The 72,089-nt window shown below is 32.2% G+C and overlaps 2 protein-coding genes and 1 pseudogene across 7 annotated transcripts; 2 read left to right on the top strand and 1 right to left on the bottom strand.

Annotated features, from left to right (window-relative positions):
- The first annotated feature begins 21,191 nt into the window (after positions 1-21,191).
- LOC148613931 (nephrin-like) lies at positions 21,192-55,427 on the top strand. 6 transcript variants are annotated; one of them, XM_088587641.1, is made up of 14 exons: positions 21,192-21,269; positions 24,701-24,757; positions 25,734-26,027; positions 31,085-31,405; positions 32,950-33,270; positions 39,156-39,473; positions 40,254-40,574; positions 40,796-41,092; positions 48,073-48,219; positions 48,661-48,700; positions 49,385-49,428; positions 49,684-49,714; positions 50,888-50,966; positions 51,242-55,427. In XM_088587641.1, the coding sequence occupies exons 2-14, from the start codon at positions 24,706-24,708 to the stop codon at positions 51,269-51,271; spliced, it is 2,295 nt and encodes a 764-aa protein (XP_088443767.1). In that variant the 5' UTR covers positions 21,192-21,269; positions 24,701-24,705; the 3' UTR covers positions 51,272-55,427. The 6 variants fall into 6 exon arrangements, 5 of the variants coding, with proteins under 5 accessions (XP_088443767.1, XP_088443769.1, XP_088443768.1 ...); XR_015923511.1 differs by lacking the exon at positions 49,385-49,428 and having other exon boundaries at positions 51,242-51,269; XM_088587643.1 differs by lacking the exon at positions 50,888-50,966.
- On the top strand, positions 51,861-56,263 carry LOC148613930 (uncharacterized; annotated as a pseudogene).
- An 8,644-nt stretch (positions 56,264-64,907) lies between these two features.
- On the bottom strand, positions 64,908-68,250 carry LOC148613929 (heavy metal-binding protein HIP-like). The gene is made up of 3 exons (XM_088587640.1): positions 67,989-68,250; positions 67,528-67,677; positions 64,908-65,396 (listed from the first exon to the last, which is right to left on the bottom strand). The coding sequence occupies exons 1-3, from the start codon at positions 68,194-68,196 to the stop codon at positions 64,996-64,998; spliced, it is 759 nt and encodes a 252-aa protein (XP_088443766.1). The 5' UTR covers positions 68,197-68,250; the 3' UTR covers positions 64,908-64,995.
- Positions 68,251-72,089: the final 3,839 nt, after the last annotated feature.

Genomic DNA, 72,089 nt, shown 5'->3' with positions numbered 1-72,089 from the left:
CAGAAATAGTCGATAATATATGTTAAGTACAACAGCTTGATCAACATGATCAAAGCAAGTTAAGAATCGTGAAGTTTATTTTACTTTCCGACAACAGTAAATCAGCATCTTCTACAATCAAATCATATATGTCTGTCAAAATGATATTCATTTACAAAGGAAATGAAGAAATGCGTCTTTTTATTATCCTCATTTATTTATTAAAAAGTATTATACACTCTAGAAATATTGGACTGTTAATGGAGTAAATGCTCTCCAAATTAATTATTAATGGAGTGGATAGCCCCCAAATTTTGGATTGTTTATTGAGTCTAGGACTGTTAATTGAGTCAGTATTCTCCAAATATAAGATTGTTAATGGAATCAACATCGACAAGATACCAATATGTGAAGCTAATTGATTTAGATTTTTTAATCTTCCTCTCTTTCAAAAGGTTTTGAAGAATAGCCGATTCAAATTTATGTAATCGTGTAACCTTTGGCCTAGTCTGCAAGTTTAAATTGCATGAATTGCATCGATTTTTACAATGAGATAACAGCTCAATCACTTCCACAATATATCGTTAAATTGGAAATTAAACATTTAAGGTAGTATAGAGACATAGAGGACAAATAACTACGTGTTTCAAATGTTATTTTTTTGTCATGGTAACGCTTGTAAAACAATTCGTACAGCCAAAATTCTTTACATGATTTAACCGTCTCTGAGATTTTAAGACTTGAACCATTGGAAGAAGTCAATTAATAAATATGAATAGAAAACAAAGATGGACAATAAAACACACACACACACAACATAACAAAAAATGTACTAATTACAAAAATTAAACAAAATACAGATAAAACAGCAAGCAGATAATCAGCTTGAACTAAACTTGTACATTTTGGAGAAGAATGTGGTTAATAAATTACATTGAACCGACACCCATGGCACAGCTTATGATATGCTGTTTACATTTGGTGCAGCGATTTGTTCCTTACAAATATATCTGCATTAAAGATCGACATTAATCATACTTACTGTAAAATTTATTTTTTATATCCCTATAAATCAAATTTACATTTGAAAAGTAGACAAATCATATATTTTAACAATCGTTGCAGCTCCTACCGGCAGATAATTTGTTCTATAGCAAAACTATTTATGCTGTATTAAACTAAAACACATTTTTAGTTTGCATTTGATTCGCTATTTTTCCAGTCGTATGTTACAAAATACATAAAAACTGTAAAAAATAATGTGCTAATGTGTGCTAATGTAAACCATCAAAACAAAGACACGATGTAGCAACCAAGCTGTTGATTCAAACTCATTGGTTTTCATACAATTTGTACTTAACATACAAACATGCTGAATATGAATGCTATTAGTGTTTCGTATTGACGGTAATGCATCGTCTTTGTTGTTTAACATCAGATGGTGATGACAATGACTTAGGTTGTATGATATAAACTAACCTCATAAGCAAATACAAATAAAGATACAATCGTCATAGGATTAGCAAAACAGTGGTTTGTTTGAATTGGTAAATGTATTTGACAAAAAAAAAAAAAAAAGATTCAATATTTAGGAACAGTATAAATAACAAATATCACTCAATCACTCCGATATTGTTTGAATGAATATCTCGACATTCAACTTTTATATAAGGAAATACTGTATTCACTGTTGGGTTTTATCATACCTTAGCAATGATTCATGCAAACAGATACACCAGCAAAGTCCGAACTTAGTGTAAGGTTTTGTAAGATCTGGCAAAATGGAAAATATCAGAAACTTGTTTGTCAAAACACACCTTTCTGACAGTATACGTGTCATGGTTTTCATTTCCCCCTTCGTCTACCCCGGACTTGACTTTTTATGACCAACTCGGCGGTTATTTCTCGAAAAGCAGAGGACGCTTACCCTACCGGTGCATCTGATCCATCCCCGTGCAGGTCCGGGTGTTTAAAAGAATAGGCCTGCAGCAGCGCTAAGCTTGTCGTAAAAGGCGACTAAATAGTGCTCAGAAACCTAGCCGGGGGTTAGGCGCTCTGCCCACAGAGCAACTGGGATGTGTGCCCCAGGTGGTGGAATGGGGTACCCCTGGCATGTTACATGCTGGGGTTGTCAGGCTATAATACGGAAAACCTGACCGCAAACCATAGTGGTGCACCGTGTTGGGAAAGATGCCACGTTCCTCGCACGTTAAAAAACCCTGCTGTGGTATTCGATAGGAGTAGGAACCTTTGCGCTCCGCCACAGGAGGCTAAATTGCCCGACCTTTCCCATCCCCTCTTTTTCTAGTGGCAATCAAAATTTGTCGACCCTGTTGTCCTTGTGACCCATCCTTTTTTTTATCATTTCATGTTCATTTTATCACCCATTTCATGTTCATTGTCTGAATATAGCTGAAATATTGCTGCTCGGACGTTAAACCCCAACAAACAAACAAACAAACAAACAAGCATCTGATCCATTCTCTCAGTGTTTAGTGGAGTCCGAATTTATTTTTGTACTTGTATTATTTTATTTTTAATTATTTTAGTTACTTTATGTTCTTTGTTGTGTTTGTTTTCCGTGTATGGTCTTTGTCCCTTGTTTACATTCTTTTGAGTTTCTGCTAGAATCCTGGTTCCCTTGAATACTCTTTCAATCGATGATGCTTGCTCTATTTGAAAAGATCTCTTAATCTCTCGATTTGCCCAGATTTTTTTTAACAGAATGTTATAAAAATGATGTTTTCGACAGTTATCTACCTTTGAAATGTTCCTTGTCAGTGCATTTTAATAAAATTATAAATCAGTTATCAGAATAGGAAAATGGAAAATCTTGTTTTTTTCCTTGTTTCTGATCGTGGAAAGAGTCAAATTAAACTTTCAAAATGATGGTTTTTTTTCATTCCACATTCACCTACAGCCTTATTCTTACAGAGCCTGATACTTAAAAATGTTTGGCTTTTATCTGATGCAATATTTTTCTGATTATCTGGCTAATGACCAACATAGTTATTGCGCAGAATCGAATCCAGTTATTGAAGTACCAGTTCATATAAAATTCAGACGCTGTCAATGGTAGAGGTATTTTATGGTGGAGAAAAACCTTTCGACCAAACGTTGATTTTTGCTCTGCACTTGCCTTTTTTTTAAAGTGCAATAACCAAAAATGAAACTTAGACTGGTTATGTGATTAGAAACTGTTTTCGAACAAGAAATAAAAGTTAGTTCGATGTATAATATAAATAAAGTCTTCTACTTCTAAATATGCCATCAAGGACAACCAACGTGATACAATGGATGCTGGACTCGGTAGATTTTGTATGTATGTTTAAAAGGGGTGTGTCAGGAAAGCACAGGTGGAATGTAAATACGGCTAGTTGTTGGTATCAATCACAATAATTTCTTTAGAAGTTTAGCAGCAATCCTTATAAGAATCATGCAAATTACGTATCATGTGATACACCTAAAGAAAGATAACACATTTTTATGTTACTGACATGCCTTATAGGTGAAATGATGAAATAGGTAATGCAATTTGTCTGCTCTCAGGAGTTAATTCACATTGAAAATCTAATAGGTTACTGTTTTATCTTTTACAGAGTTATCTCCCTTAATCTTAAATTGCATTCTATATATTTTTTATGAAGATGGGTTCTATGTAGAGCCACATATAACATATTATCACTTAAGCTTTTTAAAAGAAATATGAAAAATAAAAATAATTCTTTGTTGGCGTGCTACTTAAAAGTTTGTATTTGTACTTAACATAATTGTAAGTTTAAGAGTTTAAGTTTAAGAAAAGTCATTAGAATTGTAAACACTTCAAAAATTATTTAACATAAAATATGACCTATATTATTGTGATAAAAGTAGAATTTTATTTTTATGTAGACAATTAGAAAATGCAAACAAAAATATTATCTTGAAATCCATATTATTGAGAGTTTGTTAAATACATAATGTGTTTTGTTAAATCATCATTAAACTGATTGTCCACACAAAAGTGGCCACTGTATATAGTTCAGTAGAAAATAAGTAGTTTAAACAAGAGCCGATTAAAAAAAAAAAAAAACGTTTATACAATACCAAGACTCCTTTATTTTGTTTTTATCTACTTCAACAAGTACATTTCTGGTATAAGTTTGTCCAAGTCTGTTTTGTAAATTTGCAGTGAAGCTACATATCGTTTTCATATACTTAAATTGAGAACATAACTTTTAGTATTTTTGGCCTTGATTTGGTTTAAAATTAAACCAATCACCAAAGATAGTAAACAAAACAACAGAAAATATTTAGTTTCTGTCAGTATTGTCAACTTGAAGATTTTGAGTTGTAATTCTGATGATTGAGGTTATCATCTTGACATTTTCGGGTCAAATTAATTAATAACAAAATAAAACGTCTTACTACTTCAATGTGGGTAGCCACAAGTACCTATTTTTTTGTGTACACTAAAATAAATATAATCAAATAAGTAATGTTTGAGGCCTCGGACCCATACAAAGTCAAACACAATGATTTCTACAGCCTGAAATGGTATATTTTAAAACGACTGATGACACGCTAACCTCTGCTGATCACCCCTTCCCTACATTCATCCAAATGTGGTGCGACACCACATGGCGTATAAACATATCCACAAACGATTCTTGAAATGAAACATATTAGTCCCATTGAGTTAAATGCCGACTGGTATGATGTGTCCTTCCTAGCAAGCACAAACACGTAATAAAATGTTTAAGAAACTTTTCCTTAAAATGACTGAAAACATGTTTTAGAAATGTTTTTAAAACGTAAAAATGTATGGTTGCAGAAAAGTTATAATAATGTTTTCATTTACCATTCACTATAATGTTATTATAACATTTCCTTAAATAGACTGAAAACTTTTTTTCAGAAATGTTTTTAAATATTGAAAATGTATGGTTGCAGAAATGTTATAATAACATTGTCAACAACTATTCACTATACATTTCAAAACAATCTAAATATTCTAATGCAAAAATTGCACACACAGAAGCTACATGAAGTCTCATTTGATTTTAATGTTAAAGCAAAATATATTCCTATTGAAAGTAACCATCTTGTCTTAGTCCGCTTACAGAGATGTGTGTTGCCTTTCTGTCAGTATTTTACTTACTCTTAATGTCCTGACACTATTAAACGTTATTAATTTTTAGCATTCTCCAAATAATTCGTAATAATTTTCTGTGTGATTCACACTGTTCAATTTCCAATTAGAATATCCTACTTCTATATAAAGTTAGAAGGGTTTTTATGACGCTCTGCCATATCGTAACACTGCATACAATGTTGTTTTATCTCAGACAAATGTGAATGTGTACTACTTTCGAAAGAGAAAAGTTGAATAGAACATTTTGTTAAACACAAACTAGAGCAGGCACATATATCACTCACATTGTTGTCAACCATTGTTGTTGATGATGCCTTAACGTCATTTCTTACAAACCAGAGTTCAATAAGGGGAATTAAGTCCTGATTAATACAAATTCAACAGTGAAATATAATTATTTGATTGTTTCGTCTTATTTTGAAGTTATTGTATTTACAATATGACTTTCTTCTTATTTAAAGGCGTTGTATTTGTTTAAATAAAAAATCTTCCTGCATGTACCCCTATTTGCAAACAAGTATTATAAATATATTAAATGTATGCATAAAAATGGTGCAGATAAATAATTCAACTGAGTTTATATGATGTTTCTATTGATTTTGTAACAGAGGATTTATTACGATTTTATTTCCTACATAAAAGCAGTAAAGTTTACGAAAAATTCCTTGGAAAATGTTTCAAAAAATCTTATTTCCTACATTAAAGCAGTAAAGTTAATGACAAATTCCTGGAAAATTTTTCAAAAAATCTTATCCGCTGACACTACAGGACGCGGTGACTAAAAATAGAAAACGGGGGTCAAAAAGTAGCATTTATCTCAACTATGTGAGACTTTCTCATTATTTGGCACCCATCGTTCTCGTCGTCGTGGTCTGCGTGTTCGGCACAAAATGACCGTTGGAATTTTCAATCCATGAAAAATTAATGCAGCCGTTATTAAAAATTGCCAGATAAAGCTTGATCTTTAGTATTAAAGTTTTCAAAGTTTTATTTGTGTGCAACGTCGGCCGTAATTTTACATTATGCATTGTTCACTTCTTGAATAGTTATGTTTAGTGATTTCATTTATATTTGTTTGAATAGGTATAACATGCAGCACTGGTTTTCTCTACCATATTCTCCGTGGTATTTGATCATTTGTAATCAATGAAGGGCATGCTTTTAATCATGTCATGTGTTGTTTGTTCATAATTTCAGTCATAACAGTTGTTTAGATATTGACCTCCTCGTTGTATTTCTGTCTACTGCAATTCAAGGGCACAATTGATAAAGAATAAAGTCACTCAAATCTTCTTTGCATAGCTTACAACACCAGTTAATCTATCATATTGTAGGATTCTGAAATATAATGAGACGCTGAAGTACGCTTGTACAATTGTCGCGCGGAAGTACGATGGTAATATGCTGTGGTGCGTTTGTAATCACGCTGAATTGAATAATGGTTCCCATCAAAGTCAACAAATTGGTAACAACAACTGCTGAAATTCACAATGACCAGCATAACGATGTAGAAGGTAAATCAGATTTTAATATTGGCATTAATGGTGAGAAATCTACACGACATAAGCGTCATCTATCAAACGATAACGTTAAACCTACGAGTGTTAAAAAACTTAAACCTAACGATAAAAACATTCACAATATACTAGTAATTGAACAGATTTCACATCAAAGTTTGTCAACACCGTGTGTTTATGAATTGATCACTAGTGACCAGAACGAAATCGGCGAACTGAAAACATTAGTAATAGATTTATCGGGAATAATTAATAACTTTTATGAGTTGATTACACAACGAATGGATGATTTAGAAAAAAAATATACCTGTTCAGATTGCTTCTATGATTGATAAACGAATCTCAGACGAAATGAAGGAAGCAAAACAGCAATTTCAAAATGAGATTAAAACTGTTATGGACCGAGTCGGTAATATAGAGAAATCGAACGCCGATATGGCCATTCAGAAAGCTACCCAGGACGGCGATGATGACAAACTTAAAATTGTGATACGCAATACACCGGAAGCCGACAAAGAAAATGTCTCAAAAAAAGTGAATAGTTTAATTCAAAACATACCAATCGTAGTGGCTGAATGAAAGAAGAGTTTTAAGCAGGGAAAACGTGGTGTAGTAATTGCATCTCTTTCGAATGCAGGCGACAAGCGAAAAGTTCTGGACAGTAAAAGAGACCTAAAAGATTCTCGTAACTTCATGGATATCTTAATAGAAAATTCTATGCCAAAAGCTCAGCGTATCCTGAATCATAATATGAGGAATATAGCGAATGCAATTGGTAATGACAAGCTCAAGATGAAAGGCAATCGTGTAAATGTTAAATCTGCTCCGTCAAAACCTGTCCATTCAAGTGAAGAATCGGAAAATCATCAGGAGTCTGGCGACAACAAGGCAAATGTTAGCTGGCAAAAAGTTAAACACTCTAATGGAAATAGGCATGGGAATTCTTACAGTGGAAACTTCAACCGTGGAAATAGTTTTTGGGGCAACAGAAATTTCCGCGGTCAAGGCGAAAGGCGTTTATAGGTAACATGCAAATGTTTTAACGTAAATGGTTAGAATGTAGATATGATGAGTTATAAATATAACCTGTTAACATCTTATATAAATGATCGTGATTTAATTTTGATGATGTATTGGGTATAGCTAAATCCCATTTAACCGGTGCAAATGGTATATCATTGATGGATACAAGTGGTTCGAGCATTACTGGAGAAATATTCATGTTCGAGCAAACTGTGGATCAGGAGGTGTTGGGCTTATGGTACGAGATAATATATGTGACCAATTTGATATTCATATAGTAGAGGACAGCACAGACGGAATAATATAGATGCAATTCAAAGAGAAACAATGTGTTTCTAACATTTTATATGCGTAGTGTATCTACCGCTAGAAAACTCTACCCGTGCTATAATATACACGAATTCTCAGACTTTAATGTCTCAAATTTACACTATTCCAAACGGACATATGTTTTATCTCTGTAATGACTAAAATAGTTGATGTGCAGACTTCCAGGACTTTATCGAAGGTGTAGATACTCTTCCGGAAAGAAACGTAGTTGACTTTCAGCACAACTCCTATGGTGGCAGTTTCTGTGACTTCCTTATTGATGTAAACTGCTGTACATCGACTATTCCAGTCGAAAGGTGAAATGTCCGAGAAGTTACCTCATGAAATTGTGCTACTCAACGGCGTCAAAAATAAAGCTAGGAAATGTCAGAAACCATGGTAGAATAACGCGCGCGTTAACTAATCTCTGGAATGCTGTATGCCGCTCGTAAACGGATTAAGCAAAGTGCGTCTCAAATAACCATAGAAAGGAGTTGTGTCATATATATGTTCAGACAAGGAAGTCATTCGACAAGAGTGTAAATGGAGCTGAATGTCAGTATTAGTATACAATGCAGAAGGATCTGGTAAATTCTACTAATAATCCGAAAGATTTTTGGCAAAAAATTGGGAAAATCGGTGTAGGAAGTGAGCGGCAAAATAAAATAGTAGAAGTAATTTTAAATGATGGATTAATTTGTGGTGATAAAAATGTAGTAATGAATAAATGGCAAAACGATTTTTGTGCAATGTTCAATCAAAATCTTAATAATATATCATTTAATTCAGAGAGTGAAATATATTGTGATGAGAATTTAGATAGTGTAATTACTACTGAAGAAGTTTTTAATGTGTTAAAATGATCTACAAATGGTAAATCAACGGGGAATGACGATATTCATGTTGAGCTTGATACAATCTAACTGCGTTGAACACTTTTACTCGTATATGAAACATTTGTTATGAATCTGGAACAGTTCCTGTTATGTGGAATAAATGGGTTATAACGCTTATTTCAAAGTCGTCGACCGCTGACCTTCTAGACCCGATGTCCTATAGAGGAATAACACTTGCACCCTCTTCATATAAACTTTATTGTGGCGTATTGGTTGCTAGACTTACCAAAAAAAACTGGACGATCTTGACTTTATAAACGATTACCAGAATGATTTCAGAAAGAGCCGAAGTACTATCGACTACTTGAGTACCTTAACATCTATATTAGATACAGGAAAATTGTAAAGGTTATCAACTTATGTGGCCTTTATAGACTTTATTTATCAAAAAATGATTGGGTCAATAGAAATTCATTATTTATTAAATTTAAATCTCTTGGTATAAGTTCGAAAATGTTAACTGCACTATATTCTATATACAGTAAGGTTCAAGCTTGTCTCAAAAAGATGGGTTTGAAGTAACGTCAGGATTAAAGCAAGGTTGTGTATTGTTATTCAATATTTTTTTTATAAATAGTCTTGTAGACGACATTAAACGGTTGAACATTGGTGGTAAATTAGATGAAGTCATTGTTTCAATACTTTTATATGCAGACGATGTAGTATTTTTAGTAGAAAATGAAAGAAAATGATTAACACATTTAATTAGATACTCTTCATGTTTGGTGTGTTTCAAATGATCTTGTTAATCTAGAGAAATCTAAAATTATTCATTTTTGGACACAGTCATGTAATAAGACAAATTTAAATTTCATTTTAAATAGTCACAATATGTCCATAGTAGATAGATATACCTATATAGGTTTAGTATTAAATGCATTTTTGAAGTTTAATGAAACTGCAAAAGCAGTAGCAAAGTCTGCAAGTAGGTCACTTGGTTTACTGTTATCAAAATGTAAAACAAATGGTGGTTTTGAACACACTGTTTTTACAATTGTTTGATTCACTGTTTGTAATGTCAGTTATAGAATATGGCGCATCTATATGGTGTGCAAAAGACTTTGCTTATATTAATGCTGTAAAAACAGAGCAATGAGGTTTTTTATGGGGGTAGGAAAATACACCCCAAATTTGTCTCTGTATGGTGATATGTGCTGGATGCCATGTATAGTTAAACAATGGTCATGCATTTTTAGAACATGGTCCAGATTAACAAAGATGTGTGATAACAGGTTGAATAAAAACATGTTTTTATGGGCAAATAGAAGTTGTAATAGTAAAATAAAGAACTGGAATTTCTGGAGTTCATAGTAAATTTAGAGAACTTGATATACTATGTCATATTTGAGTAATACAAATTAACTCGTATAAATGTAAATTTATTTTCGATAAGAATGTGATAATAAGTATAGCAAATATAACTTTTAATGTATACAAAGCTAAATAGCATAATGATCTGAATTTAAATGATAGAAGTAAACTTCGAACATACAGGTTGTTCAAACAAAAATATGGCAAAGAACCTTATCTAAATATTAATATGCCTGGTAAATATAGAAGCGCATTCGCTAAATTTAGATGTGGTTTTGCGCCAATCAGAAGTGAAACTGGTCATTATGAGGGTGTCGATGTTATGAATAGATTATGTTTTAATGATATTTTTCGTTTTAAACAGCTTAATTGAAGATGAAAGCATATTATATCTTTATTCACTTTTACAAACTGAGTAATACGACCAAGCAAGCAATTTTTATCTGAGTTTTTAACTCTATCTGATGATGAAAAGTTTATATATTTATTTAGTAATGAAAACATGTGTTTTTATACTACCAAAATCTGCCATGATATTTTAATTCAACGAACAAATATTCTATATAGGTTCTTGATACTGTTACTCCCATAGTTGTTTTAATCCAGTGTGGATCTTGAAAAATTCGAAAGATCTGCTGGAAGCACTCAGTTAAATATTATTATCAGAATACAATAGCATGAAAACCTATGACTTCTCAACTCCTTATAATTCTATTCCCATTCTCAGTTAAAAAACGGTACACTTAGATACAAATATGTAGTATTTTAGATATTGCCATCACTTGGCGTCCGTCGTCGTTAAAAATTTTTCAAAACTCTTCTCCTCTTACACTAGTCGACCAATTAGAACCAAACTTGTTATGAATGTTCCTTGAGGTATCCTGCATAGAATTGATTTAGAGATTTTTGATCCGTCGAAATAAAAAAGGCCGCCGTTACTTAAAATAGAACATAGTGGTCAGACAGTAATTTTTCGCATTTATCTAAAAAAACCCGCTAGGTTTAACCAAAATCTGACAGAGTAAAATTTAATATTAATTAAATTAGTTGAATATGATGAGATCTATCTGTGGTCAAATTTTCATTGTAATCTGTTAAGCCATGTTGGAGTTATTGCCCTTTTTCGACTTGTTTTTTAACTGAAACTAAACTTGTTATGAATATTTCTTGGGGTGTTGTTCATAGAACTAATGTGAGGATTTTTGATCCGTCGAAAAACATGACCGCCTTTGCTAAAAATAGAACAAAGGGGCCAGCCAGAAGTTTTTCACATATTTCTGCCAAATCGTTAGGTTGAGCAAAATTATTTTTATAGCTGATGTTACCCTTATTATAAGGCCTTAAGTCTTCAAGGATAAAAGTTGTCAGGTGACTCCTTGTAAGAGTTATTGCCCTTGAATTATGATTTCTTTTACAGTTTTCTATTATAGATAGAAATGAACTTTCGCGTTGACATGATCCTTATGATAGTCCAACCAATGTCTTTTTGAGTCAAAATCGTCCTTTTTAAATTTATTGCCCTGGAAAGACAAACTTAAACGAGGTGAGTTATTCAGGCTCCTTGGAGCCTCTTGCTTATATGTGTAGTGGTCACTCATACTTTGCAAAAAAGTATTTCCATATATTACCTTCTAAATATATTCCAGATTTTTTCTTCATGTGCCAGACGTCATACACTGATTGTTAATTGATTAATCTGAAGGATTATCATTGTCAGACTTTATTGATTTTTACCGATAGTTTCTGATTGGCTCGTGACGTCACTATGTCGGTTTGGTACTGATGCAAGTACTGCAAATAATATGTGAACAAAGAATATTTCGTAAATATGTCTACGATCCTTTTTATCTGATTACCAAAACATGATGACTTGTCAAGCTTACGATAGTGATAAGATTTTTCTTACAAATACTAGTTATCTGGTTGCAAATCCCGTTGTTCCTCAATGATGTCTGACATTTGTTTACATGTTGTGCCTCAATCTCTTCTATCTATTTTGGGTTAAAATTGTAAGGGAAATTTTTGGGACATCGTAATCAATTACCTATTTATTTTCACTTTGCAAACCGACTTCGTGACGTCACAGTTCAATCGATCATGGTGGCGCCCATAGGCGCCGGAAATTCAAATTTCCTAATTATAAATTTCGATTACTTAATTAAGAAAAGGAAATTATTTTGTTTCAATTTAATTTTCATGAATATTTAACAGATTAGTTTCGATAGTCATGACATGCACAATAACATGGTCTTCTCCTTTAACTTTTAAATAATTTGGGTAAATTAATGTTAAAAAAAAATACATGTTAAAATTTATAAATAATAACCTTTTGTGCTACTAGTCTCATATGACGGTAAAGTAAAGTAAAAGAAGGATCTTCTACAGGTCCCTTTTTGCACAAGATTGAGTGCAACATTTATTGCATAAAAAATATAACACATTTTCAAACTGCAGAACGCTTAAAGTACAACGAAATTAATCATGATCTATTTGTAGAGCAATATTAGCATTTTTGCCAAACATTTTATTCTCATGACTTTTCTATTTTAGTTTTTTTCCGTAACATTTATCAATTAAGTTCAAACTAAGGAATATTAAACGTTAGCCAAAAAGTCAATGATTTCACATCACATTTATGTAAATGTCCAAACGGAATTAACTGAACTCAAAAAATCTACATTTTGATTTCATGTTTTGTCGTATCATTTAGTAAAACATGATCCTACATGACTCGTAATGCAGAAAGAAAGTCAATCCAAGTAACTTCATTTAATTTCATCCGCTCAGGCACATAAACGTGGCAACGTTGAATAAGATACCAACGCACTTCGCGTATTAGAGGTACACATCAAATCTTTGTCAGTATTGACATCTGAAAATCAGCGCGAATATTGCACTTCGCATCCCCATCGCACTTCTTACGTATCATTTCAGACGTTCATAATCAATCGAACATAAATGGTTGCTCGTATGTATTCTGTGACAGTAAACAAGCAACGGAAATCCATGAATCTGGTGGTGGTTAAATTAACATGACTGGTCATGCTTGTATGATTTATCCAAATATTTCAGGTAAGCCCTGTATGTATTTAGAGTGAAATTATATTTGCTTGAAATTTTAATATTACATTGTATATTAAATGAGTATTTGTAAGCAGTAGATATGAATTACATTATTTAATATACATTCAGGTTTGATTGCATAATTTGATTTAAAATTATGTTTCAGCATTATAAGCTTTTTTAACAGAGGTATAGTCCTGATCATGAAATCTTACATTAAATAATATAGATTTATTTCAGATATCGACAAACTGTTTCCGACCAAAATCACAATTCAGAGACATTACAATCAAATGACATGCATATACTAATATTACTTCTTCAATTATAATATGTATTTAATTATTATCATTATTATTGATTTGTCGGGGTTTGTTTGTCGTTGAACAGTACAGACTTGTAGTGTTTTTGTTGTGCATCTGTTATTTAACCTTTATCTTACTTATTTTGGACAATTAATAGATTTGAACGGTGTTAGTCAGAGCGAAAAAAACTCTTATCACCACCCTCCGTTATTTCAAAAAGGGATTTTACAAAACTTCTACTTCATCCGACAGGGACATTATAATCGATAATTATAGCGGTACGTACTGCATATTTGTAACTACTTCAATAAGTATTGTTATAAACATTTCGTTACTTTTTTATTCAACTGTCGAAGGTTTGAATTCTAAAACTGATTTTGCAATTGCTTCTAATAAATAAGTATAGTTACCATACTGAACCAAAATGCCACCCAGTTTATTCTTCAATTGTTGACAGCATTGAAAAAAAAATCTTTTCTTTTTACCTTTGATATATTATGAACAGACCATAATTTTTTTTTAGTCAATAACCAAGGACATTTGTGTCGGAGAAAACACAAGTTGAGTTGTAGAGTGAAGGTTAAAGTTTTATAATTAACAACAAATAAATTTAAGAAAGTGTACACGGAAAACAACGACATTTGCACGGAGAAACATAGTGTTTAACATGTTAAATTTACACTTGATTTTGATTTAAAAACAACATGTACTTTTAGTTAAAACAAAAATGAATCACGATCGAATCGAGTCGAGGTGTTTTATATAAGAAGGAAGTTTCTTGTAAAATGTAAGCTACGGTACCGTAACGCATTAAATTACATTTCAATAGTTGTTGTTTCAACTTTATAAGGTAATGCAAAATTGTGTTTATTCCAGAATTAAATTGATTCTAGTATTTCAAATAACTACTTTTTATCATATTGTAGAAATCAAAGTTAAGAAACAGACTAGACAAATTTATTCAACATATTTCGCGTATTCTACACTTGCAAAGACTCCTACAACCACTACACAGTATACCTTGCCAGAAACAAACGAAGATAAAAGAATTAATATAGGTATTCCTAAGTTACTAATTACATGTGTATCAACATTTTGGTATTTAATGATTTTTAAGCTTACTCTCTTTAAAACAGTAATTAGGAAGATTGTGATATTAAGGAAAAACTGCGTTCGTAACAAACACCAACATTATCAAATATTTTGAACATCGATTATGCATGTTTAATAAAATATTGTTTTCTGTATATCATCTGCCCTAAGGCAATAACATTTTGAAGGTCAGATATCATGATCTTGAAAAAAAACGGATATGGTCGAACGAACGCAGTAAGCGAACTTGCGTATAACTTAAATTCAAATACATTATCATTTGAAATTCCGGATTTCGTTCAAGTATGGGGTTGAGAAGAACATACAATAAAAGCAATGGAAAACAGATGTCATACGCTGCAATAAATTTCGAGAAAATCAAATGAAATCAAAAGAATAATTAGAAACATATCACGTTCTGTATCCGTTAGACTTTTATGATTTGTGTTTCTATTAAAAGTAGAAATTGGTGGATAATTCATTATTGGTATGAACATTTGTGATTATCGGCCCTAGGAACCGATTATGAGATCGTGGGCTGCAATAACAAGGTCGATATTGAAAAAAAAAACATGTATTAATGTATAATTATCACATAATTTTATCGGATATACATCGAGTCTGCATATGTAATTAAAGGATTGTTTGCTGTATGTTATTTGCCACTAGGGAAAAACATTTCAGTGGAGGTAAAAAATGTGTAATCAACCCTCTCGGGAGCTTCAGTGACGTTACTCCGCACAACTGTTTGTTATTCTTTTTTTATTCTTTTTGTTTAAAAATGGTTAATAAATCGTTACTGGCTTAAAACATATGGGATGAACATATATTGCACATGTTATCAGCCTTCGATACATATCGTTCCTCGGACTAAAATCCCTGAGGTCGATATCGATATCAAGATCTCAGGCTGAAAATATGTTAAAATGAACATGATTAAAAAGGCCATGTAGCTAAAAATATCAGACGGGACGCAAGTGATGTGAAAGTACAATTCAATTATTCAGAAAGAATCGCACGTTGTTGGTGAACGATTGATAATCAGATGACGTAGAAACTGCTAGAATCAATTAATGAAAATAAAATAATAACGAAGCGCCAATACTAGAACAATTCACATTCACAAAGTACATGGCCATGAACGTAAAAACAGAACACAAAGACCAATATCTTCACATTTTTTGGTATGTCTTTGTTTCAACCACGGACTTTTAATTAATTTATTTTATTTTAAACATAAGCATTATGTGAAAAAAAACCCGCTATATTGTATATGTACAGAATTAAACTCATTAAATATCGCTGCTTAATAACATCATATTCGTTTTTTTTGTATCTATAAAATGTTTTTCCATTTAAAAGTGCAGAAGTTGAACGGTAAACCGCAACAAATAATTGTTTTTTTTTCTTGAAGATTGATAACCCTATGTGTTATGCAATTAAAATTGTTTTTTCTTTTAATTTTTCGATGAATTTTTATTGCTTCTAAATTCAAACTACATTCGTTCTGAATAGTCATAACTAATGTGTAAATCTACTTATTTGCCAAAGGTGTATATATGTATTCAAATGACTACTGTCATACCAAAAAGAAAATTGTCAGCTGTGTAGGTTGTACTATGTACATGCTTTGAACTTTGGCAGCGACTTGTTGGCTTTCCTTTTAATTTTTTATTTATTTGTTTTTGTTTTATTGTAAGAGTTTTTGCTTTCTGATTTTATTTTATTTTTCTCCAAGTCAGGAATAGTTCAAGGGCCGTAAAACTGAATTTTGTAGTTCTTTTGTGGACGTTATAATAGATTTAAGAACTATTTACTTTGAGGTTGAAGTAGTCTAGCATATTGGCCTTGTGACTTTTTGTTTTTGTTTTCAAAACGTATTCCAATATTTTGCTAAGTGTTTAACCTCTTAAAGGATCATAACTCTAAACAGTTATAGTCTCTGTATAAATTTCTTTCCAGTGATGGAAACAGATAAATCGAAGTCTGACAGATACGTATATGTATTAGAGGTAACAAGTTGAGATACAAACCTAAACAAATCTCAAAAGCGTTTTTAAAATTTACAAGAACATCAATCGTTGCACTAAAATATGTGGAATAACTGCGTTTTTGATCGGTGACGTAAGATGAATAAAATGTCATCATTATCTGTTCAGGTTTGACACTAGGAGTGGTTGTTGCTTCTTTAGCATTCTTGATTATTTCAGTCATTTCAGTTATATATGTTTTAGGTAATAGTGTTTACATCATGCGAGAAAGTCGTATAAAATGGACTTTATTGCACGTCATCCAGTGTTATGTTGCATGATATTTGTTAATATTTCATGGTTTATATTTTGATTCATATCATATTTTTAAATAATTTTTAAACATTTTTCTCTGAAGCATGTACCTAAATATTATGTAACTGTTTCAACAATTAATATGAGATATCAATCTTTACTGGAAACAATTATTATAAAACGGAAGTAATTAAAGATGATTTTCTATCCCTTAATATGATTGCAATTGCTTTTTGATAGGTGAGATAATGTTTTCATTGTAAAATAAAAATAAAAAAAAGATACGTCAGGGAACAACAGCCAATACAAAGAAGAAAGGAACTAAAACAGATAACATACACATAAAACGCATAAATAAGAACATTAGGAGATGTTTCATTGTACTGGTTAAACTGATTCCAGGCTTATTTCATTTCTATAATGCTGTTTATTTATTTATGATTGATAAATTACATATGATTATATAATTGCACCCATTCATCAAACAAAGATGCCTGCGTATTTCTAAGTTGAAAAAAAAAGTGAATTCATAAAAGTTTTAAATAAAGTTAGATAGGAAATATTTTATTTACAGGCGTTTGAAAAGACAACACATGAATGATGTTTATCCGAGAAAACAAAATTTAATGAGATTAGTTCACAAGAACAGCTTAATAATATTTCGTCCTCAAATTATGAGTCACCATGGGATTCGAGTGAAGATAAAACAAATTTACTCGTTTTACGACATGTTGAAATTCATTACACATCCATTGCAATAATAAAACTGTTGATACAATCAATAGTGAGCAAGAGACCAATTTGAATACGTATGCAGTGGTCAACAACCCAAGGAAGAAAATCACATCCCGAAATAAGAATACCCACAATAGAGATAACGTTCATGAAGGGGATTATGATAGACTTAATAATGTTTTTAAGTCAACAAATAAAAAGTTATGAAGTGATTACATGAACGAATCAACATTAGAAGGCAGGGATTCTGATGATAATACATACACTAGGACAAATCGCAGAATTGGGAAGACTACAAACGATCTGTATGGTGAGTAAAAGAAACTTGTCAGAAATCATAATTGATTATAAATATTTTCCAAATATACAGAGGAAAATGTTTACAAAATGCCGTAATTTTTAATCGACAACATATTTGTCCAGTGTGGTGGACGTGTTTTTCAACAAACGGTCGGCATTCCAATGGGAACAAATTGTGCTCCTTTACTTGCTGACCTATTCCTTCACTCTAATGAGGCTGACTTTATAGCTGATCTGATCAGAAAGAAAAAAATATTGTTTGGCTAGATCCTTCAATCTCAGTTTCCGCTATATATAAGACGTACTATATTTAAACAATCCCAATTTCTGGGATTTGATTCATCGCATCTACCCAAAAGAACTTGAGATAAAAGATACTATAGACACTGTGAAGTTAGCCTCATATCTTGACCTACACTTAGAAATCGATGGTAAAGGAAAACTATTGACCAAACTTTACGACAAACGTGATGGCTTTTCGTTCAGAATTGTCAACTTTCCTTTCATCTGTGGCAACATCCCTTCGGCACATGCGTATGGAGTGTTTATATCACAACTCATACGTTATGCCAGAGCTTGCCGAAACTACGCAGACTTTTTGTATCGCGCAAGAACTCTAACAAATAAGCTTCTGGAACAGGGTTATGTTGCTACAAGTCATCACTAGAGAAGTTTTATGGTCGTTATCATGAACTCGTGGATTGTTATGGTGTATCCATCTGCACCATGAAAACTGATTTATTCAACGGGTCATAGTTTTCCATTCCTCGTTTGTCTACCCCGGACTTGACGTTTTATGAGCAACTCGGTGGGTGTTTCTAGAAAAGCAGAGGACGCTTACCCTACCGGTGCACTTGGTCCATGCTCCCAGTTTTTAGTGGAGTCCGAGTTGCTCATTTTCTTGTTTTACTTTGTATGTATGGTTTTAGTTTCTTTATGTTCTTTGTTGTGTATGTTGGTTCCCTTGATTACTCTTTAGTACAAGAAAACTTGAGTTTCATATTTTGTAGAAATTCGCTTTCTTAACACTTCCTTTTTATATTTAAATGCAATTAAAGGATAGCATCATAAAATATTAATAACCTTCGGTGAAATAATAGAAATAAAGTATGGTAAAGCATGTTGTGTATATGAGACCGTATCTCTCCGATTGATATTTACTGCACATTGGTTTAAATTCATTATCAATAAATGAAAACTACCTGGTACTCACAGATTCTCAAAGTTAAAAAAAAACAACATACGAAGATAATATTTGTCCATCATCTCACAGACCAAATTTTGTAAGGTTATTTATTTTTTACATGAAATTCTTTACGGAAATTGTAAAATGTTATTTGAAGAATGACTTTTATATTTTGTTGGTGTACTCTAACTGACCTCAATGGTCGTGGTGCACGCTTAAAAACAACTGAATTCAGTTAGATATTTAGTGTGAACTACATGATTAAGGTAATATATGTTCTCCAGACCAAAAAAAAAAATAAATAAAACAGTCATCCTTTATATAACATTTTGCAATTTTCGTACAGAATTTTATATAAATAATACTTATACTCAATAAAAAAAACATTTTGGGTGAAACCGATAAGATATGCAAATTTTTTAAAAAAAAGGTTTGGCTGAAAAATAAAACAAATGTTTTTTTAAAAAACTGAAATTTAAATGAAATCGTTCGTGAAATAAATTAGACTAGAAAGGTAACCACAAATAATTATTCATGACCTTGAACCAAACCATCCACAGTAAAAATTCTTGCATGACTGCGAACAAAACATGTCGGCCTAGCTACGTGAACTAGTCTTTTATCAGCTTAAATATGTCAAAATACGTCTTGGTATGCTCGTGTAAGGGAGGTCGTGTGTTCGATCCCTGGCAAAGGCACAATAAGGACTTAAAGATTCGTTATCGTATTTTGGTGAACAATTTCATTGTCTTCATGGAAGTAATTTTTGAATACTAAACAATCTTGACATGCATCGAATTGTATTCACTGGCAATGTAATTGGTGCAACTGACGAAGCAAGATCTGTTTACCTTTTTATACCACATGATGCCATTGTTAGTCGCGAAAGTTTATACTTCAAGTGCTTAAGTGGTTTTTATTTTATTTTATTTTATTTTATTATTTTTTTTATTTAGTTTCTTTAATTTGTTTTTTGCATTTCGGCCATATATTTGTATTTGATATTTTGTTTGAATAGACCGTCTGATGTTTGGTGTTATTTCTGATGTAAAGTAATGCTAGCAATGTAATTCCCTTCCTTCGGTATACAAGTGTTTAAGCAATTTTTTAAGTCTGAAAATATTTATGTTTTCCAAGTTTGGTCCTTGTCCCTGGATTACATTATTTTGAATACCGCTACAACGTTAGTTCCTTGATTACTCGTTCAACAATGTATCATGATGTAACCAAAGAAGATAGCTTGGAAATAGTTGAAAAAAACTGACCAAATAAGATTTAAGTGACAAAAAGTCACCATATCTATTTTTTTTAAATGGCGGAATTTGATCTTTAACTTGATATCATAGTGCAAAAAGTTATACGATAAACTTTAACATAAAAAAATAAAAGGTACCTCTTTCTAAACGCAATAACACGATAGAACGACTTTTCCAAATAATAGAGAGACTGAGTTCAATGTGAAATATTTATTTTGTATGGATATTCGAGTAACGCGAATAAAGGGCATATTGTAAAAACATTTTTTGATAAAGTGTAGATAAAAACTAGAAATAGAAAGCGTTTTTAAAATGCCAACCCGTGGCATTGATACAAAAGCACAGTCATTAGCGTTTGGAAGTTTGCTATAATATGAACAAAAACAATATTGAACACATCCACTTCCGTTTGGTCATCATGTCATGGTTTGCCTTTCCTTAATCATCTACTCCGGACTTTGAATCTGATGAGCATCTCGGCAGGTGTTTCTAGAAAAGCAGAGGACGCTTCACCTACTGTAGCTCACGGACCGTGCTCCCAGTTTTTGAAGAATTCGAGTTGCTCATTTACTTGTACATCTGTTTATGTGTATTTTTGGTATTTCATGTTCTCAGTTGTCTGTTTTCCCTGTCTAGTCTACATCATTTGGTTATATGCTTTGGCTTTCTGTTCGAATCTCTTTTTCACTTGAATACTCCTTTAAATATTACTATATTAGCATACTTAAATAGAAATTTGCATTACTTTTTAAATTCAGAATTAACCTGCAAAGCTATTATTAAATATCAAAATTGCTTCCCTTTATATAATACACTTCCTGGTAAAATGAAGACTGGTGAAGTCATTGTAGTGTGTATTTGTTGTTATTGATTCAAAGGTAATTATAATGTTTTATTCAAATGCTGTGGTTTGCAAATATAAACTCTTACTTTCAAGGGTACAGATATTGTGATAATTTTACATTGGTGTTTCTCATATTTTAACTTCCTTGTTGATTCAAGATAAATTGATAATCAATACGTGGTTCAAGGTACTATACCTTACAATTACATTCTTTGTTGTTTTATATTGTTTATAAAGATTTTTCCGGATTCTGTTTATAAATTCTATTTACTTTTTATAAAGAATGTCAGTGTGCAGTGTTATAGTGTCTTCCAATTTTCTTAAGACGGTTCCGAAATCTAGGACATTACGAGACAAATTATTTTCACTTACAAATGCATTTTTGTACAGAGTAAATCTATGAAACTTTGCTCCATAATTTATTCAGTATCCAAAGGCATAAGCAATTTTTATTAACATGTTAATAGTAAAATATATTGCAAACAATAGAAGTGTAACCATTCTTTATAAATCTAAAGCTTTTCCAGGGCATATTTTGTTTGGAGATACACATATTCTGTAACCTAAAAAAATACCGGATTTTAATGAAAACTGTAATTCTACCTGAAAACAAGGCAATGTTGAAAAATATTAATTTCTGCAATATTCATAAACCCAAAAATTGTCATAGATTTTATATGTATATGTGTTTTAAAGGGTAAAAATGCATGTCCTATTGTCTTCTGTTTATTTACTTTAATTTAAAATGGGGATTCAAATGCATGAAAATATGAATGAAAAATATCGAGCGAAAAATGACAAAATGAAACGACCATATTTTAGGTGTGTTTGTTATTTCCACAAACAAGCAAAGAAAATTGGCAAAGTAATGTTAAAAAATCTATTTTTAGTTACATTTACTCGAAACAGTAATTGATTTGTTGCTAAGGCAACGACGCGAAATGATGGCATATCACCTAGGGTACAATTAGTATCAACTTAACCTTGAATAAAAGCATATAATGAACGCATAATTTTTAGAGAAATTTTGTGATTTGGGTAAACCAACCTTTCCTCGCCATATGTGCCAATTTGCATATTTCGGTTTTTGTCGGTTTAGAAATATATGACTGTCTTAGAATAGTCCTTGATTTAATATCTATAGGCAAATTATTTCCAATCCAATTACTTTTTTGTAGCGATCATTTCGAATGCATAACCTTTAAACTTGATATCATTTTCTTACAAAAAGATACAAGTATGAAATTCGAAAAAGGGAACAAAGGGAGATTCAAAATAAGCAATGTTCCTCTGAGGTCCTTATTTAATCACTACATGTCATTTACGATATATTAATATTTTGAAAAACGTTATGGTAGTAATTAAAGATTTGCATAGTATAATTCACATTATACAAAAAACGAAACATTAAGTCGAATCGAGCATTGGTAAAATGACTTAAACGGGATACTATTGTGCTGATAAAAAGAGTAATCAAGGCAACCAAGGCTATAGCGGTAATCAAAATAATGTAATCCAGGAACAAAGACAAGATATGGAAAACCAGCATACACAACAAAGAACATAAAGTAACTAAAATCATACAAAGTAAAAAAAGCAAGTGAGCAACTCTGACTCCACTAAAAACCGGGAACATGGACCAGGTGCACCGGTACGGTAGGCGTCCTCTGCGTTTCTAGAAACTCCCGCCGAGTTGCTCATAAAAAGTCAAGTGCGGAGTAGTTTGGTCAATAGTTTTCCTTTACCATCGATTTCTAAGTGTAGGTCAAGATATGACGCTGACTTCACAGTGTCTGTAGTATCCTTTATCGCAAGTTCTTTTGGGTGGATGCGATGTATCACATCCCCGAAATTAGGATTGTTTAAAGATAATACGTCATATATATAGTGGAAACTGAGATTGAAGGACATAGCCAAACCATATTCTTCCTTTCTGATCAGATCAGCTATAAAGTCAGCCCCATAAGAGTGAAGAAATAGGTCAACAAGTAAAGGAGAACAATTTGTTCCCATTGGAATGCCGACCGTTTGTTGAAAAACACGTCCACCACACTGGACAAATATGTTGTCGATTAAAAATTCCAGCATTTTGTGAACATCTTCCTCTGTATGTTTGGAAGATGATTTGGAATTATTTCTTACAAAGTATGAGGAATCTCTACCAAGAACTATATATTTGTATCTAGGTGTACCATCTTTTTTGGAAAAACAACGATGTATTATGTTTTAAAGTCGGGATTTTAACTGAGTATGGGGAATAGAAGTATACAGTGTTGAAAAATCATAGGTTTTAATGCTATTATATTCAGATAATAGTCTTGAACTGATTGTCTCCAAAAGATCTTTCGAATTTTTCAGAATCCACATTGAATTAATACCACTACGAGAGTAACAAGTGTTGTGGTAGGACTGCAGACCCTCTTTGACAGTTGTGAGTATAGAAGTGAAAAGTTTTGAAAGAGGTTTGGTGGTACATGTTGCAGATCCAGCTATGAAACGTTGTTTGTATGGAGTTTAGGAATCCAGTACATAGACGGTAAATCACAATCCTCGTCCTTGGTAGAGAGACCAAAAGAGGATAGCACAGATTTATGGTTTTTCACAATCTCTTCTTTGGAGAGAGTGGTAGCAGTATAGGTCCTATCACTGCTATTATTTTCTACGTCTACCTCTGATAATAAACAATGGATATAAAACGTTTTGCAGATAAAAACAATGTTATTTTGGGCTTTGTCTGGTGGTACGACAACATATTTTTCATTAATAGTAGACAATGTTTTTGCTACATCGGGGTCTTTGAAAACTGATGTAGCCTTGGCACTCATTGACCTACTTAAAACTTTCATTCATTTCAAAATTAAAGACTTTACGGTCTTTAACCACTCTGACAGAAAATCAATGTCTTCTTGTTGTCGTTGTATCCATTTTCTTGCATAGTCCTCGACGCCATCCATAAGAACTTTAAAGTTATAATTCCAATTCATGGAGCGTGGTTCACGGTACGTAGGACCTTTAGAAAGGATATTACGCAGAGATTTTTTTTCGATTATGGTTAAATCTCCCGTAACGACGTGACCAAATGGACCACATTTGAATGGAGAGGTTTTGCAAGAACAGTCAAGTGGTTTAGCCTTGAAGTCCTCAATCTCGAAGTTCTGCAATAGCCTTTAATAATTGAAAATGTTGGATGCAATGGGTGTAGTATAGGAATATGAAATGATTGGTATGACTTTGTCTTTGAAATATGGGGGAATTTTGTTGGTAACGTTTTTGTGATGGAGGATGTTAGCCAAATTAATTGCATCTATACCTTTGTTGACAAACGGCAGTGGAAGAAATGATCGTTTTTCTTCAACTTGACTTTTCACACAAACTGGTTTAAAGAGTCTGTGGAAACCAATATTCAAAATGAACCAATATCCAACTTGTAAAATAACTGAATCCATTTTAATTGTTCTTTTTTAGACATTATGCCTGCTGTGTGTGTTATATTGATACTAGTTCTGACAATGTCTACTGCAGGTAAATCAAAATATATATGCAAACGTTATACACACTTTAGACTTTAAAGAAGTTATGATTCGTTTTCTGAATTTAGAATTAAATTCTGCCAAATGTATGTATTTCTACACCGAAGTTGGAATCATGATTTTGAATCGGTGTAAACATTCTGAGTCTGGGAACAACTCTCGTATAAATGAATGAGACTCTTAAAATTTTGTCACATGTTCAAATACCAGACAATGAAGGTTGGTATTGATTTTTGAGTTTTGACCTAAACTGTGAAGCAAAAAGAGGCTAAAAGGTGCCAAAATATTTGCATGATATATACACAAGTGTCTTCATCTCTACTTGACCCACTTTGTTCAATGTCAACAAACGTCAAGCTTAGATTGAATATGACTTAAACCATTAAAGAAAAGATGATAAGAAGGAGCATATTAAACCCAAAACACTGTTCTTGTACCCTTCGTAACTCGCAAGGGGGGTTTAGATTTTTAACTGGATGTTTCGTCAGGAGAATCAATATTAACTCTCAATAGACTAATGTGTCATCAGAATGGTGAGACCGTAAAAGGTATTGAATAAGTACTAGCATTGCGTGAATCGTACGTCGTGGTGGATATGATAAATATTTACTTCTTCAAAAAAACAATTGGTTAACAACATGAGTAAAATTTCCTTCCTTTTATAGCTAATGGATTCTGACCGCAAAAGTCATCGTTGTATTGATTTTGTTGGTGCAACATCCATCGTTTAAGAAATAAGTACAAAAGATGCTGAACATGCACTTTTCCTAGTGTTCTCATACTTACTAGAGTGTAAGTGTCTGGATCTATAAGAAATTGAAATTCGTTTGTATCTATCTACACTTTCTCCACTGTTCTGTGTACAACCTCAGCGGTCGTATCGTTAGCACTTGCCTTTAGTTTAATATTATATCATAATCACATAGCTTAAACTTAATTTTGTAAGTATATTATTTTTCTTTATTCAGAAGTGTCAATATCTTCAGTCAGATCATCGTATGAAAATCAAGAGCCAGTTATACTAACATGTACAGTACCAGACTTCAATGGCATTGTATTGTTGCTTCAAAATGGAAAAGCAAAAGTTGAATGTTTTCCCGCTGTAAGGTGTTTTCTTTCAGAACAACAATACTCAACTCAAATAATAGGAACAACAAGGCTCGACTTTATAATTGCTTCTTTTGATCATACCCGCGATGTGGGAATTTGGATGTGTAAATACGGAGATATTGCGTCTCCTGGATTAATTCTATCTCTGGCAGGTAAGTGTCTTATAATATTAATGTTGAAGAAAAATAAAAACTGTTCCAAAGTTACAATTTTTTTCTTATCACTTTCAAATTGATGATAACCTTTTTAAATCGATAGAAACATTTAAGTAATTACGTTGTATCCTGTACACTTAGCACGAAAAGTGAAATCTGCTTTAAAAAAAAACATGTAATAATACTCTTCTATGGTGTTAATTACTTTTTATATCATTTAGATAGAAATATCATTTAGATTGCAACCAGTTGTTTCGTAATAATTGTTACCATAGTTATCAAATGCCAAAACATGTTCATGTACTGGACAGAAGCAATCTACATTCGGGATATGAGGAAGACTATGTAAATAGATTACTTAGAGTTCAGTATATCAGGTTATTAAAAATAAAACACAATATTCCTAGTCAGTCAGTTTCTTATTTTCCTTTGACGCAAACCTCAAGGGTTTTATTTCAAACACAATATTGAATACAATAATCAACAATACACTTAGTATGGGAAGGAACAAAACATATTTTAATCAGATATGAACTAAGATGTAATCACCAAAAAAAAAATTTCTGTGTTTTCAAACTTTTTTGTAATTTTGTTTATATTCTTATCAAAATAGCATTCAAACCTATGATTTTTCTACACTGTATACTTCTATTCCCCGTACTAAGTTAAAATCCCGACTTAATAACATTACACATCGGTTTCACTCCAAAAAAGATGGTACACTTAGATACAAATATATAGTTCTAGATGGGGATTCCTCATACCTTGTAAATATAATTCCAAATTATCTTTCAAATATATGTCTAAATTCTGCTATTCATATTGTTGAATTTCTAAACGCAACTATCTTTAATTTAAGTCAATCAAAGATAACATCAGGGTCTTAAAAACTTAGGTTATCATACTTTGAATCATCTGACAAATGTTCATGCTTACATTTTTGTACCTTGAACAGATTTTAGAATATGTTACCACATGTTTCCTCTATTAAAGACAATCTTGTGAAACAAGAAAACTACAATGTTTGGCACTGCACATCTGAGATAAAAAAAAAGAAATGTATGTAGAATTCAATCAAAGGCTGACCTTAAATTTGTTGTGCACTATTTTCACATCTGTAAAGATGACAGTCCGCTCATTTACATAAACAAATACCTACTGTGTACATTTGACTATTGTCTTTCTACTGACATACATGTTTATTTAAAAAGATCATACTATCCAAATATGAGAACCATTTAAAAATATGTCATCTTCTTAGTTTGTTTTTGAAAGAATACAAACCTTACTTAATTTTGATTTCATCATTTTTAAACAGTAAATGAATTTTAATATTTGAAATAATTTAATTTAAAATTGAAGGAAAGAGTAACTTATACGGATAAATGAACGTATAAATGAACAATAAATAAATAATAGATTTGTGAGCAATTTCAAACAAAGAGTATATAACTCGCTACTTATCACAATTTATGAAAATATACGCTAGACAAACTCAATATAACGTGCAACAACTAGGCAGACCCTATTAATCCCATAGCAATGGTATATGAATTTCAAAATCAGTCTCAATCTGCCTGTGTACGAAACAAGTGCGCCGTACTCACAATTGTTTTCATTTTGTGTAAAAATCAAGAAATTTAAAAGAAACCATGTAAAGATAAAGCCAACTTAGGAAAAACAGACATACACACAAAGAAAAATAAAAAAAAAAAAAAATAACTCGAACAAGGATACAGAAGTAACTGGGCAACGTGGTCTCAACTATTAACAGGGAGCAAAAACCAGGTTTACCGGTGGTGAAAGTGTCCATTGCTTTTCTAGAAACTTTCTTCGCATCGCCTATAACATGCCACGCACAAAATAATAAAAGTAACCATGACAAAATGTACAAATTGGTTTTCATTGTGCAGACATTGTACACTATAATGATTCATAACGACAACAACAAAACATATTAAGCAATGCTTTTAAGCCTGTAGCAACATACACCTGTTCAAGAGAACCCTAACTGTAAGAAGTCTAGCACGGTTCAAAAAGTGGAATTCCGCGTATGTTTGACAGAACTCTGCAATGAAATATCAGTTGTGATATAAAATCTCTATACGCAGGTGCTGAAGGGAAGTCACCTAAGATGTAAGCATGAATGCCAGTACAAGATGAGAAGTTATTGCGTTTGTCGTACTTTTGGTCTTGCGATTTTCCTTTACTTCGAGCTCTTAATGTAAACTAAGATTGTTTAACGACAATACGTCATATATTAACGAAAACAGAGATCAAAGAGCCTGACTAAATGATGCTCCTTCTTTTGAATGAGAACAGCTACAAAGTCAGCGTCACCGCACTTTGACAACTTTTTCTTCGGAATATTTTTTTTTGTACAAAGTATGTAGAGTGTAGAAGAATAGGAGTTTAAGTGTTGAAAAATGGTTAAGCTATTTGACGTGTTTAATCTTGCTGAAACTCTCATACTTACTTTTCCTTTTTTCCTTGTTGAAGGTAAAACAGCCGCTCTTATGTAATTTATACCGATACATTATAATTAAATGAAATTAGATTTAAAATGCACCCGAAAATTTGCATAGCCTATGTACTGCGGCTTAATTTTTAAGTGGTACAAACAATCGATTTAATTATCGATCAAAATTCCGACATAGTGAACTTTCCCGAGCCTTGCAAAGCTACCACTGCGCAGATGGAGCGACTCGTGTTGGTGCTATCGCAAAAAAAAGTCTTCATTTTTTGTACTGACATTCGAGTTATTTTTGGATATCCATATAAAATTTAAAAAAAATAAAAATTTTCTGCGACACTTTTACCAAAAAGATACCTAGCATATGTTTTACATAAATAATATAAATAATTCAAAAGTGATTGTCATAAATCAAATACACATTTCAGTTTAATAATAGTGGCCGTGTTCCCTCTGTACAGCAGAAGTCTGTGAAAGCGCATTCATGCACAGCTGTGTTGATACATATAAATGCTTTATTATTCTATAACTTATTATTCTAACGAACAATTCAAACTGATCAAGAATAAAATCTTGAAATTGCAATTCAAGGGCAGATTCGAAAACGATAATGTCTGTTTCAGAAATTTTTGAAGAAAATAAAACAGGGAACTGAGCAGAACATAAGGTCAGATCAATGTCCCAAAAAGTAAACAAAATTCCCCGCACCAAAAACTACACTGCTAATCACTGCATTCATCAATTACTAGTATACGTGATCATCGCCCATTACAATAAACATGATTTAGTTGACACGCTTGTTGCTTAATTGTATACCCGACAGCTTAGACTATTAATTATCGACTGAGTGCATATGAAAGGTTCAAGGTACATAAGGCCCTGTTCGTGATGGAAAAAAATGAGAAGAAATTAAAGGAAAAGTATTAGGTATATAGTCTGCACAATAAATAATTTATAAACAAATGCCTGCACTTGTACATACTTGTATAAAATGCTTTGCTATTATAACCTTAAACCAAACGGGACGGGCCTGTGAAATGATCAGACACAAACGTGATAGCAGGATGCAGCTGCAAGTCGAAAATGTTTAATTTCTGAAATAACACCCAACAAAATACATTTGAATATACAGAATATATCATTAAACGCAAAATAAGTTTTGACAATCCAAACATGTCTGATTAAATGCAAATAAGTCCTTAAAGGTCTGAATAAACGCCAGATGAGTTTATTCAGTCAACAAACGTCTTAATAATTGCAAAATAAGTTTAATCAGTCCAAAAACATCTGATTAAAAGCAAATTGAGTTAAGTCGGTCCAAAGTTTAGACAGTCGAAAAGTGACTTACACGGTCAAACCTTAATTAAGACAGTTGATACAAAAGACTGTACTAACTTTTTTGGTCAAAATCAATCTTTTGTCAGTCAATATCAGCCATATATAGACATTATCACATTATCATTTAAAACACGACTGACTATGGTATCATCTGCTTTTCTTGACATACCGCCGAGTGTTTCTGGGGTGGAAACAGGAATCACAAAGTATAGAAAACAATGAAATAGTTTCACATATAAAATTGAAGATAAGAAATACATACGAATGCACAAAACTAAAAGCAGAAACCATCCTACAGAATGGTATGCATGCCCTGCTTCATCAGTTTTTCGTCTCCAATTACTTGTGAAATTAAATACATTTGATTTGTTAGAGAAACCTCAAAGCAAAGTTTATAACAAAATATACATATAGGTTCTTAGATGAAAATTTAGATGATTATTTATTTTCGTAAAATTGCAATGAAAAGTATACAGTCCTTGTAAATGTTCTTTTTTTGTAGAATAATGCAACTTACAATGTCATACAACTTAATGCAATAAAATTACAAAAGGAATACGTAATATTGATATTCTAGGTTTTATAAGGATTAATAATAAACAAAATGAACCTCTTAATACTTTTGAAAAGTTGCTCGACTTCTTATTTATTTGACAGTTTTAAATGATAATTTGTTCTTTTAAATTATCCTTTGGATCATATACGTGTCAATGTGGTTATATTATGTCCATAGCCTTAACTAGGTCCTACAAATAACTGTAAACACGCATGTAACTCAAACTTTTTCAAAATGAAGGGTCGTCGTCAAAGCACTGTTTTCTGTACTTTTCAAAACTTCCCACAAAGACTGTATTAGTAGGTACATGATGTATACCTCTTTTGAACAGACAAAACAACAGATTAGAAGTTTGCCCAGTCTAATTATTTACGAATACATTGACTAAAGTTACTAATGTGAAAAAGATGTTAAAAAACATTGTACACCGTCGATGGGGTGACTGATTTTCTGAACAGTTCGATTAAACATGTTTCCAGAATCTTGAAAAGTAAGAAGGGGACGTCATTCAATTATAGTATGAATTAAACTGAGTAAACATTTTTTTTTCAATTTCCCTCGAAGAAAAGGCTATAATGAAGGTTGTTTTCCAGAAATAGTTTTATACATCATCTTCATCTTGAAACGTATATCATATCAACTTTATACTCCATGTACAAATATAGAAACAGTTATTCTCTATTTTAGCTCTGGTAACATCTGCGTATTTACTACCAGGTGGCTCGGACTCCACTTTACGTGTCATATTGGGGGAGACGCAAGACATCACTTGTACAACAAACCCTAGTCGTCCTGCTGCCTGGATTCTGTGGTACATCGGGGAACGTAACTTAACCAATGATTCTGTGCTACAACCACCACAACAAGACGAAACTAAATTTATATCCTCAAGTAAACTGACGTATACAGGGAATGAAGCTGACCATGATAAGTCTTTGCACTGTGAAGCTGTCAACATTGAGGGGAAGCAACCAGCCAGTTCTAAAATGTTATACATTTATGTGCAAGGTAAGTTGTAAAATGATCTGTACTCTGAGACTCCTAATCATATGCAGTAGAAGTTTCTTATTGTGTTAATATCCTTCATTGTAAAAATACATCTTTAAAAAAAACGCTGAAACATGGTGTTTTCATAACATTTTGTTTGGATGTAACAATAAAGTAGACAATAGTTGCTAAAACACAACGCAACGTAATATGAATATTTTGCTAAAACTTCATTGTCACTAACACAAACTGGTATTTTTTCGAGTTTGTGATGAAAACTCCCGTTATCAGTTAAATTAAATTTTGTGATGCAATCTACCCTTCCCAAAATGATATTCCCTACAACAAAAAACAATTGATGTATTTTAGCAAAGCCATCCAGAGTAGGAGGCAAATAAATTTCTGCCACACAAACAGTGCGATCAAGTCAACGCCGCTTAAGAAAACACTCTACCTTGCGCATAACTGCTTAACGCTATTTTGAAGTATCTAATTGCAGTGCTACCTTACCCCAAAAGGCTGCATTGCAAATTTATGAAAAAAAACACTAAATCCCTATAGACAATATCATCATAGATCAGTTACTGCTAAATCAACCCTTTTAACTATATTGTTCCAACAGTGGAGTTCGAATATAGTTGCAATTTTTTAGTGACTTAAGAACACTTTCATAATGTATCAGATGTCTTTGTTCTGTCATTTTTATTTTAATTTAAATTCAGAGCCAAACCACGTTGTGTTTATACTTGTATTACTCGTCATGTTTCGGCATTTATGGTTGAATTATTCTGCAAAACGAATTATACAATATAAAAATTTGTTTATTTTATATCATTATCATCCAGTATATGTGTTCCTCTATGGTCTTCAATCGGACTGATTTTCTTGGTATTTCTGTAAATTGAAACACTTTTTTATTTCATGGAAATGTAAGATACGCAAAAATACCTCAATACTAATGTATTTCTATAGTGTATGTACTCCAAAAAAATATCCGGCCAGTAGTGTTTGTTTATCTTTATTAATCTTTTTTAATCGACGAGGGTTAAAAATGCCGAGAGTTTGGAAGCCATCTGTGTCATATTGTTTTTTAATACTAAAAGTGTTTGAAGAATTCGGACACTGGTGGTTACTACTGCCTTTGTTACCTTTTCATAATTTGGTAAGACTATTCAGTTTTCTTCTGTCTGCCGATTTCTAAGTTAATTCAACAATATTGGAAAGAAGCTCTTGAATAATTCATGAATATAAGCACGATTAAGTCAAATTTCTCATTTATGCTACAACGATTTGATTTTTTTTAAATTTTATGAAATTACCAATTGCATGTATAAGACTTTTTCATTATTTTTGTTGTTTACAATATAACATGTATAAAGGTGCTCCAACTTACTACATATGTACAAAGTCACATTAGTTCTTCGCGTTGAACAAGCTGGTTTTATCAGTTTTAATCTTTGGAGTACCGATATGTTAAATCTGGACGAAAACAACGATTAATAACAAGACAGTATTACTTGTCCCAAATCCTTCAAGTATTTATTAACTAATCTATAACATTTTAGTGCCATTGACTGTTGTAAATATCAAGCCTGTCGGAGTGAACAATGTTATAGTGGTTACGATAGGAGAAAGACAAGTACTCACCTGTGCAACAGATGACAGTCGTCCCGCTGCCTGGATACAATGGTATATCGGAGAACGTAATGTCACAAATTATTCCGAACCACAACCACCAGAGCAAGTCGGAACTAAGTTTATATCATTTAGTAAACTTAACTATACAGGGAATGAATCTGACCACCAAATGTCTGTTTACTGCAACGCTGTCAACATTGACGGGAGACATAACATCCAGTCTTTAATGAAAACAATATTCGTACTTTGTAAGTATCAATATGTCTCATTTGAAATGAAAGTATAAAAAAGGGTTATACATTTCATACTATAGTATATGTAATATAAAGAAACACTTGTACAATTTGTACTTTCTATTTCTTTTGCTGCAAACGCTGAACTTTAAGACGTGGTGTGCAACTTGTCAATTTGAACATATGCATTTATATATGCATGTTAAAGCAGCAATTAATATTTTGATAAAGCTTGATTGTGAAGCTTGTTCGCGCCAACATTTGACCGATTACATTACTAGCGATGCCTTATTTTGATACTTGGTGGCGGCGAAAAAATAAGATATCAGTTAGGTTCGTACCATACGTTGTCCGTTAAATGAATACTTAGATATTGAACCTTGCGAGTTTGTATATCCAGGAAGGCTGACCTACTAATCGTATATAATTTACATAATCTTAAGTAGGGTTTGAAATCAAATTAAAAGAGTTTAACAAAAAAATCTTGTCATTTCTTATTATTTCTACCATGGAAACGTAATCATTTGCCAAGATGTAGATTATGTAATTAAATTAAGAAAACAAGTATTTAAAATGTTGAATCAAGTATTTTTCTTTTTCAATCTTCAATTTAAAAGTACAAAACTATGTCAACATAGCAATCAGAGTACAAAATATCTACCACCGTGCAATATGAATTCTGCGTTATTTCTGTGATTTTTTGGTAGTATTTTTCAAACCCTGAGGAAAGTTGTAATTTTTCCTCCATGCCACCAAATATTTCAAGAAACTGGCACTGTTTTCAATTTCAAATATTTTCATTCAAGTTTATCTTGTATTTATACATTTTTATTGTCAAGCTTCCTTAACAATTTTAAGTCTAAAATACAATTCAGTCTAGGTTTGTAGTGGTGATGATATGTGCGCACTAATTCTAATAAGCAGTTACACTATTGTGTCTGAGTAGTACTACTTTTTTGTCTGACTCAGTCCAAAGTTCGATGGAGGTATTTGGCCATATTGACAAAAGCCATTGTCAAATTTCCATACAAGTTTTTAGTACACATTTACAAAGAAATCTGCAAAGCGGTGTTTAAATCTGAAACGAAATATAGTCATTTTAAAGAAGCTATGTACAAATTCCTTAGAAGTCTATAAAACGAACAATCTTAATTTTCAGAAAATTTCAGCAATGCATCATCATTCCAAAATAAAATTTTTGTGCTTTCTTGCGTAATTGTGTATTCTTTCTTGTTTTTAAGGATTTAAAAGGTGATGGGTATTGAGCTATGAATATTGCCTAAAAATATGAACTTTGATGTAATAACATCAAAATTATTCATAACAATGAAAAATATTTAAATATTAGGAAAATAATGTTTTGTGGCATTAGATCACTGTAGTGATGTCATAATGGTGCCACAATTACTCGTCATTAAACAAAAACTGCTGAGAATTGTGAATGTGTTTGTTGTTTTTTGTTCGGACATAATCTTCAAAAAACGATGTCCACTACCAAATAATTTTTTTTTTATTTTCACATATGGTAAACTTTGTAATAATGAATGCATTCGGTAAAACTAAAGTTATTTCTTGGCTGTGAACACCATTTCCTTGCCAAAAACAAATGACGAGAAAATGACCAAAGAGTACAAAGTTGACAGAATATGTTCATTTTGGTAAATTTCAAAGAGTAATCAAGGGAACCAAGGTTACAGCGGTAATCAAAAGAATGTAATCCAGGGACAAAGACCAGACATGGAAAACAGACATTCACAACAAAGAACATAAAGTAACTAAAATCATACATACAAAGTAACAAAAGTAAATGAGCAACTCGGACTCCACTAAACACTGGGAGCATGGACCAGGTGCACCGGTAGGGTAAGCGTCCTCTGCTTTTCTGGAAACACCCGCCGAGTTGCTCATGAAAAGTCGAGTCCGGGGTAGACAAACGAGGAAAGGAAAACTATGACCCGTTGAATACATCAGTTTTCATGGTGCTAATGGATACACCATAACGATCCACGAGTTCATGATGACGACCATACAACTTCTGTAGTGATGACTTCAATCTTGTAGCAACATAACCCGGTTCTAGAAGCCTATTTGTTAGAGTTCTAGCGCGATACAAAAAGTCTGCGTAGCTTCGGCAAGCTCTGGCATAACGCATGAGTTGCGATATAAACACTCCATACGCAGAAGCCGAGGAAAAAAGGAAAGTTAACAATTCTGAATGAAAAGTCATCACGTTTGTCGTAAAGTTTGGTCAATAGTTTTCCTTTACCATTGATTTCTAAGTGTAGGTCAAAATATGAGGCTGACTTCACAGTGTCTGTAGTATCCTTTATCTCAAATTCTTTTGGGTAGATGCGATGTATCAAATCCCCGAAATTAGGATTGTTTAAAGATAAAACGTCATCTATATAGCGGAAATTGAGATTGAAGGATCTGGCCAAACGATATTCTTTCTTTCTGATCAGATCAGCTATAAAGTCAAACTTTTTTCTGCCCTTTTAATGCCAGCATTATACGAAATCTTTATGTCTTCGTTTGTAATGGATTCAAGTCCCCAAGTTTACAAAAAATCCTTCAATACTTTATCATGAAGTTTCAGTTGAATTTTAGGCCAATGAGACCCTTGTTCACCCCTTTAGTTTAAGTTTGAAAATCCTTTCAGAATTAGCCTTTTTATGGCCATTTTAGTATAAGTACGGGAAAGTCAGCTCAATTTCTTTTTCTGAATCTTGAAGATAGAGTATGAATTGTGACGTCAAAGCATTATATATTGAATCTTTTCATAAAGTACGTGTTACATTTATTTATTTATTAAGATGACATGGAAGGGAAATACGATATGGGCGGGTAACCGGGCTTTTTCTTTTAGGAAAAACTCCTTAGCAACCAATAACCATTCTGCGGACATTAAGATGCTTGTTCCTTCTACAACCTCTCCTTCTCATCCATCTACACTATTATCACTTAGTTATCCTTCTAGTCAAAGTGCTCTAAGTAGTCCCTTAAAATAAAATGTATCGCAGAGCGAGTCTCTGTGGTTACAACGAATAAATGAAAAGGACTTTAGCCTTATGCAAGGCAGAGTTTTGACCGAAATCTATATACTAGCCCAGTGTTGAGTAATGCATGTACTTCGGTTAAACTTCTCAGCCCGAATAAGCCAAAAAATAATTATCATGATGGGTATTTAGGTGATGAAACAAAAAAATGTACATAACACATAATAATGATAGTCCATTCTGTATGGAACCATGTTATGACTTGTATAAAGAAGCTCAATGGGGTATAGGCAGCACAAAGTGCACATCTATAGCAGAACCTTATAAATATATACTAAAAATGACAAATATAAGGCAAGGCGAAAAGCCGCAGCAACAAATTAAGCCTTAAAACTGGGGTTATGAGTACGAATATAGGTATTGACAGCGCTCGGTTTATTATGATCAGTACTGGAATTAAACCAATGTCAAAGCAAAGAGTGTGTAAATGTAGGACTTGCTGAACATGAAATACTACAAGTTGTTTAAAGGTTTAAAAGTAGAAATGAAAATGTAGGTCTACATAAATACTGTTCAAATGGTTGGCACATACCAGATCGTAACTAAAAAAGGTAGACAAAATTAGAATAAAATCCATGAAAAAAAAAGGAACATGAAGAAGCATCATGACATATTTTGAATAAGTTATTATGGGTGGTAGCATTGTTGCGAGGACAGGGATATGAAGTAAAGTGTCCTGATCATGTACACTTACCGGCAAATACTAATCAATAAGAACTGATCAGGAAAACAACAAGAAGAAATTAGGTAATGAAATCGGTATTAAAATATGTAAACAGGATTTGTTAGTAGACTACATTATGCTCTGTCCAAAGAAAGGCTAATATAATACATTTGGGACAAAGTCAATGCAAACAAGGTTTAAAGGCCAAATTTAGTGCCAATATGTTTCCTGGTACTACTAAAGATAAAAATCAAGAAATAAAACTTTCTTTTCTGGTTGTCTCTAACAAACATTATAGCGGTGATAGAAGTAAAAAAATAATAAAGATCCACAGTTATAACAATGAATACCAACAGAAAGCAGGTGTTCATATTTAAAAGGTCACAACCTTCGAAAAACAGGGAATAATATTCTTACAACATAAGGCTTATAGGGTACGTGATTACTGGAATCAAAAACTTAAACGAGTTATCGTCCAAGCTTTCACGAAACCCACTACCAGGCTGTAGCAGTTGGTAAACAGTTTTCTGGAATTAATATGCATATGTGAATGAAGCTACATGTATGTTGTTTGTTGTATCACATATGCTTATAGCTGTTTTCATGCATTTTGGATGATGCTGTTTAAACGTTAATAAAGTTTTGTTATTTTTTTATGACAATGCAATAAGTATGTATTGCATATCATTAACTTACATGTAATTTTATTAAGTACTATTGAATGAATCAAAACAATTTTTTACCAAATCTGAAAAAAAAATTTTTTCCTGAATTAAAAATCTTTTTTTTAGAATTTTCTAAAATCATCAAGGAAACATATTTTCCTAACATTACTTTTGATTACACTACAGGGACATGTGGGTGTGAGGGCGGGCCCTTTTACCCATTTTCTATTCATTTTCTTTAACAATTCTCATCAGATAAAAAAAAAAAACAAAAAAAAAAAACAGTAAGACTGTAATTCGTCAAACGCAATGAGCAAAAAAAAAATAACCTTACAGTTTAAATTTCAATTTATAGTCAGACTCTTCTCCATGGTCCATACACTTTTGAACAAAAACACATCTGTGACGTTGATTATTGATTGCGTGTGCTTCAGTGTTTATGCTTTCCGGTCTGATGTACAGAGAGTTTTGTCATAGATGAGGATCTGATGTACTGTCTTAGTTTTTTGAGCTAACTCAATAATTTTTCCAAGTCTTGGAACATTATTTTTTCCTCTTTCCACTTAGCTCAGCTTTATTGAGTACCAATACATGTACATATAACGTTTACTTATTTCAGTTCGACAAAATCAATACACATTTTCTATTGTACGATACATAACTAGACTCTGACAAATTCAGGAATTTTTGTCATAAAAAAAGGTCATTAGAGGAAGTTATTGTAAAATATTGTCATAAAATGTAGCTATTTAAGTCAAATTTACCTTAAAACGTCCTCGCTTATCTTTTTTGTAAAGTATTCTTACTTCTGATATGACCAATAATTTTCCGGTTATGACACTTTAACATCCAAATGCTATTTAACTACTACTGGCAAATTCAGGCTGCACATGATGAGGGAGGTTTGGCGCGCTGGAAAACATAAATTTAACCCACCATTTCGTTCATTTCGTTCGGAGTGCATCTACAGTCATGAACATTACGGTACATGTATGATTACCTCACAAAACCAAAAAATGCAACAGTGCTTCTTGCTTAAAATACAATATTGTCTATAATATTCGTAAGATTTCTTATCCTGTAAATGTGTTAGAAATTCGACAATTGAAAGTCAATATAAATAAAATATCTATTCAAAATTCAATTAGGATAACAATGAAATTAACGTAGTAATAGGAGAAAAAAATGTAAAAGACTATAACATAGATCATAACAAATTGTAAAAAGAAACTGATAGTGTTACGTCTAATCACAAGGTTCAACTAGTCAGTTAAGGTGATCTAAAAATTGTTCTAATTTTTATACAAATACCTAACACTGTCATATTAAGAAAGTTAAACAGTATGTTATCCAGCCATGTTTAATGCAACAGAATTTACATCTTGCAAGATATGGCTGGTTACTCTACATGGTTTTCTTAAACATAATTTTAGTAGATAAAATACACCAAAACAAATTATGTATATTGCAAATTTCTATATGCTGTAACAGCGAATAAAGTGTTACATGATTCAGTTCCAGTTTCAACGGCAAATGTGGCGTTTACCAATGACAGCGGTGTATTCAATGTTATATCAGGAAAGAAACGTGAGTTAACTTGTACGACAGACGCCAGCCGTCCTGCTGCTTGGATATATTGGTATATTGGGAGACGTAATGTCACCAAAGATGCCATACTACAAATACGACAAGACGGTACAAAATATATATCATCTAGTATACTGACGTACACTGGAAATGAAGCTGATCATAACAAGTCGGTATACTGTGAAGCCGGTAATGTTGAGGGCAAACAGAATATACGGTCTTTAAATAAGAATGTATTCATAGCAGGTACACATATCTTAAATGTAAAAATGAATGTTCATTATATGAACGTCATTGTTTTTTTTTTATGTATAATGATTATTAAAACATTATCATTATTGTTTTAATAGCTTATCATCATGGCGAAAATACACGAAATAGTATATACAGTCAGTTGCAACACACGAACTTAAAATTCAAAAATGAAATATAAAATTCGAAAAGTAAAACCCTTAAAGACAACCGAAAAATTGTTTTTGTCATGATTTTAGAAGAATATGCCTTAGGTGTAGTTTCTTGGTTCACACATTAAAGACATTTGTTGTGGAGAATGTTTAAGACTTTCGTCTGGAAAAGCTTAAGCCAATAATTACCATTTTCTAATTAAATAAATTAATACATAAATAAATATAAAATCATATCCATCGTCGTATTAAAAGGCAATACAGAATTTCCGCAATCGTGTACCTCCGTGTCGACTCACTTCCGTCAGAATATTTGTTTAGCTATTCATAAGTCTTGTCTTACATTCTACATATATAGGACGTCGCTGACGCTCAATGCATATCATTTTTTATGTTTAAAACTATATAAACTTGTTGTTAAGAAACATATTTTCAACCAACACAAACCTTTGATTTATTGATATGTCGATTGTATCGATTCAATTTTAATTTAATAGTACATGTTATGAACTTTTGGTAATAGTGTAAAAACTGTCCGAGCCTCAAATTTTGGTTGGTTTACTATTTCAATTGCAGGTGTGAAATTTGTTTTTCTTTTAAATTGTCATCAACATTATTTTAGTATCGATTGGATCAGTGAATATCACAACAAGTGGCTTTGACAAAAATGTTAATGTTGTATCAGGAAAAACACAAGAATTAACGTGTACAACAGACGCCAGTCGTCCTGCTGCTACCATACAATGGTACATCGGGGGACGTAATGTCACCAATGATGCCGTACCACAACCACCAAAACAGGACGGAACTATGTATATATCCTCTAGTAAATTACTGTATACAGGGAAAGAAGTTGACCATAATAAGTCTGTGTATTGTGAAGCTGGAAATACTGAAGGCGGAAGGAAATTCAAATCTGTAGAGATGAATATTTATATACAAGGTTAGGTTTTAAAAATAATGTAAAGTTGTGTTTATATAATCATAGATTAACATTCAGTCCATTGTTATTGAAGGCCAGTTTTGTGGTTAGTTTAGTGAGTACTTGTTTGTAATATATAGTACACGTATCTCACATTTGGACATATCACGAATAAATATATAAAAACAACATGATAGATGGTTTCAAACTCAAAAATTAATTTATTATTTTTGATTATATAGAACTGCCATATCCAGTTCAAGACTTAGTAGCTGTGTGTGAATATAACGTTCTGTTTGTTGTATGGAAATCAGAATTCAATGGAAGAAGCAAACAGATATTCAACGTTTTATGGAAGAGCCCAACGAGTAACTCGACATCCCGATCAAATATGATTCTGGATCCCGGACGTGGTTTTTATGTACATTATACTTCTACTACAATAAAACCAGGCTATTACTATATCATTTTTATTGAAAGTCAAAACAAACACGGCAAACAACGTTCGCAGTCTGTAACAACTTACTGTAATTCAACAAGTAAGTCAACCTTAGTCATTTAACGTTTCTGTTTTGTTTCTACATAATTCAAAACATATGTATTGTAAACGCATACTATCTAATATCAGTATAACATGTAACAAAAAACTGAAAACACTGTAGGGTTTAAGAATTGGTTATTATAAGAGAAGATTCAACCCCAAAGTACAACTTAAAAGGTTGTTCATCTTTAAATATAGTCCACAACTCTCATTTAACATCATGGAATTTCCTTTTACGTCTTTGCATTTGTGTCTCGTGTGGCGTAATACATGTTTGTATAATTTGTGTCTTTTAGAGGGAATACTTGTGTTATGTGAATTGTTATTTATGTCAAAAGAAAAAAAATGCATTTTACTTGTTGTTTTGGATCGGCTTATCTTATTAACCCTGCTACTTTTAAAGTCATACATATTGATATTTGCTTAAACGACACATTCATTAGTATAAATTTGTGAGGTTTGATTCGTTTGAACTTGTGTAACCCGCACAAATAAAATTAACAAAATTTTGGCGAACAAAACCTTGTACTGGTATCGATAAATCACTTCATCTTTGTAACTTATGAAATGTTTTTTATTCCAATTGAGGATTTATCAGACAGACAAACTTGAGTAAATGGTATTCGTAGGATGCTGTATAATTGTACTAATTGTAATCTTGTTTGGCCTGATCTGTTTGATCTTAATTGCTAAATATAGAAATGGAACTTTTGTAAACATCTCGCTTTGTTAATAGAATTTTCTAGAATTTGTAAACAAACAAGTGTTGTTTATCTGACTCATTAATGATTAATTGTTTTCTAAAATATTCTAGAAAGTTCTTAATATTTCTAGATTTTTATGGTATTTTATATAAATACTGGACATCTGAAAAGAAATTAGAAAGTTGGACGAATTAGTAAACTTTCCAGACTGTATATTGATAAGTAACTTTTGTAATTATAATTACTATACAAGCAACTTGTTAAATTTAATTAAAATTATAGAAATTGCAATTTGTCTCATGTTGGCTGAATCTTTCTAAGAGGTTAATTCTGACATTGACATTTTTGTTGTAACAGAAATTGGGAGCTCATCCGGGATCCACATTTAAAATATTTTAGTTGATTATTTAGTAAGCTAACAAGAAACAAAATGGTTTTTGTTGCTCAGGCCTTTTTGACAAGATGAATTGGATCAGCTGAAAAAAATAACTAAACGATGATTTAGTGTTGCTTACCAAACATTTACAAATTGACTTTAAAGTTTCAACGAGAAAACAAACTATTAAAAATCTGTTAATTGACAAAATGATTAAACTTGACATTTTTGGAGAAGATGCTCTTGACATGAAAATAGAAAATTTAGACATGATTAAATTGTAACAAATGGAATTGGACCATGAACTTAAAGTCGAACAATTACAAACGGAAATGGACTTGCGAGAAAAAGAACGAGAAATGCAAGAAAAGAAAGAACATGAAGAAATGAATTAAGAGAAGCAGAATTTAACATGCGAGAAAAAGAACTTGATATTCAGAAAGACATAGAACTTGACAAGATTAGGCAAGATCATGTCTGTACACCAAGTAACACTAAATCTGAGTCAGTATCAGAACGGTTTGATGCAGCTAAACATATACGTTTGGTACCTAGATTTTCATAAAAAGCTGTAGATACGTATTTTCCTCTATTTGAAAAATATGCTCAAAATCTGAAATGGCCAAAACCCATTTGGTCTGCAATGCTTCAAAGTGTTTTCATTGGCAGGGCTGCTGAAGTTTATTCAGTTCTTTCATCTGAACTAAGTTCTGATTATGACATTGTAAAGAGAGAGGTTTTGAAGGCTTATGAGTTGGTACTTGAAGCTTATAGACAGAAATTTAGGTCATATAAGAAATATGATTTATGAACATATGTAGAACTTGCTAGATAAATTGAAGATTTATTTGATAAGTGGCCAACGTCAAAGAATGTAGATAAACATTTTGATAAATTAAGACAACTGAGATTGCTAGAACTGTTCAAACAGTGTGTTCACTTTGATTTAAAGACTCATTTAGATGACAAAGATGTAGAATTATTACAAGGTGCAGCTATTGCATCTGATAATTATAGCTTGACACGTAAGAAAACTTTCAAGAGTTCAAATTCTAGTGGCCATAATTTTGATGGTAGTTTGAAATATCAAAGATCTGAAAACAATGTTGAGGTATTTCCCAAGGTAAACTTCAGTCAAGTCCAGTTAGGCTAGTCCTAAGGAGAATTCTTTTAATAAAAAGTCTATGTCTTGTGGTTATTGTACAAAGCCAGGTCATATGATTTCAGAATGTTTTAAATACAAGAGACGAAGAGAACGAGATAAAAAAAGCCAACCCCACTGGCTGTACAACATTTATCAATTGAGAGACAGGTTTCTAAGTAATATGGAGGATTATAAGCCCTTTATGTCAGAGGGATTTGTTTCACTTGTTAAAGATTCTACTCCCATACCAATTCGTATTTTAAGGGACACAGGTGCTTCTCTGACTTTGTTGTTTGAAGGTGTTTTGCTTTTGTCTGAGAACACTTCTGTTGGTGCTTCTGCGTTGTTGCAGGGTGTAGAGTTAGGTGGTTCAAATGTTCCCCTCCATCATACTAATCCGAAATCAGATTTGATTACTGTGCCTGTTGTCATTGGTGTTCGTCCAAGTGTACCTTTTGAAGGTGTTTTAATGTTATTAGGAAATGCCTAAGCAAGACAAAAGATGGTTGTTGAACCAATTGGTACTTGTAATCCTGAAGATACTGATTCGACAGAAGATACAGACTTGTATCCTGCTTGTGTTGTTTTGTGTTGTTACCAGAGCTAAGGCAAAGAAAGAACAAGATAACACAAATTTTAAATTGCAGTCAGAATTAGCTTTAATAGATCTTTCTTATACTTTCTTTGGCAATATAGAAAGCATATATAAGAATGAAAAAGAATCTAAAAAGACAGTTTCAAATCGGCTACTTCCTCTCTTACTAGAAAGCAGCTCATCGAGGAACAGTTCAGGGACCCTGAACTCTTGGAACTCCGAGAAAACAATCTACTGTCTGAAGAGGCTTGCAAGGTTCCAGATTGTAATTATCTAAATGAAGGAGTACTGATGACCACCCAATGTAACCCTTGATGAAGAGTGGAGAGTGGTACACCAGAGAGTAGTGCCACGGGTCTACAGGCACAATATTATAAAGCTGGCCCATGATACCCCTCTGGCAGGTCATCTTGGTTTAAAGAAGACTTATGTGAAGATCTTGCAACATTTTTACTGGCCAGGACTTAACAAAGAAGTTGCAGCATTTTGAAAGTCCTGCCATGAATGTCAGATGTTTGGTAAACCTATGGCTATTTCAGCTTTTGAAGAACCGATTAGTCGAGTTATCATTGACTGTGTTGGGTCACTTCCAAAGACTAAATCTGGTAATTCCTATTTACCTACCATGATATGCGCCTCGACTCGTTTTCCAGAAGCCATTCTATTGAGGAACATCAAGACCCAAGCCATAGTGAAGGCTTTTGTAAAGTTCTTTACCTTATTTGGATTACCAAAGTCTATTCAGTCAGATCAGGTTCTAAATTTATGTCCAAGTTGTTCAATAAGTTGCCCATGAACTTGGAATAAGACAATTCAAGTCAAGTGCCTACCATCCTGAACGTTTTCATTAGACATTGAAGACTATGATAAGGGTATTTTATCTTCAGTTGGAGAGAGATTGGGACGATGGTGTTAATTTTATGCTCTTTGCTGCTAGAGAGGCTGTTCAGGAGTCGCTTGGTTTCAGTCCTTTTGAATTGGTTTTCGGACATTCAGTTAGTGAATCGTTAAAACTAGTTAATGAAAAATGGCTGAGTGAACACACTGACTTAAATATTTTAGATTATGTATCTAACATTAAAGACTTGTTAGCTCGGAATAATTTGAAAACTTCAAAGTAAAAAAGTGGTATGACAAAAATGCTAGGAACAGAGTTTTCAAACCAGGTGATAAGGTACTTGTTGTTTTACCAAAGCCTGGTCATCCATTACAAGCTAGGTACTGTGGACCATATGAAATAGATAGTAAGATCAATTATCTAAATTATGTTGTCAAAACACCAGGTAGGCATCAAAATACTAGAGTGTGTCATGGTAATCTATCTAATAATTGCAAACAAATTTCCACTTTAGCCACAATTGTACCTGAAATTACTACTCATGACAAGGCAGCTTCAGAGGAAAATTAGTGTAAAGAGTTCAAACAGCATGTAAAATTGAACAATTCAGACATTTTGACCAATTTAGATTCAAAATTAGTACATCTGAATTTTGATCAAAGAGAAGAAATTAAAACTTTGATACATTCTTACAAAAATTATTCCTAGATGTACCTAACAAAATAGTTGCTACCATGATGTTGATGTTGCTCAAGCTGCTCCTAAAAACATCATTTTTACAGGGTCAATCCTTTAAAACAGCATCATCACAGGCTCAATCTTTAAAGCTAGAAGTCATGATGAAAATGACATTATTGAGCCGAGTAACAATGAATGGAGCTCTCCATGCCTACTGGTTCCTAAACCTGATAATACCTTCCGCTTTGTCACAGACTTTCAAAATCTCACTTATATCATATTCCTAGAACAGACGAATGCATTGATAGAATCAGTAATGCAAAATTTGTCAGTAAATTTGACTTGTTAAAAGATTATTGACAAGTTCCATTGACAACCAGAGCTCGTGAGGTATTTGCTTTTGTTACACCAGATGGCTTGTTTCAATACAAAGTTATGCCTTTTGGAATGAAAAATGCACCAGCAACATTTCAGAGAATGATCAATAATGTTATGAAAGATCTGGATTATTGTTATGCTTACATTGATGATTTAATTTTATGTAGTTATAGCTTTTAGTCACTTTTTATCAGTAGTCCAGTCTTAAACACTCCTGATTATAAAAAAAACTTATCAAACTTGCTGTCGATGCTAGTGATGTTGGAGTAGGAGATGTGCTCTACCAGGAGATCCCTGATCTAGTTGACAAACCAATAGCATATTTTACATTATATATTATTCTATAAGAATTTTGATAAACATCAGAAAAAATCTACTTCAATTGAAAAAGAATGTTTTGCAATCTTGTCAGTTTTACAGTATTTTGATGTTTATTCAAGTTTCACTAGACATTCAATTTTGGTTTTAACGGATCATAATCTCCTAACACTCCTAAATAGAATGAGCAATGAAAATCAGAGACTGACGAGATACAGTTTGTTTTTACAAGAATACGACATTGTAATTAAACTTATCAAAGGCAAAGACAATGTTGTACCTGATGCATTATCAAGGTCTTGAATTAATATTTTATTTTACATGTATATAGTGATTGTTGTATGTTTTAAAGTTTTAATTGCATTCAAACTTTCTTTTAAGGGGGATGTGTTAGGATGCTGTATGTATGTATTAATTGTAATGTTGGTGTGCCTGATCTGTTTGACCTTAATCGCTAAATATTGAAATGGCACATGCGTAAACATCTTATTTCAATAATATAATTTTCTAGAATATGTAGCCAAACAAGTATTATTTATCTGACTCATTAATGACTAACTGTTTTCTAAATTGTTCTAGAACTTTCTTAGTATTTCTAGATTTTTATATTTTATATAAATACTGGATATATGAAAAGGAAAATAAATCAAATTGACTGATGAATGACTGAATGCTGTTTTGTGATTACATTCTTTTGTCAAAACTAGACTTCTGAGGACACCTTTGCAGATTGGATTATGTGCTTTAAATTATTCTGTGCTGGACTTATACTATATAAATTAACTTTGGGGTTCCTGCTATATAACAGAATTCAAAAGTTGACATCAAAATTTGGACGGATTAGCAAACTTTCCAGACTGTATATTGATAAGTAACTTTTATAATTATAATTACTGTACCTGTAACACATAACTTATGTAGTTCAATTAAAATTATAGAAATTGTAATTTGACTCTTGTTGGTTGAATCTTTCTAAGAGGTTATTTTTGACCTTGACAGTTTTGTTGGACCAGTATAAATGTGAATTCTGAATATTCCACGTCAGTTTTATTTCAGCAATGTTAACTTAATGTCAATGTAATTAACTATATGAGCAATAAACAACTTATTTCAAATTTTGAAATGAATTGAAGTCATCAAATCTAGTTGGTGATTTGTTTGCATATATGTAGCATGTTTTCAATGGATTTATATATATTACATTTTACTGGATGCAAATTCTTCAATCTTGAATTAAATGCTTTAAATGGTAAAATGAACAAATAAAGATACCAGTGATTCCATGCTTTCTGTCATGTCCATGACCAATGACACATTTGGACCAAAAGAGTTGAGTAATAGAAATAAAACATCACTTATAATGACCTGTATTTCATAGAGGGTCAGTTATACATACGATAAGAACTGCAATGACAATATCTTCACACTGAAAAGAATTTAAGACTTCTTACAGCAAAAGTAATCAAAGAAACCAAGGTTCTAGCGTTAATCAAACGAATGTAATCAAAGGACAAAGACCAGACATGGAAAACAGGCTTATACAACAAAGGACATAAAGAAGTAAAATAATACAAAGAAATAAAAGCCAATGAGCAACTTGGACTCAACTAAAACCTGGGAGCATTAACCAGGTGCACCGGTAGGGTAGACATTCTCTGCTTATTTAGAAACATCCGCCGAGTTGCTCATAAAAGTCAAGTCCATGGTAGATAAGTTAGTATTTAAAACATAACCCATACAAAACAAATGTAAGGGAATACAGGTCATAATGCATGATGATAAGAAAACTAATACAACCATCATCATTATTCAAATGAAGGATGGTGATCATTCTTGTACACGTTTCAAAGTTCAATGCTTTATCAATTATATGAAACTGCTGTATATAAATACTACTTTTTCTGTATTTAAAGCTATTATTATAATCTTATGCTTTACTGATTTCAGGAAGCAATTCATCTTTTTCAACAAAGAAAGATTCTACATTATCATTTCCATCCGGTATTGGAATAGGAATTGCAGTTGCTTTCATCATCATTATCACAATATTCACTGTTTTTTGTCGGGTAAAACGGAAAACGAATAAACCAACTAGTACGTATTTTAATTTAACTTAATCATTAATGTATTCAGATATATGTACACATTTGACGTTAGTATACAATAATGCGAGATTTAATATCAAATTGATGCCTTTAATAAATGACATTAACATAAATGTTAAGTAATTCAACATAAACAAGTGTTGATATTGTTACAAAAATCTACTTTATTAATATGTATTTAAAAAATATAATCTTGCAATAACTCAGTAAGTACTTAGAGTTTGTTGTTTATTTGATTGTTTGTGTGTAAATTCTGTGTGTGTGTGTGTGTCTTTGTTTTGTTTTGGTTTGTTTGTCTTTTTTTATTTTTTGGAAGCAAACTTCAAGATAGGTATGTAATGCATATGTAGATTAAGTCTTGTGTGAGAAATGTGTTCGTTCTTTTATCAGTTATGAATAAATATGATTGTGATCATCTTTTTGTTAATAGAACAAAACAACATTTACGAACAAAGCACACATATGAATGGGTGAGTTCTGTCATGAATTTAGGTAACACATCAAACGGTTTCTATAAATGATTGGAAATATAAAACGAATAAGGACATCATTTTTTTTTATGAAATCAAAGCACTACATATATACATTATCATCAATAATATTGAATACAACAAATATGGCTGTTTAATAAAATTCATCAAATTCAATAAAAACTTGAATTATGATCGGCTGAATTAATTTTAAAACAAGAAAAAAGACAACTGTTTAATGAAACTAAACGTCAATAATTCAATTAAAACAATCTTGACACGGGGATTTCCAGGTATTCCGAATCTCTAAATGGCCCTCAAGTTCTCCCCTATCGGAAAATTCTACACAATCCTGTATAAACCGCTTTTTATTCATTCAAGGCCATTTCGAGGACCCAATATGCATAATATTGTCGAATTTTATTTGTAAACCGATATCAGATAGGTACATGTAGTTTATCTTTTTTATACAAACACAAGTTATTTAAGTTTGAGGTTCTTAAAAGATTTTAGTTCTGGTTTTGTCGAACCTTAAACCTTTTTATTGATGTGTTTGTATTTACTTCACGTATTATAAAATCAGCACGTGATATAACTTTTTTATAAATATACCATTTAATTAAAAAGGAAATTTCACGTTAAGAAGCGCTTATAATTTGCTTTTATTATTTTCCTGTTTTTCAGTAACGGAAACATTTATAATGAGCTAAATGATATTTCGAAAAAAGTAATATTATATATGATTTATCATATTTACAACATAAAAGAGCATCAGTATGTCCAGATATCTGATATGAAAACTAGTTCTGTTTGTTTTGTTTTGTTTTTTTACCTCATTCGATTTCGATATAAATAATAGGATAACCATATGTATTTATTCTTTGTTATATCAAAAGCAATTGGTAAATCATATTGTCTGCAATTTTCAAAAGTGGACGTTTTGTGTAAACACTTCCAAAAATGTAGTAGAAACTTATTTTTAGATGTATATAAAGATCGGCCAGACAGTACGGGGTAAGTTAGTAATCAAATAATGAAGGCTAATAACAAAAGTTACCTTTCTATTAAAATCTATGCAGTAATCAAAGGGAATAGTCAAAAATGAGAGTCCGTATAACCATCGGCTATATCAGGGAAAGTTTAAAATCCACCTCATTATTGTTTTCCACTAGTCTATTGAAGATTTGAATTTTCAGGTACATTTATTTGATTACGTTCTATTAAAAACAGAAATAGTGGTTTAATAAACAAGTAAACAACAGTATAAATATTGTTTGTTTGTTTGTTGGGGTTTAACGTCCGAGGAGCAATATTTCAGCTATATTCAGAAAATGAACATGAAATGGATGATAAAATGAACATGAAATGAAAAAAGGATGGGTCACAAGGATAATAGGGTCGAAAAGTTTTCATTGCCACTGGAAAAAGGGGGATGGGTAAGGTCGGGCAATTTAGCCTCCTGTGGCGGAGCGCAAAGGTTCCTACTCCTATCGAATACCACACCAGTGTTCTTTAGCGTGCGAGGAACGTGGTATCTTTCCCAACACGGTGCACCACTATGGTTTGCGGTCAGGTTTTCCGTATTATATCATGACAATCCCAGCATGTAACACGCCAGGGGTACCCCATTCCACCACCTGGGGCACACATCCCAGTTGCTCTGTGGGCAGAGCGCCTAGCCCCCGGCTAGGTTTCTGAGCACTATTTAGTCGCCTTATACGACAGGCTTAGCGCTGCTGCAGGCCTATTGTTTTAACATCCGGACAGTATAAATATAAAGCGTACTGTATAAAACGGGGAACGCACATGGAGTGGATCAGGAACAGGAATTTGAAAACTTTATTTCAGACAGTATTTGTACCTGCATCAGTTTGTTTTAAATTAGGATTTAAGTTACTGTTTTATTGATGGGATTGTTTATGATTATCTTTATGGTATGAGAAATATTGTGTATTAGGTGGAGGCGATACGACGCTCTGATATAATGCTTAATTTTCACAGTTGTTTTGTGTCATGTATTTAATGTTTAGTCATATGATAATAATTTGCAAATTGCACTACATTATGTAGTAGCAAATGTTTGTGACTTCAATTAAATCGTATAAAGAGATATGACAAAATACATTTTTTTTTCTAATTTGACCTTTCATAGAAACCTCCCTAAAGTATTTATTTTATGAATTTCAGACAAAATGAATACGACAACTTTGGAGACAATGATCAAGAATTGTCTACTTTGAACACCGAACGCAACAAAAAAAAGAAGGTATTTATGTTCATAGGAATTGAAATAACAAATTAATCTCAAATGAATACATCAAAGTATGAGTTACATTGCACATAAGAATCCTGCATACAGATCTGCATGGTCAATGCTTAACAGGGTGTAGTATATTTTATCATAGGATATTCCAATACATTTACAATGTAATTTTTCTGTAAAAAGTCTTTCTTTAACTTTTAAGATTCCTTAGTAATTGTTTGCATATATTTGATGATCGTTTAAAATTGTCACGTCTTCTATTTCTTTTTTTTTTATAGGGGAAGCGACAACTAGTGCTAATTACATGAATATGAAAATATGAAGATAATATAGATATCCGGGAAATAAGTTTCTAATTCATATTAAACTCTAATAATGATATCGAATATCTAAAGTTAGCCCTGGGTCGACATATAGCTTAACAACCCATTTTACACAATAATTTACTCACAACAGTGCAGGAGGTACACCGCACCTAAACTAGTTCTATAGAATAAAAGGAACTAATACATATGTTTGGCAAAATAAACGATATTGTTAGCAATATCTTCAGTGTTAATGTGTAATCGATCTTATTTACTTCGTTACATTATATATATAGATCGATTTTGTTTCTTGTTTTTATTCATCATGTTTTTTTCTATATCCTCGAGATTCGTTTGAACCTTATTCAGAAATTACTTGTATAGTTCACACTGTATTTCAATCCATAGTTCGAAAAAAGCATGGCCTAAAAAATGATAATTGACATATACATGCTGTTTCCTGTATCTTATCCCTGTTTACTACAAGGATATTTTGATGTGGCTCAGTGCGTACTTGCATCACAATTAGTTGTTTACATTGTATATTATGTTTTATTGCTGACGTATATTCACGAAATATAATCAATTAATTATGTGGAAAGGACCTTTGTTAGTTGGTATAACTTATACCCAATCCAATTGCCTGTACGTTTTAGCAATGCAATATGTTAAAACTTTAAACTAAACATTTTGTAATTCTGAAAACGTCGGTGTATACATAGGTTCGATTAATGAAATACTCATTTATTTATGTGTTGTCACATTTATATTACTTGCTGTGGTTTAATGACTACATGTGATTATTTTGTATCTACGTCTTGTAGTAACGTCTTTAAGTTATGTTGTTTAGTTCTTATGTTCTGTCATGTCGTCTTTCCGTTCTTTCATTTTGTTTTTAAGTTTTGTTAATTCTTATTTAAGTTCTGTCCTTTTTATAATAACGTTATTTCAACTTATATTTACGTTATGTGGATTTATCTTTACGTGCAGCTGAACAAGCACAGGACGCTTACCCTACCGTTGCGCCTGGTCCATGCTTCCAGTTTTTAGTGGAGTCCGAGTTGCTTATTTACTTGTGTTACTTTGTATGTATTATTTTGGTCAAAGGACGTTCTATGTTTGTATGTCTGTTTTTCACGTCTGGTCTTTGTCCCGAAATATTACATTCTTTTGATTTCGGCTAGAATCTTTGTATCCTTCATTACATTTTAAATGCATTCTCCCTAATCTTTACGTTGAGTGATTTTTTATTTACGTTATGCAAGCAATATCTAACGATGAACCGAAACATTTCTGTGCGCATCATTTTTTATTATCGCATTCATTTTATTATCGAAGACATACTGTGACTCACACCAAAGACGTCTAGAATCTTACAAGGTGTAAAATTTTCCTGCATAGAAACAATCTTTCATTTGTGAACAACAAGGAACTGTATCCGAACATTTACGAAATAATGAAAATTTTACTTACAATGCCTCCGACAACAGCAACAACATAATGCTCATTTAGCAATCTTAAACGCGCGACAACACATCTTTGGTCGAAAATGGGGCAAGAAATACTGCCTTCTATCGCATATCTGAATGATTGATTTAAAAATTTAACCTAGTCGATAATGTTATTGTCTTGGCAGTAATACTTTGTACGTGTAATCTACGTGATAATAAGGATCTAATATACGAAGAAATGAATACATATCTTTTTAATGTGAATCGAGTAAGGAAAGAGTTTAGATTTCAATTTCGTTCACAATATGATAATAGGATACATGCAACATAAACATGCAGGTTACCCGCAATTCATATACATCCACAACGATCTGCTCTATCTTATCTTAATATTTCAATCAAAAAGTTGTCAGCATAGACCTGTAATTACAGGTCTCTGTTTGCTTCGTCTTCCTGAATAATATGCATATAATTTTCTAGAATACCCTGAAATTTTGCAATTATTGACAAAATATAAACAGGAAATTTAAACTAACTAGTCTTAAGATTACTTTTGTGTTGAAATAGAAGCATTCCAAAACCCATACATCTCTGAGCTTCCCGGGAAACATCCCCCTGGTTCCCCAATATACAATATTCTTAAACGAAATTGAACAAATTATACAAATAAATCTATTTCTTAAAAACATTATACATCGTTGTTTTTCCAAAAAAGATGGTACACCTAGATACAAATATATAATTCTTGGTAGAGATTCCTCATACTTTGTAAGAAATAATTCCAAATCATCTTCCAAATATACAGAGGAAGATGTTTACCAAATGCTGGAATTTTTAATCGACAACATATTTGTCCAGTGTGGTGGACGTGTTTTTTAACAAATGGTCGGCATTCCAATGGGAACAAATTGTGCTCCTTTACTAGCTGACCTATTCCTTCACTCTTATGAGGCTGACTTTATAGCTGATCTGATCAGAAAAATAGAATATTGTTTGGCTAGATCCTTCAATCTCAGTTTCCGCTATATAGATGACGTATTATCTTTAAACAATCCTAATTTCGGGGATTTGATACATTGCATCTACCCAAAAGAACTTGAGATAAAAGATACTACAGACACTGTGAAGTCAGCCTCACATCTTGACCTACACTTAGAAATCGATGGTAAAGGAAAACTATTGACCAAACTTTACGACAAACGTGATGACTTTTCATTCAGAATTGTCAAATTTCCTTTCATCTGTGGAAACATCCCTTCGGCTCCTGTGTATGGAGTGTTCATATCACAACTCATACGTTATGCCAGAGCTTGCCGATACTACACAGACTTTTTGTATCGCGCTAGAACTGTAACAAATAGGCTTCTGGAACAGGGTTATATTGCTACAAGATTGAAGTCATCACTACAGAAGTTTCATTGTCGTCATCATGAACTCGTGGATCGTTACGGTGTATGTTTTGTATGTCTGTTTTCCATGTTGGATCTTTGTCCCTGGATTACATTCTTTTGATTACCGCTATAACCTAGGTTCCCTTGATTACTTTTTGACCTGTCCGTCCGTTACTCCATCTTCAGTTTTCCGGACTTTTTTTTGGAACGCTTGGAAATATTAGCATGATGTTTGGTATATAAGTTCACCAAGATAAGATACAGGTCAAGTTTAACTTTCGTTCCGCTCCGATGATTTTAAATAACAGTTTTTCAGACTTTTTATCTAAACGCTTGCAGATTGTGACATGATATAAGTTACAGCTCAAGTGTATGTTTTCTTTCGCTACGATTGTATTAATTTCGGATTAGTTAAATTTCAAAAAATCACACAAATTTACTTGAGTATCCAACATTGGGACACGTGGGGTATATGAGCACGCTCACTAAGGTTCTTTGATTTTTTTAAAATTTTCTCTGCTATCGCAGTTTTGTTATATGAGGAAAAGTAAAAACTTACATTTATAACTGCATTAAAGAACATATGTTTTTTTTATGTAGCAAGTTAATTGTTGCACATTGTTTTTCAAATGCAAATCTTGTCAAGATAAACAAAATGTTTGGTACAATATTCCTTAGCACTCATTGGCATTCAAATTCAGCATTTAAGGTGAATGTTATACATCAAATTTTAATAAAATTACACCGTCAACAAACAGAGTTTGGGAGTATAAAAACATGTTGGTATCACTCCGTCTGTCTGTCTGTCCACATTTGTTACAAGTGCAATTCCTCCTAAATCACTCAAGGGATTCCAATGAAACTTTATAGATATGTTGGAATATGTAGATATGCATGGAGAAATATAGTTACTGATAGCGAACTCCAAAGGGAGATAAAAATATATTATTCTTCGGTCTTTAGGGATTACAATATTTGTCCACTAAAGATTAAATTTTAGAAGCTCGTGGGTTAAATCTAAAATTTAACTTCCTCAAATGGAGAAATCTTGTAATCACTGAGAGCATTGGAGGAGAATCTGTATATCCCATAAAATCAGTAGATATCTCCAAAATGTAAAAATTGTAAGCGCAATTCCTCTAAAATCACTCAAGGGATTTTTATGAAACTGTATATGATGGTTGAACATCATATTTTGATATTTGTGTATGAAGATAGTCTCTGTCAGGGAACTCAAAAGGGAGATAATTCAACTAAAAGGTTTTGCAAGATTATAAGACACCTTTTCATTCGCAGATGTTTTTTTAAGATTCAAAATGCAGTGCATATATTAAGAGTATTTCATTTGAACCAGATGGAAAAAGAATCCCACTGCAATTTCTCAATTCTTTTCTGTCCACGGTGTATGACAATCCTGTGACAAAGAATCATGAGAACCTAATTACAGCTAGCAAAAGAACAGATCATAAATATGTAACAAAAGCAAAGCAGTGCCTTAGTGCTGTGATGAAAACAATTTGTCCTGTTGTTAAATTGTTAAATAAGTTGTTAGATTATATAAACCAACAAGACAGGGAATCAGATAGAAGATTTGAGGAACTCTCAAAGAGGCTGATGAAAACAGTTACATGTGGATTGTGCAGAGACAATTTCCATCTATTGTAGCTGTAATGAAGTTGATTCCTGGTTTGACATCATATCGATACAATGTTGTAAAGCATCCTGGATAACAGTAGAGTCAAGATTCCAGTACCATCTACTACCAAGTTCAGACAATCAATTGATCCAGTAATGGTTAAAATTTCATGGACTTCATCACTTCTTCCAATATTATTTCAATTTAAGAAAATAGGGGGTAAATGGTGCAAAAATCAGCATTGCTTAATTGGACTGAAAAGGTACACATATTTTAAATATTTCCCCCCATTCTTTATATTGATATTGAATAATGGTAAATTATACTAAAGTATTAAAGGCAATTGGTCAGTGGTTTGAAACGAGACGTAATGTAAAGTTTACTAAAGATGTATATCGTCAAGGTATTTTACTGCTCAAATAGAAAAGTATTGTTGTAGTGTAACAAGCTAAATACCCCATTACAGGCATAAATGGCACAAAAAATGACAGACTTGAAAACTAATTTGTTTATTATTAATTAGGTACATTTTTAGATTTCTTTTTTTTTTTTTTTGGAAAATTATATAGAAGTATTTTCAATTCAAAACTTACTTTGTATAATGCTCATAAAAGCTGCTTAAGACTATATGTACTTCCAAAAAATATTTGTGGAGAGTTAAAGAACTAGGTACAATAAGACCCATATTTGACCCCCCCAAATTAGATATTTGATATGAAGGTTTTTTTCTGTTTAGAAGGTGAAATGAAATATTTAGTATGTTTATTTTACATTTTCAAGCATATTATTTATTAATGATTGAACATATGTCATAATTTGAAAGATCACGGTCTGTTTGACTTTTGAGTGCCTCATCCAATTTGACCCACACATATTGTTTATGATTTCTCAATATTATTTTGATAGGAATCCAGATTAGTTAAGATATCCCTAGGTATTATTGGTGGAGACCTTAAAAAACAACATTAGCATTGAATATTGGCATTTTTCCTAATTGTTTTGTTTTTCTTTTTTGTAACAGATTTAAGGCTTCCATAAAACTGATATTTGATGAATTTGGGAAAATTAAAAAAAAAAACATTTTATAAAAAATGTCAGTGTATATCACATTGTTGTCTTTTACTTTAAACTTTTTTCTCTAATAGGGGGCAAAATATGTCCCTTATGGTATCTTATCCTTTCAAAATGTAAGAAGTGACTATCACTTAATGAATAAATTGTTGTTTGTAATGAGATAACATATACATCTGTTTCTGTATCATACCCAGACCTTTTCGATATATACAACATACAAAACTTTTGAAAATTGAAATTTGAAATTGAACGTTATTTTTTTCACTTTCTAATGGAAACCTTCAAATTTCGTAGAACATGTCAGCATATGGCCAGTCCATTTCACGTTTGAATGAAGGGATGTAACTCTAAACTCGTAACCGGGCATTATCACATTATGACATCATGGTATTGATTTGTGAAACATTTTACTGCAAATTAATTAATACCACCTGACCAGGTTTTTCCAATTTTAAAATACTGATTTTACACTGATATGAGATAATGCCATTACGCTACATTAACACCGAAATGTTAAGCAGTTTTTTATATTTTCATTTCAGAATATCTATGGTCGTCGTCACAATGAAATTGACCGATATGAACTTCGTAATAAATAGATGAGACAAGATATCTTCATTTAGTTCTCACGTCTCATCGGATTGACAACATTACGAGCGTGATGCTTACTTGATATAACTCACCTGTAATGTGACGGATGCTGCTTGCAGAGCAACATTATGTTCAAGCACATGCTATCACCTCCTTTTCTCATTTATTTCTTTTATTTTTTTAATTCATATGTCAAGTTTGTTTAGTTTTTACATGCTTTTTTTCTTCTTCTTATTTACAATGTATGTATTTACGTCAATATCTTGTAGGCATTGTATACTAGATCGTCTCTGATTTCTTTTTTAACGTTGCGACCATGTCTTTATATTTCAATGCCGTCTAGTCATTCTTCTCATTTTGATACTTTGGTATTTTTGTCAATGTATATCAAATGAAAATTACCACTTTTGCACAAGTATTTATTTCTCAATACTTCAGGTCACATTTAATGTTTAATTTTAATTAAATATATTTTTCGACAAAATCAAATGAAAAGCTGGGCGCTTGAACAGCATTTTTCTAACAATTGAGCCTTCTGTTGTTTTGTTTTTGTTTTTGTTTTTGTTTTTGTTTTTGTTTTGTTTTTGTTTTGTTCTTTTTGTTTTTTTTGTTTTTGTTTTTTATTAAATTGTAGTGTATTTTGATTTTTGCTTTTTATTTACAGATATGGAAAAGAAAGTTTGAATCTGGGTCTGCTTCTATTGTACAACAAATTTAAGGATGTTTATCAAAGAAATAAAGATTTTAATGAGGATACGTCACAGGGTCAGATGAAAAATATTTCGTTTGCAAATTATGAGTCACCATGGGATTCAAGTGACAATACAATCAACCCACTAGTTTAAGAGCATGTAACTTCATTAAACAGCGATTCTTTTATTGAAGCTGCTGGAAAAAAACAAATGTTGACCCTGAGCACTATTTCAATACGTATGCAGTATTCAACTAGCCAAAGAAGGATATAACCTCACATGATAAAGAAATGTACAACAGAGATGACGTCCATTAAGGAGATTATAATAGACTAAATCATGTTTTCAAGCAAATAAATAAAAAGTTACAAAGTGATAACATATACGATTCTACATTTGGGTCTAGAGAATCTGATGATGATACATACAATGAAACACATCGTGAAATTTTGAACGAATATACAAAAAAATTTCAATGGTTAGAATCGAGAACTTGTAAAGTAGCTTAAGTGAACATTAATAAGTGTAACAACAACAATGTAAACTATACAAGAAATTACATTTCATATTTTGAGCAAAGTAGCTACTTTGTTACTTAAGCCTGATAAATATTGCAATAATTATATAACAAAAACATCGCTATACTGTTTATGTACATTTTTTGTATGTCTGAGACAAATAGTCGATTTAAATGCATACTCTCTTTAATTATATATTATTGTTTATTTATTTATGATTCTTGATATTCTTGTGTACGAAAATTAAAAATGAAATCTCATTTGCTTTTTGGTAATTTCAGAAGAAACTCCGATTAAACTTTTTCTACAAATTGGTTAATATTTATATCAATATTACAAAAAAAGCATCAGGTACTCAAAGGTATCAGTATTCAAAGTAAGAAATCCCTTAAAAAACATCCGAGAGGTACGTTTTGAAAATTTTGTAAAGATTTGTATGTAAGTGATACGAACACTCAATGAACACTCGGCACATCGACAAGGTTCAAGTATGCGTCTTTTCATAAAATGTTAAAGCTGAAACAGAAATAATGTTTTGTAAAAATAAAGAACGGGATTGTTCGTAGGAATCAGTATATTAGGCTAAAACGTAATAACTTTTAAAACAAAACGACATCAAACCAAACCACCTATAGTAATAGCTCTAATATTCATTAAAAAATGATGACTTTAACGACTACAATTTTTTTATAAACTTAAATATATCATAAAAAAACGTCGCGGTCGTTTTGGGTACAGGAAGTCGTGCGTTTGATTAAGACAAATTTAAGACTTTCAAATGTGTTGTCATGGTATTTCAGAGGGATAATAACTTCTTTCCCTTGATTGAAGTAAAGCTTATTTGTCAACAAAAAAGAGATCGTGCTTCCAGATACATCTGTTTACCTTTTTCTTTATAACATTCGAGTCATATTTTTTTTTCTCATAATATTAATGACGCTGTTGTTATTTGTGAAAAAAAACATAAATTATAATATATATCAATACAATCTTTATTTAAATCATTTTTATCAACGGTGAAGCCAAAGCAACGTTCACAGATACAACAGAAAGAAATGAAAATAGACGAGCAACAAAGAGGGTTTGTTAAGGCTTGCATGCAAGAACAAATGATATGTGATTAACTCTCATCCCTATTTGAGCTTCATTTAAGCGCCGTAATAATGTTCTTCGCGATCTCTAGACAAATTCTATGTCAATGAAGATGATTAGGATAGGATCTGATCAGGAAATTTAGACGGAGGTCAAGTGATAGCGCCTTGGACCGTCCAAGTGTTAGGGATCCTTGCTTTGAGACTTCCAAAGCCGATCTAGAAAAAAAAAATATCATTATAGAGATTTTCACTAATTTAACGGAACTCGCCGTAAACAAACGAAACTCATCGAAACTCACTCTAACATCTTAGGCGATAGACCGTGAAGGTCGGGAGATATTGTTTATTAGTGCAGATGAAAATCGTGGAACGGAACCATTCATATCTATTTCACTGTTCATATCTTTATTGGAGACCAACACTATTAACACAAAATTTTGAATCTCATATTATGTGCATTACTTTCAATAAGCAGATAAATGCGACTGCTGGGGCGGGCCCAGAGATTAAAAAAGGGGAGGGTGAAGCGGCTTAAATAAGCGGAATACAAGGCTATTAATAACTCGTTTTTGTCTTAATTTTGCATATGATAAGTTTACTTTTCCAATAAAAAACGTGTTTCCAAACTCCAAACCCCCTTCATGCTCCGCAACTGCGATTATAAATGTAAAAGGCATATTATGTTCCAGCTATTTAGTTATTGTCTAAAATTAGTCGAATCGAACTATCAACCAAAATGTAGTTCGAATGCATACAGGCTTCAGTACGTTTTATATACTTATAATTTTTCAAACTTTAGTTTTGGATAAGTGTCATACTTGAAACAAAATGTGTTGTAAATTAGTTATGTTAAAATATGGAATAAAGCACATTCTTATGAAGCACGGGAAATTCAATGACTATGTGCAGAATATGCAATGTCACTTAAAGTCACTTGTTGTGTCACTTTTTAAACGTTCAATGACAATGCAATCGTTTTCATCACATCTCGAGGCTTGAGATATTGTATTGAAAATAAATGTATGTCCAAAGTTTATATTACAACAAAAACATTGGAATTAAATATGGTAATGTTTCTGCATGTATAACAACACAAAATTAAAATTTTATGTACGACTAAAAAACCCGCTATATCTCCCTAAAATCATATGCATGTTGCATGACGTTTTCAAAAGCAAAAACTTTTGTATGTTATGTCTTATTTGGCAACGTTTTCTTTTATTCCATACATTGCAATTTTCTGTAACAAATTAAATAAAACACATACGTAATAATGTCGGTTAATGTAAGTAAATATGTGAACAACAAAACAAGTCATCCAGAGTTCTGTCTATCATAAAATTATACAACTAAAATATGCCTTGAAAAAAGTTAAATGACAATGTTATAAAAATACATATATCTATCACATTAAAATACCGTAAAGGATAATAATGTTTCAAAATAAACATTAAAATATAATTCAATACCGTATAATCATATATATATATCTATATATATATACGTTCTCTGCTTTTCTAGATACAACCGCCGAGTTGCTCATAAAAAGTCAAGTCCGGGGTAGACAAACGAGGAAAGGAAAACTATGACCCATTGAATAAATCAGTTTTCATAGTGCAGATGGATACACCGTAACAATCCACGAGTTCATAATGACTTCAATCTTGTAGCAACATAACCCTGTTCCAGAATCCTATTTGTTAGAGTTCTAGCGTGATACAAACTGTATGTGTTTTGATATTAACACTCAATACGCAGGTGCTGAAGGGATGTTGCCACAGATGAAAGGAAAGATGGCAATTCTGAATGAAAAGTCATCATGTTTGTCGTAAAGTTTGGACAATAGTTTTCCTTCACCATCGATTTCTAAGTGTAGGTCTAGATATGAGGCTGACTTCACAGTGTCTATAGTTTCCTTTATCTTAAGGTTTTTGGGTGTAGATGCGATGTATCAAATGCCCGAACTTAGGATTGTTTTAAGATAACACGTCATCTATCTATATAGCAGAAACTGAGATTAGAGGATCTATCCAAACAATATTCGTTCTTTTGGATCAGATGAGCTATAAGTCAGCCTCATAAGAGTGAAGGAATTTAAACAAATGATTTTTTTTATTCTGTGGATTTCAAAATTGGATTGATTATCAACAAGTAAACAAAAAAAACAGTCAAACAGACGATATCAATCAAGCAAATATGTACGCGTACTTAGGCAAATGTAAGTTAGATCAATTGAGATGTACCAACCGTTGAACATGGCATAGTGTCATTGCTTCAATGTAAATAATCAACAAAAATGTTAAAATTGAAATATATTAGTACACTTGATATATTTCTGAAGAGTTTCAAAAGCATATATATTTCTTGACAATTTTGATTTACATCACCATTCAGTAACCCATCAATGACTACATTAACAGTTATACACAATGATAGTGAGTGAAATGATGTAAGGAACGTTTTTTTTGTAAATTTGAACTCACAAAAAACATTTTGAAATTTGAATAATGTAAGGTTTGAAACAAAAATCATAATTAAGTTTAATACAACCATTTTGTAACATCGTGTGCCAAACCGGCAATTTTCTATCGCGAAACAAAGATATATTATTATATATTTTTAAAGTTCGTAATTGCTCATCAAATGACAAAGAATTGGTCCGATTTGAATCTTTTCTAATCTAATCTTTGAAAGAGTATTCGAAGAGTATAATAAAAAGGGCATGCTATAAATAAGATATATCTTTTTTAAGGACTCCCTCTTTAGTACATTTTTCAATCTGCATAAAACATTTAGCTGTTTCGAGGTCGCGTCCATTTTGCTATAAATGTGAACTGTCAACTTGCAATTGCCACTAAAAGTAATACCAAGATGTTTTTGATAGTTTAAGCTGAATATAATAATTTTAATTTTACCTGGGCTCAGGTTAACTGCATATTTTTCTGACACATTTTGTAAGTATTGTAGATCAACACCAACTAAAAGTTTTAAGTATCTAGTAATCCCTGCCGCAAGGCTTAAAGATTCAGTTTATCCACACTTAATAGGCAACATCGCAAAACAAACGTTTGCTATCAAGAAGATAAATAACTATTCAACTAGGAAAACAGGTATTTTCTATAGGCTCCATATTTTTCTAACTTAAATAAGGCTTTTATCCATACTGTATCAAAGGCTTTACTGATATCTACGAAAACAAGGTACACAACTCGTATCTCGTTTAAGGTCATCAACATATTCTCTTATAATTAATTTGACGTAAGAGTAGTAGAATGACGCTGAATAAACCAAGACTGAAATGTTGATATGAAGACGGTTATATATCTGATTAAAAGCTATCTTTTCTTTAAAAAATTGCTAATACAAGAAAGTACATAAAGAGGGGCCTTATCGCCCTTTTTTAAATGGAATGAAATACGCCATTTTTCAGGGAAACATCTTTCGTTAAGAGATTTGTTAAGCAGTAAGCAAAGAGGTTTCATTCCTTTCCACTTCAACATTCTGTTGCTACTACTACCAGGTCCAACTGATTAATTTTGATTAAGAGTGGATAGTTTATGAAGTACTTTGGTAACTGAATTTTTATCTAGAATATTTTACACCTGCCGTTGAAAGCGGGAGGGTTCTTACTAGTGGTATGAAGTTCGGTTATATATGTAGCACATAAGTATCGGCAAAAGGACCTTCGCCTTCTCAGTAGGCTTATATTCTAAGTTAAAATTGTTATTCGGATCGGCCGTGGGTAAAAGAAAAAAAAACATCTTTGATCAGTTTCACGCCCATGGTCATATTATCAGTTTATCAATGCCGTTTAGAATTTGACTTCTTAATTTCATAAAACGAATAATTAATTGATGCGTAAAAACGTGTTTTTCTGCTTTTGTTTAAGGTTATTGACAATATTTCATTGTTGTTTATATTTCATCAATGCTGCTAGTTTGCAACGAGCAAGCCTTTTAGGTTTAAAGAAGTGCTTACAGAATCTATCGGACCGCGCTTTCTAATCATTCGGCACGAATTAGAATCAAATTAAACAAAATTTTATCCTTGCATCTAATTTTAACGTTATAAGTAGGTAGAAGGTATGTCAAGGAAAATGAAAGTAAAAGCAGTACAAGCATCACACATATTACAGGCGTCAGAAATGAGTGCATCCCAATTCGCATCACTAAGTATGACATGCACCTTTCTCATACTACCACAACCGTCTCCAGTAATATCGGTTGCACTTATAGCCATCCCCGATCGTAACGCATGTACTGTCATGATCATCCACTTCCCGTTAAATAGGTATTGTACTTTTATCCATCACATAAATTTAATCTATATCCAAAATAGGAATTAAGTACCGCTTGTACGCAAATCGAAACATGTTGGTTCACTAAATACGTTAAAAAGCCCGTTCATAAATACTATATCTGAAATATTCCTTGGTAGGTCTTACATGAGAATTATATTCAGATCACACAAACAGATTACATTATAGTTCTCATCAATTGCATCCCTCGATATTAAAATAGAAATCTTTTGAGAGAAATCTCTACGTCGGAAATGCAACGGTCTAAATGGGTTCTGTAAAGAAAGCTATGTCAGTTTAAGAAAGAATTTGTGACGACTAACTAATTTGATTTCGGAGGCTTCTGATGTTGCACTGGTAAATTGATATCGTTTGAAACCGTTCATGTGCACCCGGTACCAGGATTAGATTCAGCATCACCATATAACAATAACAAAGTAAGCAGCAACATAATTGGTCAAGTTAAAGTAGCATTAAATAGTTTAATGGACAATGTTTTAAAACTTTTCTAAACAATTAAGGGAAGAAAAAGAAACTCATGTACACAGAAACAATAACTACGTAATTATTTTGATTTCCATTAATTGTGTGATAAATAGTCTTATTACACCTCTACACTTAGCTACATCATTACCCAATATCAAATGAAATAGTTATGTAGCCTTACTTGTACAAACAGGACTTAAGATTCGTTACAACAACAAATGCCCTTCAATTTAACAGTTAGTTTTTCTTCTATGATGAACGAAAATTGCAGTTTTATATGAAAAAAAAAATGAAATAAAAATCAACCCAAATTTTAGGATTTACTAACTTTTTGTGTATATTAAAATAAATGCCAACCAAGAAGTTATAATTGAGACACTAGACCCATCTTTAGATTCAACCATAAAGATTTGTAAAACCTGAAATAGTTTCTTTTAATGAATATGAAAACTCTTACATCTACATTTTTCAAAATAAAATCTATATTGGAATTTGAGTTAAATTTTGAAACCAGAAAATGTTGAATAATGGCTGAAAATCATTTTCCCCGATCCAATATGGACATCGTCGTGTACGGTAACCCAAATCTTATCTCCAGCATTTACATATTCTACTGCACCAGTTGTACCCTGGTCATATGAAGACGATCCTCCCTGTGAATGAACATATGCAAACTTGTCTCCGTCATGGAGGATAATGGCTTCGATGTGGGTTCCAGGATATGTCATAATTGATAGTATGAAGAAGTAGTAACCACTTTCTGGACACGTGAATACACTTGTTGGTCCGTCGAATGCATTATGTGTGTCTGACGCAACAATTAGGAAATGTATTTCTTGATTATCGCCGAGATTCAAAATAGGTTCTTTAACAAGTGCGTAAAATGCAACAGGTGAGTCTGAAAAAAAAATGACTTGGATTTTAATAATAAATTTGTATATTATTTTAGACCCATGAATCACACTTTGCATCATCGTTGCTAGAGTGTATTACGCATCTTTAATCTTAACCTAAAGTTATATTTGTTTTTTCCAATCAAGTCCAATACTCAACAACATCCCCTATCTTTGTGGCAATACTGTGAAAATACTTAAACTCGTGGGCACCAATTTTCGTAGATTAGGGAAGAAGCACATGTTCGTTGATTCTTGGGGTTTTGGTTTTCAGTATACTCATCAATAAAAAATTCATTTTCGTAGGGAACTAAACTAAGTATCGTGGTTTGACCTACTCACGACAATTACGAAATTGGAACCCCACGAACATTAGTATTTTCGAAGTTTACTAAAATCTTGAGGATATATAGTATACATTTTATAGCTAATACCGTTTCAGTGATGAATGTGATTTGTATATTAATGTGATATTTAGAGCGAAAAATGACTTTGATATAATTGGCCAGTTTGCAATATGCATGATTATTCCTGACAGAGCAGGACATGTTTACTCATCTAGCGAACCAGATGAAATTTTAAGATATTTTTTACGGACTTATCATTACAATGACTATATTTGTGCTAGTTGTCTTAGCCGTCTTGTGTTTTTTAATCTTCAGGTTTTATAGTAAACTTAAATTTGTTATGTCTACATTATGTTTGTGAATCATCCCGATTTAATGGAATCTTAGTCATGTCATTGTTAAGCTTATATTGTCTATTTGTATTGAAGCTTAAATATTTTCTCTGATATTAACAAGTAAAAAAATAAAGCGGCAATTTAAGCAAATCTCATTTTCTTTCAGCAATGCAAGTATCGATATTTAGAAACATTATATACTACTACGTTTTGTTTAGATTTAAGAACTGGAGTGTATATCCTCATTGAGAAAACTGTTGTTTTATTTGAAGTTAATATACATATACACTGATTTGGTTTTTTTTCTGATGAAAACATTTCTCAAGATTTTTGTAGTCATGTTGCAGTCAATTATTTTTTCTACTTGCAATTATATTAAGACTAAAAGTGTGGATAGCGATGGTTGTACTGCCTTAAAGTAATATTTACATTTGCTGAACTTGTGTGCTTACAAATAGTTAAATAATTAAATAAAATCAAGCATTTAAACAAACACTAAAATAGCTGTATACCTTTAACAGTGCATAACTTATCTCTAAAATATAAGTTGCATTTGTGTAAAATTGTGTGTTGATATCAGCAAAGAGAAATACCAAAACGTCAGCAGTGGTATAGTTTAGACACATCAAGATCCAAAAAACATTAATGCAAAAACACACAACAGAACAATATACATACAGAATGTAGAGAATCAAATAAAATAGATTCGATATAAAAATAAGGAAAACAAGACATGACATACAAAACTATAGCACTGGCAATATGAACTATCACATAAAACCGATAACTACTCGCCGATTTCTACGTATTACCCACAACCCTATTAAGCTGCATTTAAATTCACAAAACACTTATTTTTATTCAAGTTTACATGCTTTTTAATATGAAATCTACTCGTACAAAACCAATTTTGTATCATATTTTCTATTTGAACTTCACATTAGAACTTAACAACGTAGCCCATGGAACATGTTTGTACCTGGTGTGATTTTAGACAAAGTATGACTTAAAGTGATAAAGCGTGCGTAGCTTTCCACCTAAAAATCATACAAAATGTGATAAATGGTTAGAAAGCTTACATATTTTAATGTTCAATATTTCGTTTAAAATGTTAAAGTTAACATAAATTTATATGTTTCATTTCATAGAACCCATGATCTCAAGTTTTACAGTATATATATGTATGTACTGTATAATTCAAAATAGAGAGTGCTTACTCTATGTATGACACTGAAATGAAATAGACACTTTTGAAATTTAAATATGAATTATCTCTTACGGGCAGACAGAATGAAAAAAATAGTCATAAACTTCATTATAAAGACCATTAAAACAACGTAATAACCGAAAATAAGAATGTGTAGCCTTTTTGAGATGAACATGCATCACATATTACAAAATTTGCGACATTTTTACAATAACTGCTACTTAACATTTTGAATACGTCAACAAACCTGTGTTTCGTTTAACAACGCTTTTTGCCTTAGACATGAGTTCCATTCCACTCTGTAGTTGGGATACAGTATTATTCAATTCCAAGAACCTCTTTGTTACAACTTGAACATTTTCATGAAGTTTCCTTCTTAACATGCCATTTTCAATTTCTGCTTTACAGATAAAAACAACTTATTAGAAAACAACCACATTGTTACATTATATGACGTGTTTTGAAATTTTAACTACCAAAACACTAAATAAGGAAGTGGGGTGTAATGTGAAATATTTACAACTGTGTAAATTAATGTTGAGGTTTTCCATAGTATTGTTTTATTAATATTTGTTGTAGATTGTTTTAGTTTCCATCCCAATTTTTAGTGTTTAAGTCCTTGACACAAGTACTGCGGACACAATTTTCAACAGCATAACAATGATACCTATCACTTAGCTGTACAAAAGATATTTTAGTCAAACTGACCATGATCAACGACCATCTGTTTCAACTCCTTCAGTTCATTTGACTGCTTTCTAATTAGCTCGTCTTTCTCAGTACTGATCTGGTGTATACTGGACTTTATTTCATCTAACTCCTTGTAGGTTACATATGTGTCGTCTCTTGTTGCCTTATAAACAGAAATAAAAAAGAAGTTAAAAATGACAAAATATTTCAACACCAATGAATTCATATCCTTTAGCGTGTCAGAACTGTTAAAAATGGAACGTCTAAGTCTTATCTTGAAGATAAACGGTTAAGCCTTGATTTTGATGATATCAACTCGACATTCAATGATTTTAAATGCGTACAAACTAAGTCCACTAATGTTCTATCATAACAAAATAAAAGTCAAAGTACTCATGTACTGAATCAATTTATATCGATTGTTTGAATTTTTACGCCTAAAATAATGGTCAAACTGCAAAAATATGGTATAAATGGATAGTACGGGGATCGAATTCAAACGTGACACAGGCTTATTGTTATAAATGGTTAATAATGAACTTCAAACAACAAAACAAAGCAATTTTACAAACATAAATATGCAAGAAATCATAATATTCAAAACTAACAGAACATGTTCAATGTTATGAACCCAATTTTGATGATTTGTGTAATGTAAATGTTTAAAAATTAGTGTCAATTTGGCTTTCCACACATGCAAGAGTAATCAAGGGAACCAAGGTTATATCGGTTTGTTTGTTTGTTGGGGTTTAACGTCCGAGCAGCAATATTTCAGCTATATTCAGACAATGAACATGAAATGGATGATAGAATGAATATGAAATGAAAAAAAAAAAAGGATGGGTCACAAGGATAATAGGGTCGACAAATTCTGATTGCCACTGGAATAAGGGGAATGGGTAAGGTCGGGCAATTTAGCCTCCTGTGGTGGAGCGCAAAGGTTCCTACTCCTATCGAATACCACAGCAGGGTTCTTTAACGTGCGAGGAACGTGGCATCTTTCCAAACACGGTGCACCACTATGGTTTGCGGTCAGGTTTTCCGTATTATAGCCTGACAACCCCAGCATGTAACACGCCAGGGGTACCCCATTCCACCACCTGGGGCACACATCCCAGTTGCTCTGTGGGCAGAGCGACTAGCCCCCGGCTAGGTTTCTGAGCACTATTTAGTCGCCTTTTACGACAAGCTTAGCGCTGCTGCTGGGCTATTCTTTTAACACCCGGACCTGCACGGGGCTGGGTTATATCGGTAATCAAAAGGATGTAATTCAGGGATAAAGACCAGATATGGAAAACAGACACACACAACAAAGAACAGATAGTAACGAAAATCAAACATACAAAGTAACAAAAGCAAATAAGCAACTCGGACTCCACTAAAAACTGGGAACATGGACCAGGTGCACCGGTCGGGTAAGCGTCCTCTGCTTTTCTAGAATCACCCGCCGAGTTGCTCATAAAAAGTCAAGTCCGGGGTAAACAAACGAGGAAAGGAAAACTATGACTCGTTGAATAAATCAGTTTTCATGGTGCAGATGGATACACCATAACAATCCACGAGTTCATGATGACGACCATAAAACTTCTGTAGTGATGACTTCAACATAACCCTGTTCCAGAAGCTTATTTGTTAGAGTTGTAGCGCGATACAAAAAGTCTGCGTAGTTTTGGCAAGCTCTGGCATAACGTATGAGTTGTTATATGAACACTCCAGGGTAACATGTAAACGACATTGATATGCTATCGAGAACCAATGACACCAGGATATAGGATGTTCTTTGTGACGCTCAAATGACGCCTATTTATACAAAATACGGCAATATAAACATATCAATTAATTCACTGAGAAATGTGTCTATCATAAAAAATAATAAAAAATTAAAAACTTACTCCGTACAGGGTCAACACCTAATTGTGTGATATAAATTTTGACATGTTCACTTTGTCATTCCGGATATACAATTGAATCAATATTATGCAAACGGAAAAAAGGAAACGGAGAAACATACATTTTCCGTAGCAGTACACATTTTCGGGGTATTACAAAAACAAAAGTAAAACAAAATCAGAAATCACTTGAGTGTTTGTCTTCACAGCGTGATGTTGTTTAGTGACTGGGAAATCGTAAAATGACTAATTGACCAGCTATGTTTATAAATCAAGGTTACACAGACTAGTTTTTATTCAAAGTACTTTGGCTCTTTTAATTACAAAGAATTGTACTCACATCTTATTGGACAGATCCAGTTCTTTGAATCGTCTTCATAATAGTGTATGCCTCTTGTACACATGTGCAGGACAATACCCACACTGATAAAGATTTGTTCTAAACTATTTCAATAGCAGCATGTGGTACACCATTTACACTATTATCTTATTATTTCTATGAGATGTCATCCAGTTCTTTGAATCGTCTTCACAATAGTGTATGCCTCTTGTACACGTGTGCAGGACAATACCCACACTGATAAAGATTTGTTCTACCCTATTTCAATAGCAGCATGTGGTACACCATTTACACTATTATCTTATTATTTCTATGAGATGTCATCATCGATGTTGGTTAATTAAAAGACAAGGCACAGATAAGTGGGGTGAATTAATTGTAAATCAAATATGCATGACAAATTAACAAGACTAGTACGTCATGTACATGTACAATGCATGTGTATAACACATGTATCCTTGTTCGGTATTTTTTTAAATTGAATAATGATGTAATTATATAGCCTCTATTGTCCAAATAGTGCTTGATAATCAGAATTTTAATTTCATGGCATACTCATTTTTTATTGTACATTTGATATTTATAAGAAAATTATTTTTTTAATATGCAGTTTAAAATAGTGAAGAAATATTTTCTAAATTCGTTTTAAAATGTTTTTAAAAAATAATACATTAGAATGTTTTTCTTACATTTCTAAAAATATTTTTTTAGAAAATTTCAGAAAACCGTATTAAAACCATATCTGGAAATAGATCCAAAAACATTACAGTGACACGTTATTTAAACATTTCAAAAAACATTTCATGAAACAGTTCCGAAAACCTTTTTCAAACTTAAACGCTAAAATGTTTAAAAAACGTCATCAAAATGTTTTAAAAACTATTTTAAAATGTCCTGTTGAAAATGTTTAGCAAACTACCGATAAACATTAAATAAAGTATTTCGACAAATGTTCGTGCTACTTAGGAAATGCCTCACCTTGCAGGTTGGTGCAAAAATAAAATTACTCCAGGGACATTTTTTATCTCAAAATGTCTAAACTATATCCCTATGCAATGGAATTTTTACAAAGTCATTTGTCGTCATGTCTATAAAAATAAATATTAAAACTCAAAGTGTGTATGTGTGAAAACAAAATGGACGTGTTGATTTTTTTCTCCATGAAGATCTCTTTGTGAAAATGAACATTTGTGAGTGCCAAAATACTACTGAAAAGTGACTAATACTGCATTTATGAGTGCGAAGAAGAAACAAAATGCTGCAAAAAAAAGGAAAACTTCTAAAGATCACAATGAAAATGCTGACAATAATAATCCAAGTAAGATAAACACTACTCAGTCACGAAATGTTCTGTACAATGACTCGTTGAATCAAGTGGCATCACAATAGACAACAGGTATGAACAGTTTTTGTCAGACCCCAGTTATGCAGCAGATTCCTTTCCAATATACTTCTCAGCCGAATATACATATGGTCAGATCTTCTGATTATAATGGAGCAATAACAAGCCCAATGTCGATCCCTATGCAACCTATGTTACAGTCCACCATGAGTCACGGACCTGACTCAAATGCAAAAATGGATTCTCTCATCAGTAAGATCGAACAAATGTCCACAAAACTAAACATTTTAGACAAACTGAGCGAAAAACTGAACAAATTCGAAAGCACTATGAGTAGCCTGGCCAAATATGTCGACAAAATTACAAACCGTGTGAATGAAATAGAAAAAAGTATGGAATTCATGAACGAAAACTATGAACAAAACCAAACTGATTGTAAAACTATGACATCTTCGATCGCCACCCTACAGGCCGAATACGACGACGTATCAGAAGATGTGGATAAACTTAGAACCGATTTAGATAACCTTTTTGAAAGACACCTTTAC

This window comes from Perna viridis, chromosome 6 (assembly GCF_037379345.1).
Source record: "Perna viridis isolate PV_CMFRI_1.1 ecotype Kerala chromosome 6, ASM3737934v1, whole genome shotgun sequence".
Taxonomy (NCBI): Eukaryota; Metazoa; Mollusca; class Bivalvia; order Mytilida; family Mytilidae; genus Perna; species Perna viridis.
Note: the sequence above shows the minus strand (reverse complement) of the source record. Positions and strands in the feature narration are given on the sequence as shown.

Coding starts and splice junctions, on each gene's coding strand:
- LOC148613931 (XM_088587641.1), top strand. CDS start 24,706: ATGCCTGCTGTGTGTGTTATATTGATACTAGTTCTGACAATGTCTACT. Junction 26,028..31,084: donor ATTAATTCTATCTCTGGCAG/GTAAGTGTCTTA, acceptor TCTCTATTTTAG/CTCTGGTAACATCTGCGTAT. Junction 40,575..40,795: donor GATGAATATTTATATACAAG/GTTAGGTTTTAA, acceptor TTGATTATATAG/AACTGCCATATCCAGTTCAA.
- LOC148613929 (XM_088587640.1), bottom strand. CDS start 68,196: ATGAATTCATTGGTGTTGAAATATTTTGTCATTTTTAACTTCTTTTTT. Junction 67,678..67,988: donor ACAGATGGTCGTTGATCATG/GTCAGTTTGACT, acceptor TCTGTAAAGCAG/AAATTGAAAATGGCATGTTA. Junction 65,397..67,527: donor CGTTGTTAAACGAAACACAG/GTTTGTTGACGT, acceptor TTTTTTTTTCAG/ACTCACCTGTTGCATTTTAC.